We start from the raw sequence: 60,948 nt of genomic DNA, 5'->3' as shown, positions 1-60,948 counted from the left end.
GCAGGGGCTTAAAATGGCTTAGATCAGTGATGGCGAACCTTTTTGAGACCGAGTGCCCAAACTGCAACCCAAAACCCACTTATTTATCGCAAAGTGCCAACACGGCAATTTAACCTGAATACTGAGGTTTTCATTAAGAAAAAACTATTGGCTACGAGGCATGTGTTACTCGGGAGTAAGCTTGGTGGTAGTCGGTGGCTTTACTTTGAAGCAACCGTGAAACTCTTCCAACTTACGACCCTAGGAGGGTTTACTCAGAAGCAAGCCCCATTGCCAGCAACCGAGCTTACTCCCAGGTAAAGGATCGCACTTTAGTTCTTTGCATGAAAATCAGTGGGGTTTAACAGCGCTTAACAGGGTTACCTACACTGCTTCCCCAAAACTAGGTCTTAGCTTTAATGCTAATAATCGAGCCCAGTGGCCCAGGCCAGCCTAGATGTGTGTGTGTGGGGAGGGGGGGAGTGATTTTCCACCCTCCACATGATGAACTCTGTGCGTGCCTACAGAGAGGGCTCTGAGTGCCACCTCTGGCACCCGTGCCATAGGTTCGCCATCACTGGCTTAGATAGTTCTCCTGATCTTCAATATATCTACCCAACAACCCTGAGAGGTTTATTAGTCTGAAAGTGTATGGTTGGTCCAAGTCACCCAGCCAGCTTCCATGGTAGTGGACGTGCAAACCTGGATAACTCAGATCCTCGTTCAACACTCTAATCCAGGGGTGTTCAACTCTGGCACCCAAGATGTTCATGGACTACGATTTCCATCAGCTCCTGCTGGCATGCCCAAGCCATGATGGGAATCGTAGTCCATGAACATCTGAGACGCCAGAGTTGGACACTCCTGCTCTAATCACTACAATACAGTGGCTGTGTGGTGCCTCTCCTGTGTCACCTGGTAAAACTGGAAGGTCTAAGTTACTATACAACGGGGACATGATTGCACTTCCTTTGAGCAAACAATGTCATTCCACTTTGTGGAGGAATAATTGCTTTGATCTAAGGTTCCCTGGATACCTTAAAGTCCTCTGATGCAATAGGAGGAAGACAGAAATAACTCCTTCCAAGATCTATCCCTCATCATACAACCTATCCCCCCCCCCTCACCTGCTATAGCCAGCTGGATTCTAGATGTTTGTCTAGAATCCCCCCCCCCCACACACACACACAATAAGCGGTGTTAAAATAATAAACATAGATTTAAAAGTAGCAGCAACTGGAGACTTATTCATTGCCCTCGAACCTCTATCACAGTAACTAAGATCAACTCTTCAATTTTCCCAGAAGCCACTTCACCCCCTTGCTCTCTTTTTCTTTGCGCTCTTGCATCCCCTTCTTGGATTATATATGACTAAACAACAACAACAGAACTCTCTCAGCCCCACCTACCTCACAAGGTGTCTGAGATGGGGGGAGGGAAGGTGTTCGTAAGCTTGGCACCCCTGACAGGTAGAGAAAAGTGCGGCATAAAACCAACTCTTCTTCTAAAGAAGGATTAAAGTGAATTACTTCATGGAGCTGTGTGGTGTTCTGGTTAAGTGCTTGCACTGCCACTCACACCGTCAGGAGTTTGAGCCCCCTGTGGTTGGATACGACTGAAGGGGAAACTTTACTTTTTTTACTGCATGGAGCAGTTTGGAGCTATTTTCTGCTCATCTCTGAAGACCCCATCTTTCCACCAGGCCCAGGTTCCATTGCACGCTAATTTTAACCATATTTATTTGAATTCATGGATCGATGAAGGTAATTATTGTCCACTCGGTCTGGCAGCAGCTCTCCAGGATTTCAGGCAGATGTCTTTCACATTGTTTACTACCCAATGATCCTCTTTGCTAGAGGTGGACACAGATGCTCTGCCTTGATCCATGGTCTAAGAGTCCTGTTGCTTTCAATGACGTTTACACTTGGATGAGTTTGCATTGGCTTCCAGCCTGAAAGCTAGATTTGATTCTGATTTACTGTACAAAATCAGAAGTTGTTTACTTCTCCTTTTCGCCCTCTTTATAAAACCTGGTGGGTGTGGTGTATTTTATAGCATCATACTTAGTGTGCAGTATGCTGCTGTAAAGTATGGCGGAATGTTGAGTAGCATCCCCAAAGTGTACTATTTATGTTCTTTAAATTATTATTACTGAAGTGTATGAATTATTTCACATACAGTTTTCAGTTAGGTGCTTTTCTCTCACCAGAGTTCTATAATGTAGCTTCCTCTTCTCCCCATTTTAAAGACAAGAATGAGGAAAAAAGGGGACTCACACAAACCTGAGCCAGCCAGGTAATGTGCAGTGTGAGCTAGTTCAGTATACTAAAGGGGATGTTACAGAAGACTCCTCAGGGACCTGATCCAAAATCAGTGGAAACTCTCCTGTTTACTTACCTTGGAATTGGACATTGCTCTTTAACACCACTCAAGACTCTTGTTGATTACACAAGGATTTGTATCTTGCAGTGACGCATTAGAGAATACCAGGATACACACAGACTACTGGAGCAATGATATTGTTTTCTTCAGGTGTGCAAATATATCTAAGCATGGGTACAAGCAATTGAAAGAAAGAAAGAAAGAAAGAAAGAAAGAAAGAAAGAAAGAAAGAAAGAAAGAAAGAAAGAAAGAAAGAAAGAAAGAAAGAAAGAAAGAAAGAAAGAAAGAAAGAAAGATGTCACATGCAGGGATGTGTTCTTAAAAGTGAAACCAATACTTGGTGTCTAAATTATTTGATCATTTCTCCCATTCAATTAGCATTTAAAATATTTACACCTATAAGCACTCTTATGTTGCTTGAGCATGGGTCTGATTCAAATGTGATGTTTAATTAGCATGGCAAAAATTGGTAGCACATTCTCCGTGTGTGTGTGTATGTGTGCGTGCGTGCGCGCATCTGTGTCTTGCACTGGAATGCTGAGCACATGCAGCTGCTGGCACAGGAAGCAGCCCGCCAGTTCACACAAGATGCTGCAAAAGTTGTGAATTTCAAAGGGTGAGCACTTTTGCCATTCCAGTGTCCTACTTCAGTTAGACCCGCTTTACAAATTTGTGGGATATCAAGATATTGCTCTACTTCCTCCTCAGCTAGAAGTTTCAATTTGGTAATTGCAACCCAAAAATACTCAGGTTATTAGCAAAGTCAACTGGAAATGGATCATTTGTATATAATTCCAGTGAAATGGGACCCACTTCATATAATCTGGTATTTTGGACCACATGCGCCGAAGAATTCCAGAATTCCATGTGATCTGAGATATCAACCACCAGACAATAAAATCATCGGCCAGTATTCTTTTACTTCAGTAAGCCACCCTTGAAGTCTCCTCAAATGTAAGAGGTTCTCCAGCAGAACCTCTTCCAGGCTAAGGAAGGATACCAGCTGGTGCTTTAAAGGAGATAGTCCTGGCAACCATCTGAGCTGATGGATGCCTGCATCTGAGTGAAAGCCACGCCCACTCCAAGGTCTCCTGGGAATTCTGGGATGGTGATATGGGCACTTGAAGCTTTTCATGGCACAGAGGTAAATTATATTTTAAAGGAGCACAGCAGTTTCTCCCCAGGTTGTCAGCAACAGGGATTTGTCCCAGCTTCACAGTTCCTTGTGACCTTCCAGTATGAAGCCAGAGAGGCAGGGGTGACCAGTAGTCAGTAGACTTGTAGGAGGGTGCCATGAAATATAGTTCCCATGTATCTGTTCCCTGATGGAGCCCCTCCCCCTGCCTCACACTGTTCTTAATCAAGTTGAGTTTCAGTAGTACCCAACCTTTTCCAGACTAACTCATAAAAGAGTGGGGGGCATCAGGCTTACCCATGGTAGACTGCACCCACCATGGCAGAGTACCATCTTATCTAGCAAACATTTCTTGGTGCCATCCAACACTACCACCCTCCCAGTTCTTCAGCATGAGAACAGTGCTTTGTTTTGTAGCCTTGGGGAGGGGGGCTCCCTCCAATGCAAAGCACATTCTACAACTCGTACTTTAAATAAATAACTATGAAGGGAGTCCTTTTGGGCTGTAAGGGCAAATGGCCAGTAGATGGCACTGTTGGTTTTTACTTGACAGCCCAGAGAAAAGCTCTTCCAGATCTGCGGGGGAATTGCAGCTACGTTTTCCTCTCTCCTAGTATCATAGAGTTGGAAGAGCCCACAATGGCCATCAAGTCCAAGTCCAAGTCCAACTCCCTGCCATGCAGGAACACACAGTCAAAGCACTCCTGATATATGATCATCCAGCCTCTGTTTAAACACCTCCAAAGAAGGAGACTCCACCAACTCTCCGAGGCAGTGAATTCCACTGTCGAACAGCTCTGACAGTCAGGAAGTTCTTCCTAATGTTTAGGTGGAATCTCTTTTCCTCCACCTTGAATCCATTTACCCCTTGTCCGAATCTCTGAGGCAGCAGAAAACAAGCTTGCTGCCTCAGAGACTAGGACAGTGTTGTCCCCTGTAGCTCCAGACCAGTCAGATGCCAAACTTGCAGACTGCTCTGGGTTGGTGAAGGAATGCTTAAAACCACACGCATCTTCCAAACAGAAGGATTGTTTCTAGTGAAAAGGAGGGCAGGAAGAATTTCCCAGCCCCACCCCCTCTGAGTCACACAGGTCACACGGATGGTTGGTGTCAAAAGTGTCCCAACGGAGCAGGAGGGCATTAGCAGTCTTCACACTTGACCTGTCTTGTTTCTCACCTCTCCTGCAGAGCCGCAACCTTTTCACCAACTCCACAGAAAATAATATCTGATCGGGTAAACATCTTTGGGACAGGAAGACTCATAGGGGGCCAAGAATGAGAACTGGGTAGGTGGGAGTGACTCACTGCCAGGGGGCTCGTTTTTGTGCTAAAGGGCTGGTTCACACCTGCATATTTATAACCCCTGGGAACATCTCATTGTGCATCTCATCCTTTGCTATCTGGCAGTTGGGGCCCCAGTGTTATTTCTCTGGCCACAGCACAACTTTATAATGCCCCTCCGTACACAGACCCATACCTGGTGTGCACCACCCGGTCAATCCAGACGAGGTGCAGGTATCCTGTGCACAGATGCTGAGCCAGTGTGGTGTAATGGCTAAGAGCAGGTGGATTCTAATCTGTAAAACCAGGTTTGATTCCCCACTCCTCCACCTGAGTGGCGGAGGCTTATCTGGTGTACCAGATGAGTTTCCGCATTCCTACATTCCTGCTGGGTGACCTTGGGCTAGTCCCAGTTCTTCAGAACTTTCTCAAGTGTCTGTTGTGGAGAACTACCTCACGTGTCTGTTGTGGAGAGAGGAAGGGAAAGGAGCTTGTAAGACACCTTGAGTCTCCTTACAGGAGAGAAAGGTGGGGTATAAATCCAAACTCGTATTATTATTTCTGAGCCTGGGAATGAGCGACATTGCTAGGGATGCGAAGCAGAGGAGAAAGTTGTATTTCTACTATGTTATGTCGCAGTCATGGGATGTTTCCAAGGAGAAACCGTGTTTTTGTGCAGTAGAACATTTGAATTGGAGTCCAGCAGCGCTTAGGGGTATAGGCTTCGACTCTGGAACTGGGGATGGGGGCACCCACTTTGGGAGTCCATAAGTGTGGACTCCCTGAACCAAACCTTATCAAACCTGGGTGGTATCATCAGGAGAGTCTTCCAAAAGATCCCTGAAATTTTGGTGCTGCTAGCCTAAAAACCGTGTCCCCTCCAGGCCAAAAATGAAAAACACTTTAAAAATACAAAAAACCCACAAACAGGGCAGAGCTTCGGACATGTAATGGGGTTTTTTGAACCCGAGAACACCCCCCCCCCCCATACCTACTTCCTTGCCTCTGTCCTTTGGTGTCTGTCACCTCTTGTCTCTCCTTAGAAGACTAGAAAGCCAGCTAGTGGTTGAGATTGGTGGGGTCAAATCTGGAGAGCCAGGTTTGATTCCCCACTCCTCCACCTGAAACCTGCTGGGTTGACCTTGGGCCGTCACAGTTCTTTGTGAACTCTCTCAGCCCCACCTACCTCACAAGGTGTCTGTTGTGGGAAGGGGAGGAGGAAAGCAATTGCAAAACACTTTGAGGCTCCTTGTGGTGGAGAAAGGATACAAATCCCACTCTTCCTCTACTCTTAGGTCTAGTGTCCTGCTTATTCTAGGAAACTAGAGTACCAGATTCTCTTTAGCCAGCAAGGTAAGAGTGCCTTATCTTTCCTCTCTTTCCTATTCTAAATGTTCTTCTCTAATAAACAATTACTCTTTTATCCTTTTAACTAGTGCAGGGGTAGGGAACCTGTGGCTCTAGAGCCGCATGCGGCTCTTCTGCCCTTGCACTGCGGCTCCACGCCAGCCTGAGCCGCTGGCCCCATCCTTGCCCGCCCTGCAGGCAGCAGGGCGGGTGCATCCATGCGCTTCTCAGAATGAGCGGAGTAAAAGGTAAAAAAACCCAAAATATACAGTGTTATCTTTATTTTAAATGTAAAAACTTATTTGCGGCTCCAAGTGTTTTCTTTTCCCATGGAAAATGGGTCCAAATGGCTCTTTGAGTGTTAAAGGTTCCCTACCGCTGAACTAGTGTATTAACCACTTCTCTGCCAAGTAAACTGCCAGCAGTTGCAGACTAGGTCTGTTGAAGTCAGTGGGCTTTTAAAGGCATAACTGTGCAGGGGAGCATTGTTAACATCCCAGCCTGTGACCCTCAAATAACTGGCTGAGGCTGGGCTTCATTTCCCCATGCTCCTGTCTTCTTTTCTTCTTGGTTAGTGCAATAATAATTCCTGGGAAATGACAGACCTCTGCCATAGATGTAGGTGAAACTACTGGACCAGGGCCTAACAGAATTCAGCCGCCCTGACCCTACACCAGTTGAGAATGGGTGAGATAGAAATCTAAACAACAACAACACTAGGGTGGTGCTTGAAGCATCTTCAAATTGACAAAATTACCATCTGTCAGAGTCAAAAGGCAGCTCTGCTGAGGTCCACGTGAATACTATGCCAATACATTACAGCATCCTAGGTCCTCTGGGTGGAGCTTGAATTGTAATGAAAGGCCAACAACCAGATAAAGAACTGGCACCTGTGAGATTAAGCAAAATTAAATTATGATGATGACTCAAGAGCACACCATTAAGACAAATGCGATCAGGGCCAGAACAGAAAAATCCTCAGATGATGCAAAGTGAAGACTATGCAAGGAAGTCAAGGAAACGGTAGATCATGTACTCAGCTGGTGCAGAAACATAGCCAGACTGAGCATAGAGGCCCAACTCAGTGGCCAAGATGATCCACTAGAATTTATGCAGGAATTTATGCAGGAATTTATGCAGCTAAAAACTGGAGGGAACATTGTCCAGCGAAAGTCACGGAAAATGAGAAGGTCAAGATCTTGTGGGGCTTTTGAATCAAAACAGCCACAGTGTTGGCACATAATACACCAGACATCACAGTGATTGAGGACCCGAAAGTGACCATAATTGACATAGCAATACCTGGTGACAGTAGGGTCACTGAAAAAGACCATGAGAAGGTCACTGAATGTTTCAATTCAAAAATCAAGATACAGCAACTATGGCACAAACCCGCTGAAGTCGTCCCAGTGGTAACTGGCACCCTGGGCGCCATCCTGAAAACAGTAGGGCGGCACTTGAGACATCTTCAAATTGGCAAAAGCAACCTCTGTCAGATTCATAAGGCAGCCCTGCTGGGATCTGCATGAATACTCCACTGATACATGACAAGATCCTAGGCCTCTGGGTGAGGCTTGAATTGTAATGAAAGACCAACAACCAGTTAAAGAACTGGAAACTGTGATATTAAACAAAATTAATAACAATAGCCACAACAGCCAACTGAACTTGACCCTTGGTCCAGCATGGTCAGGATTGTCTATTCAGACTGACAGCAGGCTCACCAGGGTCTCAGGTCGAGGATTTTCACATCACTTCCTGCCTAGTCCTTTTATCTAGAGATACCTGGGATTGAACCTGGGACCTTCTGCTGGCCAAGCAGTGCTCTACTACCGAGGCACTACCCCTCCCCATCAGGCATCTTATAAGAGAAACCAATGGTATACAGAACCAAAGACCTGCAACAAGGTCTTAAGCTGCAAATCAGGTTGTAGTGTGATACAGAAGCAATACAATGGAGTAGATTCCCTACATAAGGAGGTGGAGGAAGATGGCCCTTTGAGTTCTGGAGGGCAGGATAAGAGAGCCAGCAGTGGTGCAATGGTTAAAAGCAGGTGGATTCTAATCTGGAGAACCAGGTTTGATTCCCTACTCTTCCACCTGAGTGGCAGAGGCTTATCTGGTGAACCAGATGTGTTCCCTCACACCTACATTCCTGCTGGGTGACCTTGGCTAGTCTCAGTTCTCTCAGGATTCTCTCAGCCCCACCTACCTCAAAAGGGGTCTGTGGTGGGGAGAAGAGGGGAAAGGAGTTTGTAGGCCTCCTCCAGTCTCCTTACAGGAGAGAAAGGTGGGATATAAATCCAAACTCTTCTTCTTTTTAGTCCCTGCAGTCCGGGAAACAGGAGACCCAGCAGGAGAGACAGGATGGGTTCTTTGATCTTGCTTTCCCTGATCACTCCCAAAGCCTTTCTGAGCATGTGGGCATCTTTGGGCTTCTGATACAGGAGGCAGAGTCAAACACAGAAGAAGTCCAAGAGCAGGGGAGAAGGAGGGGTTAAAAATGTACCCAAGGAAGAGGAGTGAGAGAGAGCAAGTGGCAGCTCTCGGTGAAACACTGTTATTTTAATCTGCACAGCCAATGAAGATTGATATCCAGTGCCCAATTAGAAGCCCTCCTGGGCAAGACCTCACCTACCTTCCAAAACACTCCTCCGCTCCAGGTACATCAACCAGGAGGATCATGGCTTGCCTTAGACAATTTGGTGAGCTACAGGGAGCCCCCACTGGGGTGTCTTGAGAGTTGCTAACCCAACAACCTCCGATCCCTGAAGCCCGCCCTTCTCAAGATCCTCCCAGCCCAGCTCGAACCCAGTGAAAGACAAAAGACTACTTTGGTTTCTCAAGGAATTGTATTTCGAACCAGACGCGTCTGGAAACAGGGCGGGCGGTTGCTTCATATATCCCCAGACCCCTTTCCCCCACCCCCTACCCTGATTGTCCACATGGCCATGTATTGATCCCGTGGAAGAATCGTTTAAACTCTGGCCCTCCAGATGTTCCCCGGGCTACGATTCCCACCAGCCCCTGCCAGCCTAGCCAAACGGAGGGCCGGGGTTTAAACATCTGGCGTGATTATTATCATTATTGTTGTATTCAATTTTGGATGAGCACATCTCTGGGAAAGGTTTCTAGACGGGGGAGGGTGCTTTTCCAGAAAGGGGCGCTCCAAGGGTGGCAGGGGCTGCGTCCCCATTCCCCCCCTTCTCCGCAGTCTCCCCCATCGCCCCCCCCCCTGCCCCGTTGTCTCTGGACAGTCAGCCGAGCTAGGACCACTTCGGAGCGGAGTCCAGAGTTCTGTTTCCTCGGAAGAGCTTTTTCTGGCCCTGCTCTGAAAGTCCTCCGGAGGGCAGAGGCTGCTGCGCTCTTCACCGGGCCGCCGGGGGCTGGGGAGAGGAGGCGGTGGGGCTGGTGGGCAGCCGCTCCTCGCCCGCCTCGTCCTTGGCCATCAGTTCCCCCGAGGAGACGGCGCAGTCCTGCTCCGGTTCCCGGCCGCTCCCGCCGCCTGCGGCGCCTCCTCGCTTCTTGTCCTCCTCCTTCTTCCACTTCATGCGGCGGTTCTGGAACCAGATCTTGATGTGGCGCTCGGTCAAGTTCAGCAGCACGGCCAGCTCCACGCGCCGCGGCCGGGAGATGTACTTGTTGAAGAGGAACTCCTTCTCCAGCTCCAGCAGCTGCGCGCGCGTGTAGGCCGTCCGCGTCCGCTTGTTCTCCTCCGGCTCCACCGCGTAGGAGCCACCTGCGGGAAAGCAGGGAGGGTTAGAGAGGCTAGAATCCCGGACAGACCCTGCTGCAGCGATCAGGCTGCTCACCCCAGATCTCCGGGGATTACAGACGATCTCCAGGCCACATTAGCCTGGAGAAAATGGCCACTTTGGAAAGTTATTCCCCAATTGTATTATTCCCCACTTTGGAAAGTGGACTCTGTGGCATTATTCCCCATTTTGGAACTATGGCATTATTCCCCACTTTAGAAAGTGGATTGTGGCATTATTCCCCACTTTTGGAAAGTGGACTCTGCGACATTATTCCTCACTGATGCCACTTTCCCTCGCCAAATCCCCCCTCCTCAGGCTCCCCCCCCCCCCCCACAAATCCCGGGGTATTTCCTAACCTTCAGCCAGTAACCTTATTCATAAAAATAAACTGGAAACCTGGGTTTTCATGCTGTGTGATAGTTTTTGCTCCTAGGTTTCACTGACATCTATGGCTGGCACCTTCAGAGGCATGTCTGAAGAGGTATTTTTCTGTGTCATGGAGAGAAACACAGCTTACCGTGACATGCCCCTGAAGATGCCAGCCATAGATGCGACCAAACCTTGGAAGCAAAAACTGTTGTCTAAAGCAATGTATAAAGTGCAAAGGAACTGGGAGGAGTGCCCAGCAGCAGGCAGGCAAATGGTCAGCTAGAGAGGGCTGTAAAGTTAGTGTCCATCCTTTTGTGTCACCTCTTGTCTTTCTTTATTCTGCTATTCTCAGGTCTAATATCCTGCTTCTTTTCCCAAGTTAGAAAAACCAACTCTTCCTAGCCTGCAAGGAAGCAGCATGCTATCTCTCACTCTTTACTATTGTAAATGTACTTCCTAATAAACATTTGCCCCTTGCCCTTATAATCAGTGTGCTAGCCAATTCTCTGTGCAGTAAACTCCAACATTTTGGTTATGGGTCCAGGAGTTAATGGCAAGGATTAAAAGAAAAAGGAAGCATTTGCCCCAGGCTCAGATAACTAGGGCACAAAGACAAAAGGCACAGAAGATGGCCACCCCCTGTGAGTAAAGGTATGACACTTGCATAGATCTACTATCATCACAAGCCTTTATTGGCATAAAATAAACATACAAAATCAGCATACAAAATTTGCCCATTATTGCTCACAATTATAGACACTGGTACTAAAATACTAAATACTAAAATATATACATGGTCCTTCTGTAACTATAGGACATTCCTTCAGCTAAGTTAACTCACTTAAACGTCATCGGATACTGACAGAAGCTAGAAAAATTACTGCTGGCTATATGTGGTCATAATACATAGACTTTGGTTGGTATTCATCTAGACTTACGTCTATTATTGTTAGCAGAAATTTTGCTACATTCTCACACACTGTGGGATCCATGTTGTTCAAAAGCATAGGTATCTTAAGAGCATCAGTTAGATTGTTATACAGAAATGGGATAAGTGCAGATTGTGACATTCTGATTTTTGCAAACCTTACACAATGAAAGAGGGTATGATCGAGTGTCTCCACCCTGACCCATATTGCATGGACATAGCCTCCTCTGTTTATCAATTTGTTGAGTATCTGCTACATAGAGCAGCATAGAAGGCATTAAGATTGAATCTGGCCAGTGTTAAAGCTCTTCTTAATTTTAGGGTTGAGAGTGATTCACACTGTAAATGAATTGGCCATGTGTCCTTGTTCACTTGGAATAAGCAGAGGTCAGGGGGGGAACACGTTTTCCTCGCAGCTGTTATCATATCCCGATACTCTTGTTCTTAATAAGCGGCTTAGATTTTTCAAGCAGCTATAGTATGCTTCCTGATAGGGAAAAGAGGGACTAACGACTCTAATGAAAAGCCAAGAGTGTTGATTTTCCCTCAACTAGTTTCCAGCCACCTAGAATTTGCGATAGTCGGAAAGCATGAGGTGTAACAAACTGGAGTGATCCTGCAAGTATGAGTGGATACGTAGCCAGTATCTGACAGTTCTCAGCCAGGCCATCGTGGCATATGATATTTGCCCGAGTTCTAAACATAGGGCTGCATATGAAGCACAATTTGGTAAGCCCATAATTTTGTGGAAGAAACGGGACTGGGCTGTGTTTATATTTTGTTTATAGCTCCGATCCAAATAGGTGCTCCATAGAGGAGCTGAGAGCCGCATTTAGCACTGAACACCTTCAATGCGGATGGTATATACTAGTGGCCCACAGTGAAAAAGAAACGCTGAATTGCTAGGGCACTGTTGTTAGCTGCAGCGAGTGCTAATTTCCTATGTACTGCCCAATTAAGGTTGCTAGTAAGAGTTATGCCCAAATGTTTGAACTGGTTAACTTGTTCTATGGGTCTGTTATTGATGGTCCATGTATGACTAGGGGGTCTTCTAGCGAAGACCATTATTTTGGTTTTTTCATAGTTAATTACCAGTTCGTTCCACATGGAGACTGTGAATGAAAGCGATCTTACAGCAGGAAAAATGTTTTATGTTTCCTTTTTTCTGTATTACATTTTTATTTACTTCAACAAATATTAAAAATACATAATACTCAAATCATTAGAATATATGTCCATAACATTAAAAAAAATCACTTAGTTACCAAATATAAACCCACAGTTACAAAAAACAACACAAATACACCTTGTTGCAGCACAAAAACTTATGGAGCTTTCTTTCAACAACAAAACCAGCCCAGTGAGATGAGGACTGCAAGAAATGGAACTCGAAAGCCAGAGGTATTATTGTGTCAGCTTTATCAGACTAATTATTATCCGGGACAGACATTTTGGATACAGTGGCTGAAATTTTTCAGGAGTTAAAAAAAATGTTTGGAAAAGAAATCTTAACAATGATGTTTCTGCAATATCAGCTACTTGTGAAATGTTTGCCAGAAGGAGGCAATCTAAATCAGCATATTAATGAGATTCTAACTGACCAGCTAAAGTTAGTTGGAAAGGTCTTGGAAGATGACGACGTCATACTTGTTGATCTCATTGCCAAAAGTTATGCAAACTTTGTAACTGTGATAAAGAATTATTAAAGCTTGAGAGTCAGACTTTAAGAAAAAATATGCAAATTGTTAACTGCTCTCAGTAAATACAGAAATGTGATACTTGCCTAAAGGCAAAGAATGTCAGACTGTGGCCCCTTCAGCACATGCAGAATAATGCACTTTCAACCCACTTTCAATCCACTTTGTGGCTGTGCAGATAGCAAAATCCACTTGCAAACAATTGTGAAAGTGGATGGAAAGTGTATTATTCTGCATGTGCAGAAGGGGACGGAGCTTTGCAAAGAAATCAAGCAGGCTGAGAGCAAAGCATCCTCTGGAGCTTATTTGTACAGATTTATGTACACCATTTAAAACAGAGACTCCTTCAGGGCCCCTATATCTCCTCATATTTATAGATGATTTTTCAAAATATAAAGGGACATAGTTCCTCAGACATAAAAGCAAAGTTCTGAGCAAATTTAAAGTTTACCTTGCATTAGTCAAAAATAGATTCCAAAGGACCTCAGTGGTTTTACACTCAGACAATGGGGCAGAATATTGCTCAAATGAAATGAAAGCATTATTGACTGAATGTGGAATTGAACATCAGTTGGCTATTCCATTTAGTCCTGAAATGAGCGGTCAGCTAAAAAGAAAAAAAAAGTCCCCTTACTGAAATGGCCAGATGCATATTGTTTAAGGCCAAACTACCAGGTAAATACTTGGCAGAGGCCATTAATACAGCATCTTACTTACAAAACAGATTGCCAGCCATGGGAGCTGATAAGACTCTTTATAAACTGTGGTTTGGGCAAGCCCAGTGTGAGCCATCTGAAAGTTTTTGGATCAAAAGCATATGCTTAAATTCCTAGAAAGAAGCACTAAAAATTGAACAGAAGGAGGCATTTTATAGGATATTCTGAGGGGTGCAGAGGATACAAAATCCTTAACCCTAAAACTTGTGAGTTAAACATTTGTGATGCAGTTTATGATGATGAAAAGGAGAAAGCAGATTCCAGTAATTTCATCTCAGCAGAGAAAATCAAGTACAGCAGCCAAATGCAGTCTATCTGAATACCATGGACAGCACACTTGAAGCACCTAAGGATGACAGCACCATGGACAGCACACATGGAGCATCTGCAGAACATGTTCAGCTAGAAGGGGCTACAACCCTCAAGCATTCCCCCAGAACAAACATGGGCAGACCACCTCTGAGATATGCTTGTCTTGCAAAGGCAGCAATGGTTGCAGAACCCTCCGCATGGGAAGACATTGCAAGGATGGCTGTCAGAGAAGCAGAGAGATGGATGAAAGCTACAGAAGAAGAGAATGAAGCATTAACTCAAAACAAAACATGGACACTTACAGAACTACGACCTGAAAAGAAGGCAGTAGGATGCAAGCAGTTTTCAAGACCAAGAGTTTCAAGACCATGCAGAAAGGGAAGTGAGAAGATACAAGGCAAGACTGGTTGCAAAAGGCTACCCTCAAAAATTTGGAGAACACTATGAAGAAACCTTTCCACCAGCGGTCAGACACACTTTCTGCTCTTGAGCACCACAGCTGCAAGAAAGATGCAAATTGAGCACCTAGATGTAAAGACTGCCTTCCTACATGGAGAAATAAAGGAAGAAATCTACATGGAACAACCACCAGGATTTGGACAACACAAGGGCGAGCTTCTTGTGTGCAAACTTCTAAGAGCATTCATGGATTGAAACAGGCAGCCCAGTGTTGGAACCCAAAGCTTCATCAAGAGCTTACTAAAGAATGATTTTAACAAGGCAAAGCAGAACCTTGCCTGTGCTCAAGGCACTGGCAAAACTACCAGGGGGAGGGGGGTGCACTGTGCACTGGGCGCACGGTTTTGGGTCATGTGGTGGGTGGAAAATTCCCCCTCCCCCCCTTCCCCCCACGGCGCTCCCCCACACTTACATTACAAACCGAGCAGGCTGGAGAACAGGCTTCAAAGGCCCTGGTGGGAACTACATTTCCCAGGGTCTCCTGAGAAATGTAGTTCCCACTAGGGCCTTTGAAGCCTGGAAGGGAACAGGTCTGTTCTCCAGTTTGCACAGTTTCTAAAGTAAGTGCGGGGGCGCCGCGGGGCTGTGTGTGCCACGGGGGGGGGGGTATGTGTGCTGCGCCGGGGGTGTGCGAAAAAGCCATAGTGCGCATCAGGAGCACTCTGGCCCAGCTACACCTCTGGCTCAAGGTACAGAGACAACAGGTGGACTCACATTCTGACTTATATGGATGATTTGATCTTTTGGTATGAAAGCAAAGAGGACTGTGATAAAAAGGTTTAGCACTTGAGCCATATGGATGTGAAATATTTTGTGAGAAACCTATGTGAAGGCTTGTTGACTTTAGTACTGTCCTGAAAAAGAAATGGTTATAGATGTGTTCACCGAGCCCTTACCTGGAGAGACATTTGAAGGTCTCTGTGGGAAGATGAATCTTATGGACTTTGCACACTAGACCTTGGGAAGGGGTGTTGGATGTACCAATATCTACTGTGCAAAGGAACTGAGAAGGAGACCCAGCAGGGGGCAGGCAAGTGGTCAGCAAGAGAGGGCTGTAAAGTTAGCGACCCCTCTTCCTTTTGTGTCACTTCTTGTCCCTAGACTGATACTCTCAGGTCTAATATCCTGCTTCTTCTCCGAAGTTAGAAAAACAGACTCTTCCTAGCTACCAAGATAGCAGCAGGCTGTCTTTCCGTCTTCACTATGCTAAATGCACTTCCTAATAAACATTTACCCTTTGCCCTTTTAATCAGTATGCTAGCCACTTCTCTGTGCAGTGAACTCCAGCAAAAACTACCAGACCCTGGCCACACAGCCCCAGAAAACCCGTAACAGCTGGTTGAGTCCCTTACTCTAGTGGGGAAGGAGGTTTTTTGTTTTCCCAAGGAGACCTGAGGCAGCCAGTTGAGAAGTCTAAGGATCTAATCCAGGGGTCTGCAACCTGCGGCTCTCCAGATGCAGCTCTCCAATTGGCCATGCTGGCAGGGGTTGATGGAAATTGTAGTCCATGAACATCTGGAGAGCCGCAGGTTGCAGACCTCTGCTTGGATTGCCACTAAAGTTTCAGTAGAAACCCTACCAAGGCTCAGTCTACACAAGACGGGGTCAAATTCCTATACTTCTTTCTTATGAGAAAGTAGACGAGTTGTCTGCCTTTTAATGGACTGACCGAGCAGTGCCTTAATTAAATGTATATAAATCTGTCTATTGCTGATGTGAGAGTTTCTAAGAAGCAAAGGTTGCCACTCCGTCTTTGTCACTTCAAACAGCCTACTTTCCATGTCGCATTACAGTAATGTGACAGAATGAAAAGACAGTAGGAAAATTAGAACCCTGCCCTTAATACGTAGTCTACCCAAACAAGGTTCACCCCCCCCTCCCCAAAGCTCGTGAAATCAATGGGTTGAAGGGGCGCAATCACTATGCCCTTCTCACAACATGAATTTTGTAGATGTCCCAGTGTGGACTGGACACTGATCCGTTTTGGAATGCAGATTTGATAAGAATTACGCAGCATCTTGAAAACTGAAAAAGGGTCAGTTCAAGGCAGAAACTGCTCCAAGGTCACTAAGAAACAGCAAACTACAGATTGGGTGAAATAGACTATTTTCTGCCCAGTGCGGTTGTGAAAGGATTACAGAGGAAACAAATGAGGCTCTGCTCTCTTCTGGGGGTTTGAAGAGCAGAGTCACTGACCTGAAAATATTCTTCATAGAATCATAGGTTTGGAAGGGGCCATCCAGGCCTTCTAGTCCCACCCCCTGCTCAATGCAGGATCTGCCAAAACACAAGTGTCAAACATGCGGCTGGGACCAGATTTGGCCCCTTGTGAGAGTTTAATATGCCCACCAGCTGGCTGAGACCCCCCCACACACACACTCCTGATCTGGGATGGGGAGCCCACTGGGGGCTTGACAGCTGACAGCCACCAACCCCAGAGCTGAGCACCTCCCCCAGTGCCTGCCCAGGCAGCCAATCCTCCCCCCTCCCACATACCCCCAGGGCCAATCTGATCTGGGAGCACACAGTGGCCTAGCCAGCGGAGATAGTGCTAACGTGTGCTGGCAGTCCTGCTGGGCAGCCACACGCCCTCCCCTCCGGTCCAAGGCACCTTTATGTCATATCCGTGCCTGGTAAGAAATGAGTTCAACACCCTAACCCAGTGATGGTGAACCTATGGCACGGGTGCCAGAGGTGGCACTCAGAGCCTTCTCTGTGGGCACACACAAACAGAGTTCATCATAAGTGCTTGGGGGGGGCTCTGTCATTGCCCCCCCACACACACATCTAGGCTGGCGTGGGCTGCTGGGCTCGATTATTAGCATTAAACCTAAGACCTAGTTTTGGGGAAGCCGTATTAGAGTAACCTCTAAGTTAAGCACTAAGTTAAACCTCTAACTGATTTTCATAAGCAAACTCTTCGAACGGTGTGACTGACGACCTCTAGGAGGGCTTGTTACTCCAGAAGTAATCGCTTTACCTGCGAGGTAAGCCTCAGTTGCTGGCAATGTGGCTTTGCTTCCTGAGGCAGACCCTCCTAGGGTCACATGAGTCACCTGTTCGAAGAGTTTACTTGTTTCTTCAAAGCAAAGCCACCGACTACCACCAAGCTTACTCCCGAGTAACACATGCCTCGGAGCCAACCAGTTTTTCTAAACTAAAACCTCAGTATTCAGGTTAAAGTGCCGTGTTGGCACTTTGCGATAAATAAGTGGGTTTTGGGTTGCAGTTTGGGCACTCGGTCTCAAAAGGTTCGCCATCACTGCCCTAACCTAAAGCATCCCTGAAGAGCGTTCCTCCAGCGGCTGCTTGAAGACTTCCAGAGAAGGGGCGGCTTATCATCGCCCTAAGTAGCCCATTCCACGACTGCACGACTCCCACTGGGTTTAAACCCTCCCCCTAATATTTTGTAGCAGTCATCAGCAAGTCTCCACTAAGACTGGAAACTACAAATTATTCCAGTCTTGCAAATGTGATGCAACATTAACCCCGCCCCCCCGAAATCTTGGGCAGTACCATATATCTTGAGTATATATCTCTCAATTACAAAAGGTGACATTGCTTGGATTATTTGTAAACTGCCCTAAGTCCTCCAGGAGATTGGTGGGGTATACATGAAATAAAATAATAATAAAATCATAAAATAAACATACTGCTGGAGTACTTTAGGACATGCTAGATTCTTGGGAAGAAGGCAGTATGTATGAAGGTCAGCAGTTGCTGAAGATCTGTGATTTTGTTAAATTATGATTGTTATTGTTTGCTTTATCCTGCAGTTGAAGCTGTGGGCTCATGCCTCCTGGAATCTATTCTGTTCAGCTCCTGGGCTTTCAGGTCTGAGGCCCCTTCCGCACATGCAGAATAACGCACTTTCAATGCACTTTGCAGCTGGATTTTACTGTGTGGAATAGCAAAATCCACTTGTAAACAATTGTGAAAGTGGATTGAAAGTGCATTATTCTGCATGTGCGGAAAAACGTATAAGACTGCAGCCTGAAATGTTGGGTTTCTGACAGCTGCCCGCTCATACATTTTAAACTGGTAGGTAACAAAGCAGAAAAGGGCGACTTCCTATGTTGGGAATTCGAGTGGCAGTGAGATTTTTAATTTGGCTCTGGTTTCTGTCACTGAAATTATTTTTTAAAGCATTTAACCCTGGACATATCCTGTCCTAAACACTTTGGGCAAACTTGTTTGGGAATCCAGCTGATAATGCAAAATCTGGAAATTGAAATGGGACACAAAACCACACATGCACGCCAACAGAAAAAAAAATACGATGTTCATAAACACTGGGGGTGGGGGGGAGTGACTTCTCAATGGAGTGTCGCGTTTCAATGGAGTGTCGCGTTTCAATTCAGTACCATTGAGATGCGTTTGGTTTCCAAAACAAAACGCCTTCCGGACCTGTCTTCGGGGAAATCCTCCATCCTCCACTCAATTTCCACACCATTTTGTAGCCCACTGACAGCAAACCAAAGTAAATTAGTGGACTACTGATGGCTGGAACCGAAATTTCTCAGGGCCAGTTTCTTTGCAGCTAAACGGGATTACTTACTTGGTAAGAAGACTCTCGAATTTCTGGAAACCCACAGATAGCAATGGGAAAGGTTACATCTAAAAAACATTATTTCTTTTTCTTGGGGTCAACGCGTTAGCCTCTTGCACTTTGTAGGGGAGGGGGAAATGGCAAAAAAGGCAATAAGAAATGACCCCACAGGTGTCGCTGAATGTGTGAGTTATTTTATGTAAACAGAAAAGAGTCCGGGGGCAAAATAACACTTTTACAAAATCTACCGATTTATACACTAGGGTGCTTTTTCATTCTAGCCAATGTAACTTATTGTGTGTGAGTGCGTGCGTCCTTGCGTGCGTGTTGTGGAAGGCTTTCAGGGCAGGAATCAACCGGCTGTTGTGGTTTTTCCGGGCTGTATGACCATGGTCTGGTAGTTTTTGCTCCTAAGGGTTTTCCCAACCCGCATCTATGACTGGCACCTTCAGAGGCACCGGGAGAGACACGTCTTACCGGGACCTGTCTCTGAAGAGGCCAGCCAGAGAAAAACGGGAGGCGTGAAAACCGCCAGACCAGGGCCACAGCCCGGGAACCCCACAACAGACAACTCCTCCTCCTCCAGGAGTTTTACAAAGGAACACTTCCCTTCAGGAGAAGTATGACCACTGCCAATGGGCTGCGGCTGACCAGATGGATGGCCCTCCCCAAAGAAGACTGCCATCTGCTTGCGGTAGAAGATGAAGCCCAAAGATCAGCCGCCTTAGTGCTGTGAGGATCGCTGCTTGAAAAAGGTTTGTGGACCTCCTCCTGACTTCCACCCTGGGCACCCCCACAGTACTCCAAAAAGGCATCGGACGGGGCTTGGGACAGTCAAAGCGGAAACCTTCCCTCCAATACACAGGAAGAGAGTCGTAACAGAAGGAGCTCCGGAGAGCGAGCGGGAAAAGAACCCAAGCGGTGGAGCAGGGATGTGGCCTGAGATCAGGGAGGGGGGCACGAACCAGAGGCTCCGGAGGGACCCACGTCCCGAACCCGTTCCCTTGACTGCGCTGCGCTCTGGCTGGGGAACCATCTGAGGCGAAGCGAGCTGCAGAACCATCAAAAGCTAAAAGAGAGGGGAGCCAGAGTATCAGCCCTCTGAATCTCTGCTCCCCCACCCCACCCCCAACCACCACCCCCAGCCCCGCAGTGTCTTTTTGACGAGAAAGTAGTCTTGGGCGGCTGGAACCCCAAATAGGCACGGCTTCTTCCAGGCAAATTTCTCTCCCGGAGCGAAAAGACCAAGCGCCATGTGGTAGAGGACTCTCCTGGTAGACCAGGCGTTGCTGGTGTTGTCCTATCCAGTGGACTCAGAAATAATTTCAGCTCATATCTGGACTGCGGATTTGGCCCCTTGAGAGTTCTTTTTCTATTTTCTTGACATTTGCATCCGGACTGCGGACTTCAGAATTTTTTGAAGCTTTCCGGTTCCGATGGATCAGAGCACCAGATCTGGTGGCCTCGCTCGCCATTGGAAGGGCTCTGAAACCCCTTCGGCCGCAGCTCGAGGAGACCCCCGGAGCGAAACCTTCCAATCCGCTAGTTCAGGTTTCCTCGCGTCCCAAGGGGCTCACTCCCAGAACTGGCTCCTCCTTATGTTTCACGGCCGCGCAGGTAACCTTTCTTCACCGGGGAATGAAGTTCACGGACTGACATTCACTGAATTCTCTTACCGAGACTTAAACGCCAGCAGACATAAAAAGGTTTTGCCTTTGACTGCAGCTTGGTCCGTGTATGGGGTAGGATATTTTTATATATATATTTTACATATATATATCGTAACCTTCCCCATAAGATTTCCCAAGATGATTTCCCCTTCACCTATACCTGAAGAAGATTACTCATGAAAACTCATACTGAAACAAACATTAGTCTTTAGAATCCCACTGGACTATTGTTTTATTCTGCTAGGGCACGCTCAGACCGCTATCCCTTTACAACAGTATAGCAGAAGCGTCGATGTGCGTGTGTAAATAAACATGCACACATATGTGAGTATATGAGCATATGTGAGCCCTTTGAGGGTGGGCGGTATAATAAATTCGATAAATAATAAATATAATGTATACACATACATTTACACGCATGTGTGTGCTCATGTCTCCACCATTTGTGCGTATATGTTTGAATACACAGCATGACCGGAATAGTCCAGCCTAGCGCGATCTCAAAAGCTAAACAGGGGTGGTCCCTCGCAGCGTTTAGATGCGAGACCACTAAGGAAGTTCAAGGGTTGGGAGGCAGAGGCAGGCAATGGCAAACCACCACTCAATATCTAAGGGTGCAAGAATTACATAGTAGAGTCAGGTACAGAGCAACACAGACAGTCTGTACTAGGCAATTGTAGGCGGAGTAGTAGTATTGGTCTGCCATAGAAGACTAAGGCTCATTCTGCACATGCAGAATAATGCACTTTCAAACTGCTTTCAATGCTCTTTGAAGCTGTGCGGAATGGCAAAATCCACTTGCAAACAGTTGTGAAAGTGATTTGAAAACGCATTATTTTGCGTGTGCGGAAGGGGCCTAAGATTCAAGTCCAGTAACAATTTAAAGACCAACTAGATTTTCAAGGTATAAGCTCTGGGAGTCAAAGCTTCCTTAGTCAAATAATAAGTATCTGAAGATTGCAGGAATACAGGATTCAGCCGGAATATTATGAAGGTTAAATTAACAGTACGTTTGGCTGGATTACATCTTAGTTTGAGTTGTGCTTTTTTAAAAAAGAGACAATCTTGTGTTGAGGTTAGAGTGCAGCACTAGAACCAGGTTTATATCCCTGAATTTCTTTCTGGACGATGTTAGTCAAATAATTCCTGGTCAGTCTAGCCTACTTTATAAGGCTGTTGTGAGCATACAATGGAAAAAACTATGTGCACTACACCAAATTCCTCTGAAGAAGGCATACAAATGTAAAATTTAAAAAAACAACACCACTGATCAGCCATTGATCCTGGTTCATATTGGGAACCAATTTTCCATGATCAGATATTATCAGTATCCCACTATCTGTTCACCAATATCATCTAATAGAAGAGCTGCTTCACACTAAGGGGCACAGCATTGGAAAGCGATTGAGTGTGCATTACTCATAAGTAAGTACCATTTATTTCATTCCTTTCCTAACACTTGTATTAATCCCAATAACTTTTCCATTTATTTGAACCAGATAAAAGACTTAAGAAACAAAACCTAGCCTTATTGCGGTGGGTTTTCCGGGCTGTGTGGCCGTGGTCTGGTGGATCTTGTTCCTAACGTTTCGCCTGCATCTGTGGCTGGTATCTTCAGAGGTGTATCACAGAGGGAAGTTTGTTACTCACTTGGCAGCTGGATACTGTGTGGAATAGCAAAATCCACTTGCAAACAATGGTGAAAGTGGATTGAAAGTGCATTATTCTGCATGTGCAGAAGGGGCCTCAGATCTCTCTGAATTCAATGCAAGTTTATGGATGTGATGTTATGAGCTCCTGTGAACAGCCTGCCCCAGTAAAGCTGTTTTTATTAGTGCACATCAGCCACTGGTAAATCCTGGAAACTTACGATCCAGTTTGGCCACAGCTCCTTAGCTGATGTATAACAGAACATTTAAGGAAGCATATATATCACTCATATTGTATACATTTCCTGTGGGAAATCCCACTAAAATATGTCTGTATATATGACAAACATGATTGCTGTTGAAGGATTAAGGATTATGTATTAACACATAATCATCAGTGAACTGCAAGTTAATACATTTACCTCAGATACTTTTTTGGAGTCAACACCTTTCATCTCTGTGGGATCAACCACGCATTATATGGTGAGTAAACCAGAGTGTCCAGCAGTGTAGTTCTGCCTGTAACCTATACATAACCATGCTTACAGATTTTATGGGAATGAGCAAATGTGCCTTGCCCTGAGGACATTATCAGTGTTGGAGAACTACATTAACATATTATATTACTAATTTACTTCATTCATACCCCCACCTTTCTCTCCAAAGGGACCCAAAGTAGCTTACATTGCTCTCCTTGTCTCCATTTTATCCACCAACAACCCTGTGAGGTAGGAAAGGTTGAGAGTTTGGGAGTGCGGAGGCTTCCTCAGCAGAGTGGGGAGGACAACTTGTGTCTCCTCCAGCCACTAGGTCTGACTGACTCTCGAAATGTGAAGTGTTCCTTCAAAATCTCAGGGGCGGATTCTGCATGGTCCAAAAACAGCAGTGTGAAAACAGTGTAAAATGGTATAAAACTGTTTAAAAGGGTTTATACCACTTTCACACCGCTGTTTTTGGCCCATGCAGAATCTGCCAGAGCCAAGAAACTCGAGCATGGGTGAATCCCTTCTCCGAGTTTCTTCCCCAAAATGGGATAAATAAGTTCCTCAGCCTTGGGCTGTGTTGTAACCTATGCCAGGCAGCGATTGGTATCAATTGCTTTCTGGATTTTGCTTTTCATTCATCGTTCCTGGAGACGCAGTCTAAAATAAGCATCTTCTGCATATTTATGGAAATCAACTGAAAATGACCAGTGCCACAAAGTGACTGTCATAGCGCAGATATCTTTTCTCAGAAGTAAATCTTCCTGAGTTCAGTTGGACTTATTTCCTTATACGTGTGGTCAGGACTGCGCCTTGAAGAACCTTGCCTGGAAAATTAAATGCATATCGCTAGTTCACCAATAGATGCTGATCACCAAATTCAGGTTGGGGGGTGGGGGAAGATTGGCGGGGGCTTGCCCAGGTAACGGGCACTTATGAGTTAGCGCTGCACAGTCGGTTAACTTTCAAGGTCAGGAACTGATGCGAAACTTTCGTTTTTGAAATATTGTTCCACCGACCGACGTTGTTTTCCTTCAGGCAGTTGAGGGCTTAAAGCAGACAAAGTTAGGACTGGGACAAAAATGAAGACGTGCAGTTATCGAAACTTTGGCAACCATTTCAGCTATTGCCGCTGAGATTTTGAGTTGTTTTTATTTTTTAAAAAAATCAAATTTCAGACGTGCATTTTGAAGGTGAGAGTTTGTAAGTGCTTGGCAGTGCGATTCGATGCGTAGTTGCTCCAGTCTAAACCCACTGATGCTGAAATTAGCGGGTCTCCGACGGGATCAGATGTGAAACCTCAATAGCAACCAAGATATCTAACAGTAAAATATGTCAGTCATCAAATACTATCAAATAGAAAAAACTACCTGACAGCTACAAAATGGAAACACCAAAAGTCCATTTGTAACGATTGCAACTCGATATAAATATGCTGTGCGGAATCCACCCTAGAAAGCGCATCAGATGTTCAAATGGTTTCTGGGAAAATCTCGATGCAGCGCAAGACCCCTCTGGGCCTCTTCCTGGCTCTCGACCAGACTCAGACCCCTTCCACACATGCACAATAATGCACTTTCAATCCACTTTCACAATTGTTTGCAAGTGGATTTTGCTATTCCGCACAGTAAGTGGATTTTGCTATTCCGCACACTTTGAAAGTGGACTAAAAGTGCATTATTCTGCATGTGTGGAAGGGGCCTCAATTAAAACAGTTGCTTTCAATTATCCACGTTAAAACTGGGGCGTTAAACTCCTTCCACGCAAGTTAACACACCCACCCACGTGATAAACATCGTGCGCTGAGGGATTTTGATGTCTTCGCTCTAAAGAGAAACTGCAGTTTTCAGAACATATTACATCCCGCCCCCGCCCCCCCGCAAATCGGTTGCCTTACCTCGAATCTAAAGTGCTGATGGGGTCGACCCTACTTAGCTTCCCAGATCTAACGAAATGGCGTCCAAGCTGGGCACCATGTACTCGCCAGGAAAGGTCACCGCCGGATTCTACAGGACTTACCCTCCAGAAGTGGGTATCCGTTGGGACCCTTCTGCAGGTCCCTTCCATAGAAAGGGCACAGAAGCGAGGCCTCTTCTGTGTCCTAAATCCCATATCTGTACTAGAGGGTCAGGGGTGCTGGTTTGCTATCCTGCCAGGGCTTTCACTTTCTGGTCTGTGTCTAGGCTTAGTTTTGTTGGATCCAGAGAATGACGTCGCCTGGGTCCCTTCCCTCCACCAACCCCCGAGCTTTGGGATGGGCTGGTCTCCGTTTGTAACCCCAGAAATACATTTATAAGCCCCCCCCCCCCCGTTATTTCTGCGATCTAGCTGAACAATGTCCGTCGCGCAATATTTGCAGAAAGGCGTGACCCAGAGCATGCCAAACGCTGGCTCCGATAACATTGTGCAACCGCAGACAGAAGGGTTGTTTCCCCAACGGCGCTTCCAGGAGAGTGCCTCGTTCCCGCAGCCCCCCCCCCCCACCAAACTGGGCCTTCTTGACTCTTGTCCCCTCCGGAGGACAAGGAGGACAGTAGCCCGTACCCACTACGAGGCACCCCAGTCTCGAGGGAAGAAGGCCTCGTCCTGCCTCGGTTGCAGACGGTAGCCGGGTTGGTCTGCAAGAGAATGAATACTCAGGTTGGGTGCAGTGGCACCTTAGAGACCAGCAAGATGGGGGTGTTTCCAACCAAAGCGCAGCTTTGAGTCTCAAAAGATTATGCCCCCAAAATCTTGCAGGTCTCTAAGGTGCCACAAGACTTCACTCTATCTATCTATCTATCTATCTATCTATCTATCTATCTATCTATCTATCTATCTATCTATCTATCTATCTATCTATCTATCTATCTATCTATCTATCTATCTATCTATCTATCTATCTATCTATCTTTCCGCACATGCAGAATAATGCACTTTCAAACAGCTTTCAATGGTCTTTGAAGCTGTGCAGAATGGCAAAATCCACTTGCAAACAGTTGTGAAAGTGGTTTGAAAACGCATTATTTTGCATGTGCGGAAGGGGCCTATCTATTTATATTTCATTTTTTGATTTATATCCCGCCCTCCTCCGTGGGGCCCAGGGAGGGGAACAACAACATCATCACAATATAAAACATCAGCAATCATAAGTAACTAACCAGTTATCATAAAACCAGAAATAGCAACAGGGGATCATCCGATGTTTACTCAGAAGTAAGCCCCACAGGATTCAAGAAGGAAGCCAACCCGCTGGGGCTTCAGCCTCCGTTTGCTCTGCACCGGTTTCTAAAGTGGCTACATTGGTTGGTTTCCTGACCTTCCGGGAGCTTTGGAATAGGTTTAGTGCCAAATTAAAACAGAGACCCGACGCGTCTCTTCTTCACACGCACAAAGAGAAAGTGACACGCCACGGTGTCAACCTAGGGCAGGCAACGACTGGGCTTGTGAATTCAGTGTGTGAAACTCACACACCCCTTCCCCCGCCCCCCTCATGTTCTTCATTCCGGCTGCTCTGAGTTCAAAACCACTCAGAATGGGAGAAAACCCCAACGGGACGGGATGGCGTTTGTTTCACTGATCCTGCGGCGCGCGTTTTAATGGCCGCGAGCCGATCACAATTGCGGGAAGCCCCGCCAGCAGCTCTCTCTGGAAGAATCCATTCTCTTGGGATCCATCGGCATCAACCAGCCCTATCCCAAATAACCGAGCCGAGGACCAAAGTGACCGACGGACGCCGATGATCCGGTTTCGTTGCTCTGCATGCGAACGCGCATATCCAGGCGCAAGCCAAACGCGCACATTCCGTGGGACGGGACGAACAGGCGCGCATCCGGATCCACGTCTACGGTGGCCACCAGAAGCCCTTTCTTCTGGCAAAATCTGTTCTGTAAGATCTTGTAGGGATTACTGAAGAACGTTAGAGATGCCCACGCAGCCTTTCCCCTTAATTTCATAAGAAACCACAGGCCTGCACAAAGATACACAGGCCTGCACTCTGTGCAGTTATTTCTGCGGAGAGAAGGAAGTTCTGTCCCACACAGTTTACTCCAACTCGCTCCCAAGACCGGGGCCCTGCCCTTCCGCACATGCGGAATAATGCACTTTCAATCTACTTTGGAGCTGTGCGGAATGGCAAAATCCACTTTCAAACAATTGTGAAAGTGGATTGAATGTGCATTATTCTGAATGTGCGGAACGGGCCCAGAAAGAGCTTGAAGCTCCACAGAGCTGAAAAGCACATGGAGGATCCATGCTCCACCCTGGTTGCTTTCCAGTCTTGTGGGGAGACTTGTGAGCAAAACCCCACGGGCCACACCAGTGGATCCTGAAAGCTGGCTCAGACAGAGCACCCAGATTAATTTTAGGATCCACTCGTTTGGGAGTGAGGCCTCCTGAAATTAGCAGGGGATCATTTAATCCCGAAAAACAGCCATCCAATTGTTTGTTTACCGGCAGCCCCACTGTGAAATAGAAGGAGGATATTTATTTAAATTCAACACAAATGGGTCTGGCATGAAAGGGGGATCGTCTCACACTCTCACGCAAGTGACACTTACACCCACTAATACATCTGGTGTGTTTCACATTTTAAGGGGGTCGCTTTTCTTTCATTTGAATCCAGGTCAGTGAGAGAAAGGCAGCGATCCTTTCTGAATGAATAACCGTCCGACCCAAAGCAAAAGTTCCACAGAATTTACCCACTACCAGTATGTTATGCGTAACAATGGCGCTTTTGCGAAAGTAAAGCAGATTTTGTTTTTCCAAACAGGCCAATTCTGAGCAAGGTTAAGCGAAAGTAAATTCCATGGAGTTCACTACGGTTTACTCACGAGTGTGCGTAAGTGCACAGAAATGGGTTTCTGCCAGGCAGATCTCGGTAATACTGCTACTTGACTGCACTACTGGTCCCGTTGTCCCTTGGTTTAAATGCACAGGCAATTAAATCAATGGTGAATTGAGGTTCCGGGACCCTTTGAATGTGAGGTGGGAAATAATTATTTTTCTGCCCCTTTCAATTCCCACATAAACAAATTAAGTACGTAATTTTATGCACCTAATTGAGTGAATGGCAGGCAGATAGTTGCATTTTTTGGGGGTTCAGATCCTGTTACAATCGAAAGCAAACGAGGGAGAAACAGACTCCACAGACCCCCTTCAGAATTTCATGAGAAGGGAATTTGAGTTTTCAAAAGTACATTGTCGAAGGCTTTCAGGGCTGGAATCAACTGACTGTTGTGGGTTTTCCGAGCTATGTGGCCCTAAAACCACCAGACAACGGACGGCCTCACAACCCGGAAAATCCACAACAAACAAAAAATAAAATATATATATATATTTGTACTTCAGAAGGCAAAACGAGGTTTCCTTTTGAGGGAAGAAAAGCACGGCCGGAGGCAGTTACTAATCAAAACACCTGTTCTTAAAATGACCAGATCCCAATGATCTTGCTCAGAAGTTAGCACGGATTCTATTCCTTACAAAAGGTTGCAAATCAGAACCAGAAGGCTGCGAAGAACTACTCCCCAGGAATCAATCTCAAAGAAACAAGAAGGACTTAATTGAAACAGGGCACCTTTGCCCACAGGTGTGCATTACAAACCCGCGGAGGCCGCCCTGGGGACTGCTGGGTGAGCAGGTAAGTTTATACCGCTTTAGGGGGAACGGCTTCTTGGACTTGCTCCCGACGAACCTCTTTGCGAGCTGGAGTGAGTCAAACTAGATTGGCTACTGCCATCTTGGCCGCAATTGTGACCTTTTGTGTTTGGGGTTATATCCAGATTTAACTTCCCTCAGACCCACTAATTCACCGGTTTGCAGACCTTTCCATCCCCCTAGGTTCTGGCCCCTTCGGCACATGAACAATAATCCACTTTCAATCCACTTTCACACTTGTTTGCAAGTGGGTTTTGCTATTCCATACAGCTGCAAAGTGGATTGAAAGTGAATTATTCTGCATGTGCGGAAGGGGCCTCTGTCAAACATCCACCTCCTTTCACTGTGCTCCAGGAAGTTATTAATAACAATATGGAGGTGATTATGATAATTTTCTAATTAACACTGTTCGATTTTGTTTTCCCAACAGGTGTCCGCCTACCTGGGAAAAGGTGCTGATATCATAACAAGCGTGGTGAGTTCATTTATGGCCCTCCGTGTCCTCGTTCTAGTTCTGTTCCGATTTATTTCCCTGCCGTAAAACATCACAAAAGATGGGTTCGAATCCCCCCAACCTCCAGCCCCTTCCTATCGCCACCACCGAGTGTTGCAGGTCTTTTTCCGGACCGCACCTGCGGCCAGTGAGACAGGCACAAGAGCTCAGAAAGCCCCCGGTGTGTCCACTTCTGCGATGTATGGAAATCATTTCCCTCCCCTGAAACTGGACTCGTCATCCAAGGGGCCCCAACTGCCGCTGCTAATAGGAAACGGAAGGAAACCTGTTCAGGCCAGGTGTAGCCCCGGAGCTCCTGAGCGCCCTTGGCAGAAGCCGATCTCCTTGGGGCCTGGGCATGCGTTTCGAGGAGACAAGACTGGAGACTTGGCGCGGGTGCCAGCTTGGTCCCCTCCCTTGGCAGCCAGGTGCCCCTCGTCGGCCACCTGAAAGCAGCACCTGGCCAGGAGAAGCGGGGTGGGGGCAGCCCAGCGAGAGAGGGAAGAAGGAAGGCGTCTTACCCGCGACACTCCAGTGGCCCTTCCAGGCGTGGGCTTTGGTGGACTTCATCCACGGGAAAGGCAGCGGGGCTCTCGGCTCCTCCAGAGCGCCGGCCTCCATCCCGTCTCCGAAGGGCAGAGCTTCTGGGTGCGGGTGAGGCAGCTGCGGATAATGGTGGGGGGGATGCTGGTGCGGGTGGTGATGGAGGTGGGAGAGGCCTGGATCTTCCGTGATGGGGGGCACCTCGTAGGGAGAAATGTCTGGCGGGCTGCCTTGTTCCAGCCCCCCCAGGGCGCCGGGGTAAGGGGGCTCCGGCGCTGGCTGCTGCTGCCGCCCCATGTACAGGCAGGCGGGGGGGCTCGGGGAGTAGTCCTGGGGCTGGGACCTCTGGAAGGCGCAGGGCTCCTTGTAGAGCTGGCTGGAGGCGTAATACTGGTCCTCGGCGTTCATGGCGCGTCCGGGCGAGCCACGCACTCGGCGCGGGCTGGGCGACACCTTTGACAGGTCCCCTTCGCCTGCCCCAACTTGCGGATGGACCCGAGGACCAGAACCTCCCGGGGGAGCTTTCTCATTGGCTCTCCGCCCGGCCACGTGAGGCGCGCTCCCGTCCCCATTGGGCGGCGCCTTTCCAATACGAAGGCGCTCTTGAGCACCTTGGATCCCTCCACGTCCTTTCGCTTTCCTCACAATGTACTCACAGCTCTGCTGTTGCCCTCTGGCATTGGATGCGCCCGCGTCACGTGGCCGGAGTCTACCTGCCCGCCTCAGCCTGAATGGGGCAAACATCAAACTTCTAGCGAGAGCGTTTCTGAGCAGGTGCAAAGTGCTTTGTCACACTCTCTGATAAACTGCGTCTGTCAGGTGGAGCTTCTGGTCAAAAGGGGTGGTTTCCATGCAGGGCTGAGCCTGGCTCCTTTTAACAAAAGATAAATAAATTAACTGCCGAACTCCGTGGCTAACGATTTCTTGACAGTCCGACCCGCAATTCGCCCTCAGTTAGATCTGGCATTTAACTTAAATTCTGTGCTTTTCCAACACACAAAGTTCTCCAGGGAGGACAGCAAGATGAGGGTTGAGGGCCTGCAAAATAAGACTGGTTCATCAGAACAGAAATCGCGACCTTGTCAGTTCAGACCAAGTTTTCCCGAGAGGGAGAGACACGGATAAGAGAGAGAGAGAGGGAGGGAGGGAAGGAAGGAGGGAAGCCCCTTAGCTGGGGTGTGTGTGTGTCTCCATTTACCACTCATACCCCATAGAGGTCAGCTCCCATCTAGGGCTACCGGAGGGACCAGGGCGTAAATATCTAGTCGCGAAGCTCGCCGGTGAGGGAGAGTTCTAATCTCTGAGCCTAACCTACCTCGAAGGGCTGTTGTGAGCACAAGATGGAGGAGAGGAAAGACCCGCGTAAACTGGCCTGGGTTGCTCGGGTCCAGGGAGGGGTACAAAAGCAGTAGGATGGAGAGATACGTCCTGACTGCGGTGGCGTCTGAGTCGGCGCTCCGGCTTCCTGGATGCCTGTGACTCCGTGCCAACAAATTCGCGACTTCCCAGAGTCCAACCGAAACCCTTTCCAAGGCCGTCTGTTCCCGGCTGGGGCGAGGGGAGCGTCCCCGGGCCTCCGAACCGGGCAGGTGGCGGGGCTCGCTCGGCCGCCCCTCGCGTTTGTTTAAGCTCAATCAACAAGTGTCCAGGATTGTTGAATTTTAAACCTCTCCGGCCTAGGAAACCTGTCGACCCGGGTGAATTCTATCAGCCAGAGATTAGGAAAGGCCACACACGGCTTATCGCTCGGTTCCTGCAACCACAAGGCTCTGCTTGCAAACAGAAAGGAGACCTTTCCTTCAAAAAGTCAGCAGTTTACTTACCAGGCAGCATTTTATTCATATAAGTGAATAGAAATATCTTAAACATAAAACAAAATTTAAATAAATACACAACAACCCATAATTATTACTAATATTGACCATATATTCACAAATATTTGAATGTGGAATTGTTCTTTGTGGAGTTGTGTGTATGGGGGCAGATAGCCGGAGAGGTAGGATCTTGCTCTGGCCTAGAAAATGTATCAGTTGTTGCTGCTGTGGCGGCGGCTGGCTGTTGGTTAGGCAAGGGCGCTTTACAGAGTTATCCGCACAACCTGCCCCAGAAGCTTACAGTCCCTAGTCTGACACACAGAAGGGGACCAAGGAACCAAGGAGGGAAGGGAAGGTGTTAGAAAGACGGGGGAGAACACCAGCTGTTCCAAGTTTTGTTGCCTGAAAACAGAGCTGGAGGGAACTTAAAGGGCCATCTAGTCCAATACAGGGAATTCACAACACCCACACTCCACTCCAGTGATCCCTCCTCTATCCCCAAGGAAGGTTTAAAAGAAACACCCTTCCAGGATCTTTGGACCATGTGGCCTGGAGGAAAATTCCTTCTTAACCCCAAGGTGGAGATTGGCATTACCCTGGGCATGTAAGAAAGGGCTATCAGAGCTCAGCGCCAATATCCCTTCCTGTCCCCTCTCTCACGGTCTGCTTAAGAGTCAGCCCTGCTGTCAGAAGGACATCCAGCCTCTGCTTAAAAAACCCCAGAGAATGAGAGCCCGCCACTTCCTGGAGAAGCCTGTCCCACAGATGAGGTTGTGCTTAAGAGGTCTCTGGAAAGGGTGGTGAGGGAGGAGAGAATCTGACACCAGCTGGATGCAAGGAGCTCCAGTGGTAACATATTCCACTGCTTTAATTAGACCAGAGTGCCCCAACTCCTGAAGCAGCAACCCTTGATACCACTTTCCACTGCCGAGCCTTTTTAGAGGATCACTGACAGAAACCACAATCAAGCTAAAATGTCTGAAAATCCCTCACAATGATAATTTTACATGCTCATGATTCATTCTGGCTGGGACCAATAAATGTGACACAGCATATTTTGCTTTTTAAACTAGATGTTTCTTCTGAACCAGCAGTCTTAATATTTGTGGGGACTTTATGCCAGTTTAAATGTCTACAGTCAAATAATATTTCAGATCCTTTCTTGAGTCAGGCCAAATCCCCACCAGGAAATTCAATCTAGATCTGTAGGACTCAGGTTTCTCTGAAATTAGAATCCACCCTACTCAGCCCCTACCTGCTGGACACAGAGGCTGATGGGAAATTGTAGTTCCTGAACATCTGAGAGCCTGCAGGTTCCTGTACCCTGATCTTAGGATCAGGAATTGCAGGAACCTGCGGCTCTCTCCAGATGTTCAGGAACTACAATTCCCATCAGCCCTACCTGCTGACAGAGGCTGATGGGATAAGTTCCCTATTCAGATCAAACCAAGTTTGAAAATAAACTGCACCTTTCCATCAAGGTAATTGACCATGGGGAATCGGCCCAAGTCTCAGAAGCAGCAAGAGAGAAAGGGCAGAGTCCTTCGAGGGAAGGTGGGACTCTCGATGACTGAAGGTTCAGTCATCTCATCCAGAGTCGTGGAGGGAGCTGAAATGGAATCAGAGGCAAGGACAGACTGGGGGGATGAAGAAATGGGGGAGACCAGACATATTGAGCTTCTCAAGCTAATATATTCTCCCACCACCACCACCTTTTTAGAGGAGTTGTGCTTTAGACAGAGACAGAATCTTGGCCTGTTTAGGGTTATTTATCAATTTTTCTTTCTGGAAGTGATGCAGTGGAGTAGCTCCACACAGGAACCAAGACATCTTTAGTTCAATCTTCCACTATACATGCAAGACACACTTTGCGTACTAGGGAAAAAAGAATAAGGCGACCAAATTTGATCATTTGAACCTCTCTTTTTGTTTCAATGGGAAATGTCATTTTGTTCTGAAAGCATTTTTGAACTTTAAAATGTTTCAAGTGTGGCTGGTTTGTTCCCTGAACGTGACTGTTCTTAATAGTATCAGAGCATCCAAAGATGCAAATGGAAACTGAACCCGCTGTCTGAGAGGAAGTAAGTTAAGGTCTCTCACGCAAGCCTGGAAAAAAGTAGGTGGACACTGGTCTGATCCAGCAGGGCTCTTCTGATGTTCATAAGCTTTGCGATGCAATTTCATACTTTCCCTCTACAGCTTTGCTCCATCAAAAATTGTCACCTGTTGAATCCTAGTATTCAAACATCATCTGTCAGTCTCTAAACGTGAACATCTGTAAATCCTTTCTTTTCATGCATCCCATCACAACCCAGCACAGAGTCAGAGCAAGGAGGGGCTCACATCTTCATTCATGTTATGTATTCAATGCATGAAGCTGCCTTCACATCACCTACTTGACACTTTTAGCTGGAGATGCCAGGAGGACCTTCTGCCCACAAAGCAGATGTTCTACCCATGAGCCACAGACCCACTCTTATATTCTGCCCATCCCTCTAAGAATCTCAGGTTTGCCATACATGGTCCACTCCTCCACATGTTATCTTCACAACAAACCTGCAAGGCAGACCAGGTGAGAAAGAGTGAATAGCATGAAGTCACTCTTGAAGCTTCATGTCTGTACTCTGTTCTCTGCAGCCTATTTGTTGGTTCTCACCACTATGTGCATTTTTCAAAGAAGCAGCAGAGAAGATCATGCAAATGAGTGTAGGCAGGTAGAACACCCAGAGTGGGGGAAATGTAGAGGAAATACTAAGGATGGGTCTTATCAGGCAGCAAGAGTATTGTAAAGTGAAGAGAGCATATGAAGGAAAAGACCAAAGGTAGACAGGGAGAAGAGAATGAATGTATTTGACCATCCAGAGAGAGAATCTTAAAACACATTTTAATTATCTTGACTGGTTGCTTTAGGTGGAACTTTCCTCCACCATAAATTATTAGAATTTGAACATCCAAAGTGCTAATCGTACACAGCTATGTTGGGATCCTGACAGAGGAGGAGCAAGGGGGGAAAGCACCCGGTGCACCAGTGTGTCCTCCACCCCGTCCCCCGTCCCACCCTCACCATGCCCCTGGAACGCCTTTTTCTTCTTTTACACCAGCTCTCTGTATTTTCAGATAAGGAATTAAAAGAATTACCAATATGCCATTGCACTCTGTTGCACCAAGAAATAGGGCAGGGTTATATAGACTGAAGGGATAGGATGTATACATCGCAACTGACTTACTTCTCATGGTCTCCCATTAAATATCACAGGACAAATGAAGAGGAGATTGTCTTACTTTATGATCCTCTCCAAGGGTATTCTACAAACCTAAAGTCAGAGTTACTCTAAAGTAATGCAGAGAAGAAAGCTGGAACTTAGTAGCCAGATTAAAATAGGTTGAATCACAACCAATTGGTCCAGGAAAATGTACTATGTTCTACTGACGTAATGCCATGTTCTGCATTGTTTAATGTGTCATTCTTATTTCTTATGCTTTGCTCTAGTGACAGCTCCATTTCAAAATTTCTACAATTCCTAGCCCTATTACAGTGCTTATTAAATGTTGATTGCATTGATTTATAATGTGTAAACCAACTTGAACGTCAGTGAGAGAAGTAAACTATAAATAACATAAATGAACAAAGAAATAAGATTGGACCCTGGATCTAAACACATGAGCCTAATATTCATTTTGGAAGTCTCCTTTTGGTTCTCCCCTATTCTGTTGAACTTGAGGGAACTGCCCTCTGGCAGTTCAACATACAAACTAAAGCAAGTAATATACTAAGTGTGGCATTTCCTTCCTGTTAAATGCTATGTTATGCAGAAAGAAGAAATCTTGTGTATCAGGGATTCAATGTGACCAGTGTTGGTAAATAAACTACAGTCCTAATGTTTATTTATCATATTGGTGTCCTCTTTCCTCATGAAGAAGAAGAAAAGAAGAAGAGTTTGAATTTATATCCCCCCTTTCTCTCCTGTAAGGAAACTCAAAGGGGACTTACAATCTCCTTTCCCCTCCCCACTCACAACAAACACCCTGTGAGGTAGGTGGGGGTGAGAGAGCCCCGAAGAACTGTGACTAGCCCAAGGTCACCCAGCTGGCGTGTGTTGGAGTGCACAAGTTGCTTAAAGCAGTATACATGGATCAGTTTGGTTCTTAATCACACTTCCAAATAGCATAGCCCCATTTTGCTACTCTTCTATGACACCCTGCTTCCAAACATACATGGGACTTCCTGTTTATGCCTCCCCGTCCCTGCCAGCTAGCTTTACATCTGTACCATAATTACTGTTTTCTGAACAAGTCCTTGGAAACTGTCCCTTTCCTGGAGGTTTCTCAAAAAAGAGAGACCCAAAAAGACCCTTCATGGAGGCTTTGCAATCATTTATTTAATTAACAAAATAAGTGGAACAGAACTTTATCTGGTTGTTGTGGGTTTTCCAGGCTGCGTGGTCGTGGTCTGGTGGATCTTGTTCCTAACATTTCGCCTTCATCTGTGGCTGGCATCTTCAGAGGTGTATCACAGAGGGAAGTCTGTTACACACTATTAGGGAAGTCTGTTTCACACGAAATGTTAGGAACAAGATCCACCAGACCACGGCCTCACAGCCCAGAAAACCCACCAGAACCAGTTGAATCCAGTTGTGAAAGCCTTCGACAATACAGAGCTTTATCTATCTGAAAGACAGGCAAACCGCTAGCAGGACTAATAAAACAGTGTCCAGTCCATGCACCCTTAACAGTCCTTTCAGGATATTCATTCCAGGCATTGAAAAGCCACTATTTGCATGCACATGAGAAGAGCACACCTAGGTGTAGTAGTGGCATATCAGTATAGCGCGCCTCTGTCATTGATGGTATTATGGCCTGAACACACAGCAGAATTTTTTTAAAAGTATTGCTAGAACATAAACAAACATACATCCCAGCTGGATAAGACCAAGCATCACATGGGGCTGCCTTATACTGAAACATACCCCTGGCCCATTGAGGTTAGTATTGGTATTTGTGGATTTTCTGAGCTGTGTGATCATAGTCTGGTAATAGTCTGGTAGTTTTTGCTTCTGACTTACATTAGATGCAAAAACTACCGGACCACGGCCACCAAGCTCTGAAAAACCACAACAGCTAGTTGATTCCAGCTATGAAAGCCTGCAACAATGCAGGGCTCCTATTGTCTACTCAAACTGTTCTCCAGGGTCTCAGGTAAGTTCCTTTTACATCACCTACCACCTAATCTGATCCTTTCAACTGGACATGCTGTGGACTGAACTTTGGAGCTTCTGCTCTACCCCTGAGCCCTGGCACCTCCTATCTGTCTATTAGTGCATCATACTTTTTCAGCAGGAGGAACCAGGTACCTCCAATAAGCTATTTAGCAAATTGCCCCCTTAGCAGGTGGCTTTCCAATTACACTGCTTCTGATGATGGAAGTTCAATTTAGCCACCATGGCCACTCATAGCTATATCTTCCTGTGTAGTGGTATGGCGTAGTGGTTAAGAGCAGGTGGATTCTAATCTGGAGAACTGGATTTCATTCCCCACTCCTCCACCTGAGTGGCAGAGGCTTATCTGGTGAACCAGATGAGTTTCCACACTCCTACATTCCTTGGGCTAGTCACAGTCCTTCAGAACTCTCTCAGTCCCAGCTACTTCACAAGTGGTCTGTTGTGGGGATAGGAGGGAAAAGGAGCTTGTAAGCCACCTTGAGTCTCCTTACAGGACAGAAAGGTGGGGCATAAATCCAAACTCTTCTTCTCTTCTTCTTCTTCCATGAATTTCTTAGATCGCCTTCTAAATATGTCCCTTCATATACCAATGCTGATCTTAAGTCTTTTGCATAGTCAGCATATAAAGTGAATAAAGTTTACATCTTGGTGCAACAGCTGTATCTGGGATACAGATTTATACAGAGATGCACCATAAAGAGTGTCACATTTGTGCATACCCCAACATCTCCCAAACTGGGTATCCATTTGGCCATGTGATTTTCTCAGGATGATGCACCAGTGCAGAGAGAGACACACAGAGATGGAGGGATGGAGCAATACATTTGCCAGATGCCTTGCACCTCAGTATCCCTTTCCCTTCTGTGCCCTGGAACCTGTGAATAAGCTCATTGTACTGAGAGCATTGATTAGCCCGGAGCTAGTTGGGTAGCCTGAAAGGGACTGACCCCTGGAGATAAATAATCTGCTCCTTTCCAGCTGAGTCTGGTTGACTTGGTGACAAGGCAATGAGGGGGCGGAAAGCAGCCCAAAGGACAAAGATCACTTCCCTTACTTGGTCTCACTTGCTCCTGCTCTCTCACTCAGGCACACTGTTCATGTTGACTTTGCACTCACCATCTAATTGCACCTTTCTCTCAAAATTAAGCCCCCGTCTACTTGCTTCACTGGTTCCCGATCTCTTTGGACACCAGAGAGAGACACCCAGGAAATCACAGGAGCCAAACTTGGAGCAGCTAGAAGGAAGAAAATAAGTTTGGAAGCTGAGAATCAACTTTTGCTGTTCTCTCCTGTGTCTCATTTTCCAATCAATCTGCCTTATCTTCTGCTCCATAGCTAGCTAGATCCCAAACTGGATCACAATAACTCCCATTTCTTCCAAGGGTCACTTCACAATCACTTAATTACTCAAAACCCAATGATTTGCTAATATGTTTATAAACAGATGCCTTGGGAAAGATTTCTGTTTAGTAATTATGCTGCACATAATGCCAACTGTTCCTCATCAATATCTAGTTCTCTCAGTCTCACAGGAGAGCAAAATCCCATAGCTGAGAATCCTTGACACCCAATTCTCTGTCTAGCTTCTTCTAACTGAGTGAAGTAGATTTCTGCAGATGAAAAGAAAGCAAGAATTCTCAGTGGATCATGTCAAGTTCCATTATCCTGCTTCCAGCACCTGACAGCCAGGTATTGTTTGCCCCCAAGAAAATAATGTTCAGAGGAACTGTAAGATACTAAATAGATAAGACCCTATGTACACAAGAAGAATCCTGCTGGATCAGGCCAGTGGTTTATCTAGTCCAGCATCCTGCTTCAGACAGTAGCCAGTCAGTTGCGCTGGAGTTATTGCATTGGCTGAATTAACTTATAACAATGTGGTGCATCTAACTACTGAACTATCCCCATTTAAGGTGCTCACTGGGCAGGAGGGTAAACCTACCTCTGACCTGAGATGTCCCAAGGATGCCTCTGCAGATCTGAGATCCTGGGGAAACCAGGATCTAGGAGGCAAGGCCAATGGAGCAGGCTAAAGCTTCCTCTAAAAATATGTGGATAAAAACACTTGCCAGCCCCGTCTCTGGTGATGGGGGACTTGAAGAAGAAGAAGAGTTGGATTTATATCCCCACTTTCTCTCCTGTAAGGAGATTCAAAGGGGCTTACAAACTCCTTTCCCTTTCCCCCCTCACAACAAACACCCTGAAATGTAGGTGGGGCTTGGTCTATGTTTCCACTAAGAACCTACATTGCCAAAAAACTGCGACACAAGTTGGGGACCTTTTCCAGTTAAATGTGTGATCGGTGATGTGACTGTGAAACTTGAATTGCCTAAGTGTCAAATCACATCACTAAGACTTACAGGGCCATCCATCTCACCTTTCATCCCAGCTTTCTGAAATGGGCGCCTCTCCCAGATGTATGGCATCCTGGCACCACAGTCCCTGTGCCCATCATGGTTGATGAGAACTTTCATTACGAGGTGATACAGATTCTGGACTCTCAGCTCCAGTGGAGCTGGTTTCAGTACCTCACCTGCTGGAAGCATTTCTCCCTGGGGAAGGATGAATGGGTTTATGCACAGCAAGTTTCTGCTTCTGCTCTCATTGAGGTTCTTCATAAATATCCTGATAGGTTGGAGTGTGTGTGTGTGTGTGTGTGTGTGTGATGTGTGATGTGTTTTGGCAGGTGGAAGGCTTTAGCTTGGCCTTATGCTTACTGCTATGATTATTGAATATCAGTTCTGGCAACAGCCAGTTGTGTATCCCTAGTAAGTACTCCATAAAATCACATTTCACTAGACTTTGAGTCTGCCTCATTGCGGAAGAGCACAGGCACGACACCAACCATCAATGCCCCAATGTACTATTTTCAGATCTGCAATGTCCTTTTTGAGATACGGTGACCAGAACTGCACACAGCATTCCGAATGAAGCTGTACCATAGAGAGACATTCTACTCGTGTTAGTTCTTCATTTCTAATCCCTCTGTAATAACTCCCATGTTAGAATTCCATCTTATTCTTCCACTGCTGTGGCACATTGGGTTGACATCATTGAGCTATCCACTGCCAACCTAAGGTGTCTTTCGCTCTCAAGTCTCATAAAGTTCAGAGCCTACTAGCATGTACCTCGTGTATCTAATCTGGAGGAACCGGGTTTGATTCCCAGCTGTGCCGCCTGAGCTGTGGAGGCTTATCTGGGGAATTCAGATTAGCCTGTACACTCCCACACATGCCAGCTGGGTGACCTTGGGCTAGTCACAGCTTCTCGGAACTCTCTCAGCCCCACCTACCTTACAGGGTGTTTGTTGTGAAGGGGGAAGGGCAAGGAGATTGTAAGCCCCTTTGAGTCTCCTGCAGGAGAGAAAGGGGGGATATAAATCCAAACTCTTCTTCTTCTTCTTTCGGTCTCAAGTCTCATAAAGTTCAGAGCCTACTAGCATGCACCTCCAAAGTTGGGATTTGTTCTTACACTCACCTATACTGACCTTCATTTGTCACGGTGCTGCTTACTAACCCAATGTGTGGAGATCCTCTGGGAAATCTTCCTTTTCAAAGTCAGTCTTGGTTTTCATCATCTTGAATAAACGTTGTGTCATCTGCAAACTTAGCCACTATAGTACACATCCCCTTGGGGAGGGGCGATATAAAAATCTAAATAATAAAAATAAAAATAAATAAATAAATAAATAGTTTTAGATTATTTATGAACAAGTTAAATAGCATTGGCTCCAATATTAGTTCTTATGGGACCCCATTTTTCATTTCTCTCAGTTGAGAGTATTTGCTATTTACACTTGCTCTCTGCTCCATAAAAGGAACTGTTCTCTTACCCCGTGACTGCTAAGCTTCCTCCAGAGCCTTTGAGGATGTACCTTGTCAAACGCCATCTGGAAGACCAGATATAGCATATCTAGTAGATCACTGTTATTTACATGTTTGTTCACCATATAGCTATGATGGGTAACGTCCACTGATAGAAGATCTATCCTCCAAGAACTGATCTAACACAAGGCAGTGGCCATCACCACAACTTGAAGCTGTAAACAAAATTCATGGACACCCACAAAGTCACACTCTTGCTCTCCCAAGGCCAGTATTGAGAATTCTGACTGGCAGCTACTTGCTATGAATCTTTCACATTGTTGGAATAAGAGCTCCTGGCATTTGGAGTTTATTCCTAATCGTATTTGGCAGAGTGCACGGATGGCTTAGAGCACAGCAGAAGCCTTATCTCGTGTGCGTGCGCATGACGGATCCCAATGCACGGCAAGCCTACACAAAAGAAACTTGGAGTCAGTTGTAGTTTCTAATCTAATAAAAAGAGTATTTATTAGTGAACTCCATTCTGGATAGAAAGGTAGATAGATAGGTTCACTAATCTATCCTATTCTAGCTGGATGGGGACAGATGCACAGAGCACCCATTCTTCCTCTAGGCATGGTAAAAGAAAGATGGAGAAGTGGTCGAGAAGAAGGCGGAAGGAAGTTCCTGAGTATCAGTCTAATATCAAAGGGATAGAACCAGCATGATAGAGTAAAGGTGCCAAACCCTAGGCCCTATCTAGCCACTGACTATTTAGTAAAGCTCCCTCTGTAGGAAAAACATCACCTGAGCCTTTTATCTGTAATGATCAAGGATTGAACCTGGAACCTTCTCCACACAAAGCAAATGTTTTACCAACAATCACACCACAGTCCCTTCCCATTCATAAACTGATTATGCTTTATGTAAGAAGTTACTTTTGAATCTGTTCCGAATCTACTCCAAATTGATTTCATAATGTCGTTTTCATTTCATTTCATTTCATTATGAAAAAAGGAGGATGTTTTATTTGTATGTAGAATCTTTAGACAGATGGGGGAATTAAGCGACTTCTCTTATTTATCATAGGTCCCTGGCCCCTCCATGATGCAGCTGGCCTCCACTTGGGCCAGGGCCTTAGTGTTCTGGCCCCAGCCTGGTGGCAGGGACAGAGTGAGGGGGGAAAGCACCCGGTGTACTGGTGTGTCCTCTGCCCCTGCCACACCCCTGTCTGGCCCTGCCCTGGAATGCCCCCGCCCGCCCCCTTGAAGCTATGCCTCTGCCTGATGGAACACTCTGCCTCCATCCATTCGGGTACTTGAACAGTTCCACAGGATTGCAAAACAGAGCTGTTTCACCGGGCATTTTGAGGAGACAGCCGCTGATGGGTGCCATCTCCTACACTGATAGGGGTCATACTTTTTCCTGTTCTCGGGATATAGAGCGTTCGCCAACTGATGTCTGTGTTAAATTGGTGGTTGTTGTGGCTTTTAAATTTTATGATGTATTTTAACTGAAGTATTTTATTGTACACTGCCCAGAGCCCTTCGGGGGTGGGCAGTTTAGTAAATCTAAATTATCAATAAATAGGTGAGAAGACCTTTGAAGGTGCCAATACTACATTCCCAACAATGTCACTCAGCCAAAGAGTGGACCAGGAGTGGTACGTTCAGGTTTTACAGGTTTATGGGCTACAGGCTTGTGATGCAGAAACCATGCTGAAGTTAAGCAGCTCCAGGGCTGGTCAGTGCCAAGATGGAGCCTCCCCTCCACCAATATTGTCCAAAGGCCACTGAGCATTTGATTTAATATTGAGCCATTAAGCAATTGCTCTCCCAAGCCATTTAACAGCAGCACCCCTTATGGATAAATAAACAGAAAGGGCAGTAAAACAATTATATTGTGAGGACAGTGGAAATGCACTGTATTAGCAAGCATGAGACAGACTCTACATCTTTAAGTAATCTATCCTCCTCCCCCGCCCCCGCCCCTGCCCCCCGCCCCTATAAACAGAGGAATAATGTCTGGGAATAAGAATTTTCCACAAGATAATTTTCTTTAAAAGACCCAGATTATAATTCATACTTGGTCATTACACATCAATAACCCGATTCTTGTAGAATCTCTGGAGCTGGAGCATCCTTGGTATTCGCACGACCAGGATACCCTCCCAGACTACAGACCTGAACCTGCCAAAACATGCTTCCTTATCCCCAATGGGACAAATAGTGAAGTGTCTTGGGCAGGAGTAGCCTCCAGTTGGTACAAAATGCCCCAGTCAGAATATTGTCTGAAACCCTATGTGATGAATGTTGAAGCCCTGTGGTTTATGAACGAACTGCACTGGCTACCACTTACCATATATACTTGCATAGAAGTCTACTTTTTCAGCACATTTTTTGTGCTGAAAAAGCCCCCCTCGACTTATACGCAAGTGAGAGTCCCACTAAATTCTTGTGTCTTCTCTCCCCTCTGCCTTCTTCTCTGCCTCCCCCCTTTCAGCCACTTTCTCTGCCTCTGCTTTGCTTGCCTTCTTCTCTGCCTCCCCCCTTTCAGCCGCTTTCTCAGCCTCCTTCTCTGCTTCGCTCTCCTCTGCCTTCTTCTCGGCGGCGACTGGCCCCTGACTCTTGGCGGGTGACAGCCAGTTGACCTGGGTGATCTGGACAAGCTGCGGGATGGAGAGGTCGCTGGCAGAGACCTTGGGATTGGTGAGATGGGGGGTCAGTGGCACAGACCCCCAATTAGTGCCCAACCGTATCTATTTTTATTTTTGAAATTTACCAGTAGCTGCTGCATTTCCCACCCTAGACTTATGCTCGAGTCAATCAGTTTTCCCAGTGTTTTGTGGTACAGTTAGGTGCCTCAACTTATATTCGGGTCAACTTATACACGAGCATATACGCTAATTTTTGGACCAGATTCAGAGTGCTGTTTTTACCCTCTGTAAGTCCTAAACAGCTTGCATTCAAAGTACTCAAAAGGCTGATGCCACTGAAAAAAAATCTTGCTTGGATCTCAGAAGATTTCTTGCTGGAAGAATTCAGTTAGCAAGGTCCTGTTCTGAGTGGCTGGAGTCCTCTTCATTGAGGGCATAGGAGCTGATAGATTTCATCCACAGAAATGGTAATTGGCTTTCTACTTCTTCTAATGCTTCATGTTAACATCATATTTCAAAGCCATGATGGTTCCAGTTTATGGGAGCATTCAATGCCTCACAGAAGACTTTGATCTTCATGGTGCAAACTTGTCTCTGCAAGACACACCCTTCTCTTGCCTATCCGTCCCCAATAAGAAATGTGGCATGAGGGTCCACATCCCTGACATATTATTTGAAGCACATATCATAGGCCTTCAGTTCTCAAAAGCCCCAATCTAGATGCCTTTTGGATCAGACAGGAATTTCAATTGTCTTGCAGTCCATTATGAAAGCACCTGAAGAAACAGCTCATCCACAACACTGAATTGACATGAATGTTGGGTTTCATTGATTCAGTTGTGCTTATGCTTAGTGCACAAATTAAGACCCTTCTTTGCCTTCATCTGATATATGCAACATATTGCAGAGCATGGCTATACAAATGCAGATTTATTTTACAGAGTAGCTCCTCTAGTGCAATTCCCTGATTATTTTGCTGCTGTGTGCATAATGCTGCCTCATGTTCATTTTTTCTCCTTGCTCATATGAGAAAGATGTTGGGCTAAGACACCCCCTCCCAAATTATTCATTTCCCCAAGTAAAACAGTCTTAGATGCCCTGTACTTGGCCAGAACAGAGTGGGAGACTCACAAACTAGGTGTAACAGTTAAAAAAAGGTTAATTGCTTAGAAGAATTGAGACCCTAACTCCTCCCAGGGTCTGACTAAGATAAGGTACTTGCTTGATTGGTGAACAAACTTGAAGATGTAGACTTTTATTCTTCCTTGATTTCTTCCAAGAAAGTCAATTTTGTCTGTGCTTCCTTTTGGTTCTTTTAGTGTCCTTTATCTGGATTCTACTTTCTGTTAACACTTTAACTGTATGTTCTCTAGAGACTATACACCATAGATGTAACATATACTGCAGTCTTCCAACTGCCTTGGCACCTTAGACTGACTGAGCTAAACAGGGGCATTGCTGGGTAATAAAAGAAGACTGCCTCTAGGGCAGGGGTAGGGAACCTGCGGCTCTCCAGATGTTCAGGAACTACAATTCCCATCAGCCTCTGTCAGCATGGCCAATTGGCTCATGGGAATTGTAGTTCCTGAACATCTGGAGAGCCGCAGGTTCCCTACCCCTGCTCTAGGGAGATTTCTTAAAGGGACAGGGTCTAACTAAAATTCCCTCCCTTGGAACACTATGCAAGGAACTAAACCCATACTAGCTATAGGGACAACTGAGACTTAATAAGAAAATAATAAGAGCTTCTCTGGGGGCATGACACAAATGGTTTAATAATCTGGTGGAATGGAGAAATTACTGACATCCCCCTCCAAATGCTTGTATACCTTTAGTTCCTATACTTAAAAGGAATCTGGGATCACATTCAAGTTAATAATAATAATAATAATAATAATAATAATAATAATAATAATAATAATAATAATAATAATAATAATAATAATATTACAAAATTTTGTGTACAATAATATTGTACTTAAAATTATGTTATATATAAACATGAAGAATAATACCAAATTATTTCTACATTATGTGTAAACAAGAACAATGATATCAAATTATTGTTAGCAGTTTGGCTTAGTGACATTTACTTTATATAGTTGTTTACAGGCTTTCTGAATAAAGAGCAATTTAATGACAAAATTTGTGCTGTTTCTTTTTCACTCCACTACTTCAAACAGTCAGTTCAAAAAATTCTAAATATTTCCACATGAGACGCACCCATTTTTGAGTAACATATTTTGATAATGTAATTTAAGACAGCAATTCTCTGCTTTTTTGAGTATGAGGATGCTTTTTAATACCCTAACCTTTTGCAGCCCCTCCATATGATACTGGTAGTAAAATTAGAATCCATTGATTGCAAAAATACGTAATAACCGTTAGATCAAAATTTGCGTATCCCTTGCAATAACCCCACCATCCACTGCCAGGGTTCCTGAGGTCTCAGGTGGGGAGTCACTGTTTTCATGGAGGGTTAGGGAAAGGACTTGAAGGATGATGAAAATTGACAGGGAACAATTTCCTTAGGGAAAAAGTTCCATTGAACTTGATGGTTTCAGTTGCAAGTTCTGGTGTTGGAAGATAGTAAGGGCTGTTTGACAATGGAATGCACTACCTTGGAGTGTGGTGGAGTATCCTTCTTTGGAGGTTTTTAAAGAGAGGCTCAATGACCAACTTTCAGGAGTGCTTTGATTTGTGTGTTCTTCCTGCGTTGCAGGTGGTTGGACTGGATGGCCCTTGGGGTCTCTTCCAACTCTATGATTCTATGATTTTATGAATCTATGGCTCATTCCGCACATGCAGAATAATGCACTTTCAAACTGCTTTCAGTGCTCTTTAAAGCTGTGCGGAATAGCAAAATCCACTTGCAAACAGTTGTGAAAGTGGTTTGAAAACGCATTATTTTGCATGTGTGGAAGGGGCCTATGATTCTATGAATCTGTCTCTACTAGAGTGGACACAATTCCATGAAATTTTGGCAAAATAAAGCCTATTCACTTTCTGTTACTTTCAACAGGAGGGTACATTTCCTCCAAACAAGAGCATCCAGTCACTCTGTTATCTGCACAGAATGATTTAACAGGTGATGGTGGCTGTTCTTATAAACACCACTTACTCCATAAAACCCAATCACTTTAGCTGTTGTCTCTGAAATTCAGCTCATGCCAAGCTGACGGCGATGCATTTGCGGTGACAGTGACTCGCCCAAGAAGCAAAGCCAGACAAACAGAGTGAGCAAGCAATAAAAAGCAAAGCAAATTGATTCTTCTCCAGGGAGCACCATTAGCTGGTGTCCTAATGCGAAACACTCTCTCTAAAGAGCATTTCTAAGTAGAACAAACAGTTTCCCTTAAAAGTACATGAATTTTACATGATTTACAGCTAATTCTCTTTAATTCTGCCTGCGTGAGCAGGTGATAAGGGAATGCCAAGCTAGTTAACAGTGATGACAGCTCAGGGGGAGGGGGGAGTTCTTGTGTATTATTTTTTAGCTGCTGTATCCAAGCATTGGGTAAAGTCAACCGGCATGGTGGTTTAGATGCAGTGGGAATAGCTGATAACTACACACTGATAATTTTTTAAAAATTGTTGTATTGATGTTACCTCAAGTAACAATTGCATATATGGACCACCATAGCTAGAACAGACGGAATAGATAGTTTGTGGTATAAGATGAGGCAGAAAAGATTTATTTATGTATTAAAGATAATGGTGGTCCCCTGCGCAAGCACGGCGTCATCACTGACCCATGGGATTATGTCAGATCATCATGTTGACTAGGCAGACTATGTTTATGGGGTGGTTTGCCATTATCTTCCTAATCATCTACACTTTACTCCCAGAAAACTGGGTACTCATTTTACCAACTTCAGAAAGATAAAAGGCTGAATCAACCCTGAGCCAGCTACCTGAAACCGGCTTCTGTTGAGATCGAACTCAAATAATGAGCAGAACTTTGACTGCAGTATTGTAGCTTGCCATGGGGTTCCTAACATGTATTTATTTAGATATATTTATATCTTGCTTTCATCCTCAAAGAGGACTCAAAACAGCTTACAATGTCATTTTCCTATTCTCCATTTTATTAGACATCATTTGGCTGCCTGCTCTTGGCCCTCATCCCCCAAACTTGAAAAACTGAGGAGGGAAAATGCCCTCCCTACTCTAGGAATTTCTCTTAATATCTATGGTCTTTATCACAATCCCCAGGTACCACATCTGCCATTTGCTGAGGCAGTGATGGAAACCCTGCATTTTATCCCCCAGCAGCTGCCTTTGTGGTAGACTGGGACAAGACTGGAACACCACGGAACACCCCCAGAACGCCACGCCACCCCCTGGAATGCCCTCACCATGCCCCCTCAGGGGCACGCACCCGCTTGGAGCTACGCCTCTGAGGCTGGCCCAAGATCACCCAGCAAGGTTCCATGGGAGAGAGTGGGAATCTGAAGCAAGGTGTCCCAGATCCTAGCCCAGCACTCTAACCACTGCACTAAATTAATTGTTGACAAAGGCCAACTCATCGAATAAGGTAGCAGCTCAAATGTCTGTGCAATGATGAACTACTTAGATGGGATAGTCTAGCTGGGCCTTGATAGCAGATAAGGCAAAGTGAACGTCATCAGTCCCTTTTGTCACATGACCAAATTGCTGAATCAGCAGGGTTCTGCACAGGTGTGTTGATAGCAAGTAACATTACCTGCTTCTGCTGGATGGTTGCATCAACAATGCTCAAGATCAGCAGCTAAGAACCTTAAAGTTGTCTCAGTGGCATAGTATATAAAGCACTAATATCTGGTTTGAGGCCCATGCTATCTTACAGGAAAGCTGTGGTTCCCCCTCTTTGTGCAGTTCTTGAGTGGAAGGATAATGGACTAGAATCTTCCATTTTCAGTAGAGATAATCCTTGAACTCCTTGACCTAAAGAAGGGTTGGCAATCCAGAAAGAAGAATAGGCCTTTCTCTGCTTTCCATAATACATCTATGAACATAAGAATTCAGTTTGAACTTTGAGGTCAAACATCATATCATCCTTCCCACTTGCAGGAGGGTGGCAAGAAAACAATATATACTGGCAGTTTTGGGTTTTCCAGACTGTGTGGCAGTGGCCTGGTAGTTTCAGCTCCTGATGTTTCAGTAAAAAACACGGAGACAAACATATCTTACCATGACATGCCTCTGTAGATGCCAGCCATGGATGTGGGTGAAACATCAGGAGAGAAAAAAAGGGGTTCAGCACTGAAACTGCCTTGGTTGCTCTGATGGATGACCTGGTCAGGGAGAGAGTCAGGGGTCATGCATCTCTGTTGGTTCTCCTTGACCTCTTTGTGACTTTTGATACCATCAGCTGTGGTATCTTGCTGAACTGTCTGTGGGGGATGGGAGTGGGAGGCACTGTCTTACAGTGGCTCTCCTCCTACCTTAGTGGGAGGTTCCAGAGGATAGCCATAGGGAATGTGGAGCCCTGGGAGTCCTCTTGTGGAGTTTCCCAAGGTTCAGTGCTGTTTCCTGTGCTATGCTATTCAAAATCTTTATGAAGCCAAGCCACTGGGAAAGGTCATCAGGCGGTTTGGTGTGGGTTGCCATCCATATGCTGATGATACCCAGCTGTTCCTCACTGGTCCAGTCCACAGAGTGTCACCTTTGCCTAGACGGGGTGATTTTGCCTCAAAAGGATCAGGTGAGAGATTTGGGGTCCTCCTGGATATCCAGTTGTCCATGGAGGTGCAGGTGGGAGCTGAGGCTGGGGAATTCCTACTAATGTCTCTGGCTGGTTGGCCAGCTCCGCCCATTTTTGGACCAAAACAACCTGGCCACAGTTGTCCAAGCTCTGGTACACTGAAAAATCTGCACTGGTTACCAGTTTGCTACTGGGCTCAATTAAGGTGTTGGTTATGACTACTTGCAGGAGTGCCTTCTGTCATATAGTCTAGCCCAGGTACTGAGGTCAACGGGGGGGGGGGGATGGGGGGCAGGCTGCTGGCAGACCCTTTCCCCTCTGAGATGAGGGGAATAGGGGCTGCATGCAGGGCTTTCTCTGTTATACCCGCACTGTGTGGATTGCCCTCCCATTAGACGTCCGACAGGCACCGACCCTATACACTTTTTAGCACCTGGTTAAGACCATCATTTTTGCCCTGGAGTTTGACTGATTGATGTCATCTACCCCCAGGCTACTGGGTTTATTTGGAACTTGTCCTCCATCTGCACCTGGGGGGCAGGGGTGGTTAGGAAGGGAGTAGCTAATTGCTTTTAGAAATGTTTTTTTGAGAATTTTAGGTATGTTTTTAGGAATTTTTACCTGGTTATGATGCTATTTTATTGTAATGTTGAATGCATTTTTAGATTGCTGTAACCTGCCCTTGGATATATTTGAAGGGTGGGATAAAAACTGACTAAATAAATAAATACTACCAGACAGCTGGGAGACCCCACAACAGCCAGTTGATTCCATCCATGAAAGTCTTTGGCAAAACAATGTATATATTGTTTACACATAGGATGCATTTTTTCTGGTGACCACCAGAAGGTTGTAGACTGACCATGACTTCAAAAACTCCCTCTCCTAACCCCCTGTAAAAACATATGGCATGTGGATTAAACTCTAATCATATCTTTTGGGTAATCCTGATTACCTTCCCTATCAGCCTGTCTATTTTCTTTCCTCTTCACATGGTATTTTTAATTTAATCGAACATTTATTCAGTGGTTTAGCATAGTAGTATCACCTCTAAAATTGTACTTTCCTATCTACACTGAGATTGTCAGGCACTGCCACAACCTAAATAATATATATATTTAGGCCTGGTGAAAGTTTCAAAACACTGACCTGAATAGCCAAGCATAGCCCAGTTTTCCAAATCTTGGAAGCTAAACAGGGCTGTCCTTGGTTAGTACTTGTGGAGCATAGCTATGTAAAACAGTGCCCAGGGCTCACCTTGTACTACCCCCCCAATAATAGAGTCCCACCACCTTCCAACTGTGCTACACCCAAACTCTTCTGGGACTCTAGCCCCCCCCCCCTCCACTACACCACTGGATGGGAGACCACTAAGAAATACCCAGAGGCGTACTGGGGGAACTGGGGCCCAGGGATTTAGTCTACAAATGTTTACATTGGAATAAAATTGTGTTAAGCTTTACAGTGCCACAAGACTTCCAATTTATTTATGTATTTTTTGCAACAGACTGACAGAGTTGCTTCTCTGGTGTAATTAGTAGACGAATGACTGAAACAGCTGTTTGAATTTGTTGGACTGAAACATGTTTTATGGAGGGAAAGACTGCAGGTGCAATGTGGTGGTTGAAGTGTTGGATTAGGGTTAATGGTGCTGGATATAAATCTCTATAAATGCCTTGGTGACTTTGGACCAGTCTCTCATACTACTATACCTTGAATGATAAAGAGTTTGGATTTATACCCCACCTTTCTCTCCTGCAAGGAGACTCAAGCTGGCTTGCAAGCTCCTTTCCCTTCCTCTCCCCACAACAGACACTTTATGAGGTAAATGGGGCTGAGAGAGTTCATAGAGAACTGTGACTAGCCAAAGGTCACCCAGCTGGAATGTAGGAGTGCGGAAACACATCTGGTTCACCAGATAAGCCTCTGTCACTCAGGTGGAGGAGTGGAGAATCAAACCTGGTTCTCCAGATTAGAATCCACCTGCTCTTAACCACAACACCACGCTGTGATTTAAATACACGAACTGCACTGAGCTGCTTGTGGGAAAGGGAAGGGTTGGATAAAACCACAATAAATATAATACAGAAAGAAGAAAGATGAAAGTGAATTCAAATCCAATAAATATAAATTAGAAATGAAAAGATAAAAGAGAATTTGACTTAAACCCCTGTGGGATAATGTGGTGGTGGAAACTGCTGTCAAGTGACAGCTGATTTATGGCACACACCCCCCCCCCCCAAGGGTTTTCAAGGCAAGAGACATTCGGAAATGGTTTGTTGTTGTCTGCCTCCACGTTGGCTGAGTTCTGTGAGAATTATGATTGGCCCAAGGTTACCCAGCATGCTTCATGTGAAGGAGTGAAGCATTGAACCTGCTTCTCCAGATCAGAGTCCACCGCCCTTCTTCAATGCACCTCACTGGCTCTCTCTGTGGGATAATATAAGCATTTAAATATCAATTTACATCTGAACAAATTAGACATGTTTGTATGAAAGCGCTTGGTGGCGTCAGGGAAGAATGAAATTGTTGTGAGACTGAAAGAACAAAGAAAGCATTATCTATATGCTCACACATGGTTCTATTTTGATAGTAAATATGATCATGCATTTAATTGTTTTCCTTTTCTTGTTTTGTTTTGTGTTTTTGTTGCTTCCAATGGTTGTGGGAAAGGAAGCCAGATCACCAAGGGTGGAAAGGGGGACCAGAGAAAAATGGGTGAATTGAGCTTTCACACCATTGATTTTTCCCAAGTCCTTCCAGTGGTATATCTGGAAGAAATGTAACCTTTCACAAAGCTAGTTAATAATCAATAACCATGTGAAAACAAAGCTGTCTTACCTATGTTGAAGTAGAGATAAAGGCAAGAGTATAGCACAGTTGTATTGCCTATGACACAAACAAAGACTTCTTTGGTCTTTTTCAACTTCTAGTAAATCCAGAGTATTGTTTTATCAGATGAACAGAAGTAGGCTGTCGACAGGATGTAAACTGTATTGCTTTGTTTTCATTCTGTGGGTGTGCATACAGGCACATGACAAGCAAGTTTAGGGGGATGTGAATGGTTAACACGGGTTTAGCCTTTGATAAAAGGGTGTTATTGTTGATACCTGTTGAATAAGATATACTAGGAACTGTATGAAAGGACTTACAGTGCAATTCTATGCATGTTTACTCAGAGGTAAATTCTATTATGTTTAATGGTGCTTACTTTCAGGTAGGTGTTCTTATGACTGCAGCCTTTAACAGTTTTCTTTGTAGTTAAGTTGGGGGCACTGTCATGCCTGGGGGGGGGGGGGCTGCATTTCCCTATATCCGGTGATTCACTGGCTGAAGACAGTTTGGGCGGATCTTCCCAAGTGGTAAGAAAGGTAAAGGTAGTCAGTCCCTTGTACAAATACCAGCTCATTACTGACCTATGGGGTAACATTACATCATGATATTTATGTGGCAGACTTTGTTTACAGCGTGGTTTGTGAAACCAGCTTCCATTTGGATCTAACTCAGGTTGAGAGCAGAGCTTTGACTGTAGTACTGCAGATTACTACTGTCAGAATCAAACATCTGATAACTCGATAGGTTCACAAACAAAGAGTCTTCTGACACTTTCATAAAGGCCCAATGGAATGTTACTTGCCAGGTGAGGAAATTTACCTCCATGCCATGAAGAGCTTCAGCCATTTCCACACATTAAATCTCAGTTCAAGGGATGGTACATTTTTTCTCTTCCAAGCAGTGGCATATTGACAGAAAATGGAGCCTGGGGCAAGAACTGAGTTTTCCTCCCCCCGCCCCCCCCGGCAGTCCCTGGGGTGAAAAGAGGGGCTAAAGGCTGGCAAAGGCCAGGAGCCTGTGGGACCCACCTTCCCAACTTGCTCTGCCACCCGGCTGGGCCATCACCCAAAAGGCTCGCTGATGGGACAGTGGTGGGATTGGCCCAGCAGCATCCTTGGGGCAGCTGGCCTGGCATGCTATCAGCAGAGGGATGGCCCCTTCCTTCCCCAGAGAGTGCTGCCATGTGGAACCCAGGGGGAAGGAGGAAGGATGTGGGGGGGGGGTCTGCCCTCACGTGACTAAATGGGCACCGCCCAGGGACATTTGCCCCCATATGTTCCCCTAAGTGGTACGCCCCTGCTTCCAAAATTTTTTGAATCCTAGCAGCCACAGAAGATGCAGGAGCAGGCTCTCAATGCTTAGTTGAATGAAAAGCAGCCAGAGAGGGCTACAAATTTGATCAAAGCAGTGTGCTCCATGTCTTGTGGGTGAAATGGTTTTGTAGTTGAGGAGACTATAGGGAAGTTCAGTTCTGAGAGAATAGCCTGATCAGGCTGAACAACAGCGATGAGTTAGCACCAAGATGGGCTGGCAAGACTGAAGAAGCCCATAAGGGGAAGAGACCTAACTGCAGTGGAGTAGCTTCCATGGGGCAGGGTGGGGATAGGCGCTCCAGGCGGCTGCTGTTGGGATCACATGGGGGGCAGAAAATCACTCCTCCTCCTTCCCCCCTCACCTCACATGGCCAGGCCCAGCGGAGGCCACTGCATACCCCCTCTCAGCCCTGCCCCACTAGGCTCTGCTGCTGGCTAAGGTAAGTGGGGCATGGGGGCACTGAAGTGCTGGGGCCCATGGGGGCCCCAGAATGCTCACAGTCTGCTCCGGGCTCTATTTTCCCTAGCTACACCCCTGCCTAACTGGGAATAAGGATAGAGATGCTGGGTATGTAAGCGGCTTGCCAGGAGCACTTTGTTTACATTCTGCTGTTGGGAAGAAGGTGGCAGGACCAGTGACCAATCAGAGGAGTGGCAGAGGAGACTACTTCCAGGACAGGAAGAAGTCCATGGGAGAGATGTTCCTAGCCAAGGCATAATCCTATAAAGCATTTACATAACACTATATATCCAGGCAAATACTATAAACATCCAGATTGTCAGATAAACAAATAAAGGACTGGTGCTTTGGACAGGATCCATCCACTTAGGCCCCTCAAGCTTGAAAACGATCGCCATAAAGACCCATTAAATGGTAAGTGAATACAGCATTTCAGCTATAAACATTTTTTACAGTGGTAGTAGATGGCTATCCTTGCCTTTTTCTAATTTGATGCCTTAGGTGGCGGAAGATCTGGGTCACAACCAGGTTGATCCTGCAGTCTTATGACGGGCCTTTGAGGAAAAAGCAAGCAAAAGGGGCTGCTTGCAAATTTAGGTGACATTCCTCTTTGTGAGAGGGATGTGCCCAGTGGTGGAATCCAAAAATGTTAATAACAGGTTCCGATGGTGGTGGGATTGAAACAGTGGAGCCGCCGCACACACACACCTCCAGTCCCTATTGGGCAGGGAGGTTTCTTTAGTAACCCCTTCTCGGCACTCAGAAAAAATTAGTAACCACTTCTAGAGAAGTGGTGAGAACTGGTTGGATCCCACCTCTGGATGTGCCCCCATAAATTTACCAATCAAGATCCCAGGCAAACCACACTCATGTTTGAATATTTCAAAGTGCTTCAATTATCTGACCAGAAATTTTTTCTCTGACATGTCATATGATTTGTCCTGCCCTGGTAGGCCAGGCTATCTGTTTAATCTGGTACCTGTAGCCTGAAAGAGAGAGCAAAGAGGGAGAGCCTGATAAACTGCCTCTGGAAATTGAAAGTCAGCACTACTGATCAGGGAGCAGATGTTTTCAGTGAGTGTTTATTTGATCTTCAAGCAGAAAAATCTGCTGGAACAGCTAGGTCCAAACATTTGCAGAAAGTTTCTGCTGGAAACACAAACAACAGACTGTCAACTAGATTTCCTCAGCTTCCCAAGGGTTAGGGAAACCCAGTCTTTTTTTTTTAAGATAGGCAATTCATGGAAGAGCAGAATATCAGTATTTAACAGGCAGCATGCTTTGAACATCTACCAGGGTGTTTTTGGGATGCTACTGTTGGCGTAGTAGCAGTAGCAGTAGCAGTAGCAGTAGCAGTAGCAGTAGCAGTAGCAGTAGTAGTAGTAGTAGTAGGAGGAGGAGGAGGAGGAGGAGGAGTTTGGATTTATATCCCCCTTTCTCTCCTGTAGGAGACTCAAAGGGGCTGACAATCTCCTTGCCCTTCCCCCCTCACAACACACCCCCTGTGAGGTAGGTGGGGCTGAGAGAGCTCCGAGAAGCTGTGACTAGCCCAAGGTCACCCAGCTGGCGTGTGTGGGAGTGTCCAGGCTAATCTGAATTCCCCAGATAAGCCTCCACAGCTCAGGCGGCAGAGCGGGGAATCAAACTGGTTCTTCCAGATTAGATACACGAGCTCTTAACCTCCTACGCCACTGCTGCTTTTTCCTTGCCTTACCCCTGAGGACCTCCATGGAGATGGCCGAATGTCAAGATCCAGTGAAAACCTACTAGAATGTTAGCTTTCCCCCTTGCTCTTGCCATGGGTCTTTGGGGAGGGCCAGGAGAAGGTGGCGTGGGAAACCCCTGCCTTGTTTTCCTTTCTGCTCTGGGTGTGAAAGTGCTTTCTCACCCTCCAGCTGGCTGCATCACCTGTCTTCTCTATGGAAGATCCTGCTTTGCTGCTAGTGCTTTGCTGCACACCTTTAAGGAGTCTCAGAGTGGCTTACAATCACCTTCCCCTCCCCACAACAGGCACCTTGCGAGGTAGGTGGGGCTGAGAGAGTTCTGAATGAACGGTGACTGGCCATGGTCACCCAGCGGGCTTCATGAGTAGGAGCAGGGAAACAAATCTAGTTTCCCAGAGGAGAATCCACCACTCATGTGGAGGAGTGGGGAAATCAAACCTGGTCCTCCAGTTTAGAGTACGCCATTCCTATCTATTTCATCATGGTGGTTCAGAGGTAGCTGTGTAGTAGAGTAGATGCTTTCCATGTTTAAAGTCCCACCCAGAATCTCAGTTCTCAGCTCAGTGGACCTTGGAACTTCCTTCCTTGACCTGGAGGGCTGCTGCTAGCTAGAAAAGTGTGGACTTGCTCTAGGGAGGTGGAGGAAACCAGTTCTGCCCAGAGGTGTAGCAAGGGGGGAAAGCGCCCAGTGCGCTGGTGTGTCCTCTGCCCCCGCCCATCCCTGGAACACCCCCGCCACACCCCGGAACACCCCCACCACACTCACACAGGGGCGCACATCTAGTGCGCCACACACACCCCAGTCCCCTTGTAGCTACGCCTCTGGCTCTGCCCACTGGCTTTGGAGAAAATATGTTTTGTCAAAGAGACCAGTGAGTGCCTGAAAACCTACCAGCAGCAACAGCACTGGGGACCACTGGTCGAAAGGCAATTGAAGAATGCTTTCATGGAAAAGGGAACTTTCTTCTTCGCCAACCGCAGTCAAGAAAGCAACATCTGCTGAAATGGCCTCGTCTGTCCAGCTCTTCAAGACCTAAGAGACCTGCCTGCCCTCTTGTGAAAGATGAGATACCAAGAAATCTACAGACGGATCCTTATGGTGCCTTTTCCTTTGCAAACAGCAGCTAGACAAGCCCTTCATTAGGCTCAGGATTACAGCAGGAAAGGAGGGGAGGTTAACACAGAGAAAGACACTCACACCCTCCCCATGTTCTTTTACTGCCTGAAACTTTCCCGTTCTTGGATCTGCTGATTGCCTGTTGGGTCCTATATAAGAGCAACATGCAATTCCTGAGAGTTTGAAAGGGGGTGGGGGTGGAGTAGTCCCCCTCCCCTAGACTCAAGCTGAATCAAGGCCCCTATTGTTATATGCAAAAGGGGAAAATATTTGTGCACTCCAGTTACAAAACACCCAGCACCACATCTAGTTGGCCACAGGGGACTTAGGGTTAAGACTGCCAACTTTTGAAGCAGCCCCCAAAACCACACTTCTAAACAGTTTGACGTGCAGCAAGTAGCATGTAATCATGTATTTATTTTAATTCATTTTTACCCCATCTTTCTGTCCAACAGGGACCCAATGAGGCTCACATTGTTCTCCTGTCCCCCCTTTTATTTTCACAACAAACTTGTGAAACCTTTGAGGGCTGTGAATCCAAGGAAGGCTGCTGGACCGGATGGTATTCCCTGTCGGGTGTTAAAGGAATGCGCTAACCAACTGGCTGGTGTTTTTACTGGGATCTTTAATCGATCTTTATCCCAGTCCACCATCCCATCTTGTTTGAAAGCTTCCACCATTGTTCCACTACCAAAGAGATTTCCTGCTGACAATCTTCAGGATTATAGACCAGTGGCACTCACCCCCATCATCATGAAGTGTTTTGAAAAACTGGTCCATAGGGTATTATTAGTTTTTGCCTTCCAGATACATTTGATAAACATCAGTTCGCATATCGGACTAATAGATCTAATGGAGGACGCCATTGCCATTGGGGCCTCCACACTGCTTCTTGATGCATCTGGAAACATCAGGGGAATTATGGGCAGCACGCTCTTTATGGACCTTTAGTTCCGCAGATTTACTACAATCTCGCCACAAAGACTGCGGGACTAAACCTTGTGGATCTTGGACTCTCACATTCAATCTTTTTGTGGATTAGGGACTTCTTGTCTGGACGTTCCCAGTAGGGTTAGACTGGGGAAATCGGGTTTCCTCAGTTCTTACTCTAAATATGGGAACGCCACAGGGCTGTGTGTTGAGTCCCTTTACTGTTCACCCTTTATACATAAGGACTGTACTCCTGTCTACTATAGTAACACCATTATCAAATTTTACATTTAATGACACAACGGTGGTGGGGCTCATCTCTGGCGGGGATGAGTCTGCCCATCGGAATGAAGTGGACCGACTGCTCTCATGGTGCAGTGAAAATAACCGGGTTCTCAACACTAACAAGACAAAGGCGCTCATAGTGGACTATAGGAAGGAATAGCTCAGGAAATTCATTCCTTGACTATAAAATGAGATCAAGTGGAGCGGGTGGTTGGGTTTTAAATTTCATGGGCGTTATGATTAAAGAGGACTTGACCTGGGCTGCATAGACTGCCGCTGGTGGTTAAGAAAGCTCAGCAAAGACTGTAATTTGGAGACTTCCCTTTTAAGGAAGCAAACAACCATTAGATGGAAAACTTCTGGCGTCCCTTTTACCGCTGTGCTATAGAGAGTGTCCCAACCTACCACTGCATCTGTGTATGGTTCTCCAGTTGCACAGTGATGTAATAGGAAGGCACTCCAAAGGGTGATCACTACTGCACAAAGGATTATCGGCTGCCCTCTTCCCTCCTTGGAAGAAATCTATAATTCCCGAAGCCTAAATAAAGCCCAAAATATTCTGAGGGACCCGTCTCATCCAGCACACTCTCTTTTTAAACTGTTACCATCTGGCAGACGATACAGGGCCCTCAGAACTAGGACAAAGAGGCTTAAAAACAGCTTCTACTCTACAGCTGTGGCTATGCTAAACTCCGCTGCTTCATATTGATGTATTTGGGGCTGTGTAGGGATGGGTGGAGGAAGGGGAAAGTGAGGATGATGTATGAGTCTGAAATTGTGTGCATCGAGGAATGCTGCTGTAAATTTCGTTGTGCGTGCACAATGACAATAAAATGCTTATGCTTATGCCTATGTGAAGTAGGTGAGGCTGAGAGAGCATGATTGGGCCAAGATCACCCAGCTAGCTTCCCTGGCAGATCAGGGTTTCGAATCTGGGCCTCCAACACTACACCACACTAGCTTTTTTTTACTTTACACCATGATATGAAAAGCTTTATATGCTGATTTCTGCACAGCCAACCTTAAACAGAGGAAGCCAGGAGGAAGTTGGCACAGTGTTTCCCTGGCCACCTAGTAAACATGGTTACAACTGAGCCTGCAAAGGGGAGGAGGGTGCTAGAAATAGAATAAAATTAATTTTAAAATAGATGCATAATTTAAGAGTTTAGAACAGAATCTGTTTCCAGGAGCAGAACTAAGTTCTGAAACAGGAGAAGTAATTACAGACAAGAAATAGCCACTGAGCATGCACAGAGTGATTTCCCTTTGCCACCAAGTAATCACTGGTAGAACTGTTACATTGGAGAAGAAAGGTAAGAGCTTTCAGATAACTTTCAAACAAGACTGAAGTCTCATTTCAGAAATTCAGCAAGGTGCGTGTGGCTAGGTAGAAGAGCGTCTGCTTTGTGTACGGAAGATTTTAGGTTCAGTCCCTACAATTTCTAGTTAAAATACACCAGGTGTATTTCTCTGCTCGAGGTCCTGGAGAATACAGAATAGCTAGTGCTGAGGTGCGTAGACCAATGGACTGACTTTGTATAGGACAAATCTCTATAACTCTCCAGGCCTGGCTACAAACTTCTAGGGCACTGTTTTATATCTTTAGACTCAGTGCTTTAAAAATGTGAAGGACTTTTAAATATTATTTATTTATTCAATATTCTTTATCCTTCCCGCCTCCCAAAAAATTTAGGGTGACATTTCTCTTAACCACCCTTTGAAATAGGTTAGGCTAAGAGAGAAAATCTGTCCCAAGTTTATCCAGTGAGCTCCTATGTTAGAGCCAGGATTTGAACCTAGTTCTTCCAGATTGGCCTTTACACCCCGCTGATTCCCTTTTGGAAAGACAAGTGGTATTAAGAAGACACAAGAAGTATAAACTATCATGGTATGAGGACGAGAGATAAAAGGAGATGGCCCTACCTATGTGTGGGAGTGCATAGGCTAATCTAAATGCCCCAGTAGCTCATTCAACTGATAGTTGGTACTTGGCTTAGAAATTAGGCTAGATTGTTGCATATGTGTACAAGGGTAAACTTAATTCCAAAGTTTGAGGGATGCAGCTTAACAGTCTGACTGATGCTGCACAGAACATAAATGAAGGAAGGCACCCATCTGAATCCAGTGATTGCCTCAGTAGGTGGGTTTTAGGTGTCCTTAAGATGTGCTGTGTGGGAAACTGGTTTGACTTTTGAGGCACAATCCACAGGAAGTTCTCTTCAATAACCCCCCAAAAATGGGGGTGGGATTTGGATTATTCTCTTCAAGCACCAAAGTGAAGTGAAATAGAAGGAAATGAAACAGAGGAATGTTGACCAACGTCATATTCTTGATCTTGCAGCCTTCTTTCAGAGCATTGAACAGAAGCAAATTTATCTTGTTTCTTTGTGTTCTCTAGTGCTCGTTTTGCCACAAAAACTCATACAACTGTTAGTGTGCCAGACTAGAATCTGAGGCACCTAGCTTAACTTCTCACACCACAATAAAGTTTACTAGCTGACCTATGGACAAGTTACGTTCTCTCAGCCTAACCTACCCCAAAGGGATGTTTTCTAGAAAAAATGGGTAAATGAGAACCATGTCTACAGCTCTGAGTTCCTTGTAACAAGATATAAAAGTGCTAGATAGATACTGGACTATGCAATAGCCTTCAAAGCCGGCAAAGTTAAGGAGGGGGGGGGGGGCGGGGATGAAATGGACTTGGTTGATTTAGTGGTAATAAACTGGCAGGGGGCGCTCTAACTTCACAGTTTATAAGTATGAGGCACTGAACTTTGTGATTCAACTGGCAGTCAAGCATAACATGAAATACACTGAGATATTTCAGCAGCTTGCACAGACTTGGCAATAATCTTCTGATCTCACAAAAAGAATTAAAGAAGGACCCCATGCTCTTACGGGGATACCAAAACTAGCAATTCTAAACATTTTTTGAAACAGCAGAGAAAAACTGTCTCCATCCCCCCCCTCTCTCTCTCTCACACACACACACACTTGTTAAGCAACAGCTGAACACATTTGTTCACAATGTTGTTATAGGATGGAATCAGAGTTCTCCGGGACATCTATGAGGTTTGCTGCCATTCCCTCCAATAGTAATAATACTTCCAAATGTGTAGCATTTATTTAGCAGGTTTCAGGTGTTTAAACCACTTCATAGCAATCTGTACAGCCCTATTGGATCAGTCAGCACTAGAAGTCTTTCTGTGCTTCTGGCTGTTCTCCTAAGCTACAGTTCTCCTCCCCACAGGCAAATTGTCCCTTCACAGAAGCAACAGTCAATCAGAGTAGGCTCCAAGATTTAGGACTGGCCTACTTGTGCCGAAAAACAGCGTGGTGGTGAGGCAGCAGAGGCCTGAAGTTGTAAAAGCTACACGCTGCAAATAGAGTACCATGGAGAGCCATATTTTCAAATGTCCCCTGGGTTAAATAGAAAACCAGCATAGCAAACAAGGCCAGGGAATTGAACCTTTTCTCTTGCTCTGTCTTACTGTGGGGTGGGGGGGGGTGATGGTGGTGGGAGGGGGGGGGTTGATCCTGATTGTAGATATTATGAGAAGTCTTGGTGGGAAGACGCGAGGGAGAGAGAAAGAATCTGCCCCTGAAATATTCAAAGCAGAGCTCTTTCTGATGAAATCACCTAACAGTAGATACAGGCCAAGTCTGTCCAGTACATTTATACTCTGTTGTTCCTCTGTTAATCTCTGGGCAATAAGCGAAAGC

The 60,948-nt window shown here is 45.8% G+C and overlaps 1 protein-coding gene across 1 annotated transcript; it reads right to left on the bottom strand.

The window, feature by feature from the left end:
* Nucleotides 1-9,492: 9,492 nt before the first annotated feature.
* PDX1 (pancreatic and duodenal homeobox 1) lies at nt 9,493-29,791 on the bottom strand. The gene is made up of 2 exons (XM_048494041.1): nt 29,362-29,791; nt 9,493-9,863 (listed from the first exon to the last, which is right to left on the bottom strand). The coding sequence occupies exons 1-2, from the start codon at nt 29,789-29,791 to the stop codon at nt 9,493-9,495; spliced, it is 801 nt and encodes a 266-aa protein (XP_048349998.1).
* Nucleotides 29,792-60,948: the final 31,157 nt, after the last annotated feature.

This window comes from Sphaerodactylus townsendi, linkage group LG04, assembly GCF_021028975.2.
Source record: "Sphaerodactylus townsendi isolate TG3544 linkage group LG04, MPM_Stown_v2.3, whole genome shotgun sequence".
NCBI classification, from domain to species: Eukaryota; Metazoa; Chordata; class Lepidosauria; order Squamata; family Sphaerodactylidae; genus Sphaerodactylus; species Sphaerodactylus townsendi.
The sequence above is the reverse complement of the archived record's forward strand: the minus strand, read 5'-3'. Positions and strand labels throughout refer to the sequence as shown.

Bases quoted from the DNA above. Each gene is read 5' to 3' on its own strand.
- PDX1 (XM_048494041.1), bottom strand. From the start codon at position 29,791: ATGAACGCCGAGGACCAGTATTACGCCTCCAGCCAGCTCTACAAGGAG. The intron at 9,864-29,361 runs GTAAGACGCCTT...GCTTTCCCGCAG, and splicing joins GGGCCACTGGAGTGTCGCGG to GTGGCTCCTACGCGGTGGAG.